We start from the raw sequence: 71,249 nt of genomic DNA, 5'->3' as shown, positions 1-71,249 counted from the left end.
GCTTTAAAAAATGAGGATTTTTATCAGAAAAACATAATGGTGTCCCTGGGTGTGATTTATCTTGGTGCATTTTCTCCTGCCACCGTTTGCTTCCCGAGCCCTTTTCTTCATCGTGTATTAAACAGCCTCACTTGCTTGTGAAATCAGGCTGGAGAACCTGAAGCTGCCCAGATTGCTTGTCTGCACTTCTAAAAAATCGGAATATCATATTTTCTCATTCTATCTGATTGCACAGATTTATTAAATAAATCCTTGCCTTGCAGCTATCTTACATCCAGATTTTCAAACCTGTGCAGGGAGGATGATGGTTCTTTCTTTGATGAAATCTATTGAAAACAGTCCAGTAAATGAATCCCAGTCACCATGCATTTAATAACAAATGGAGACAAATAAAACATCCTTAGGGACTCTCATTTTTCAAGCTCTGTGCAGGTAGCATGGCTTCAGGCTGCAGCACTGTGCCTCAGTGCATTTAAACACCCTGTCACCTGCAAGGAGCAGTAGTTCAGATACACAAAGAATTTGGCAAAGAATGGCCAAATTGGCAAAAAAATGGCCAAACAGAAAGGTTTGCAATGAGCTCTGCTATCAGTAACATGTTTGTCATTAAAGTGGAATATCCTGTCTGGACACTTCAAATTTTATCATTCCTCAGAAACAGCAAGCTAACATGGTATTAACAGAACTGCTATGATAGATGGCTGTGTTATAATTGAATTAGTTGGGAAGCATTGACCTTTTTGATGTATAATGTCTCTGAATGTGAACAACAAATACAAACTAATGCTTTTACGACTTTGCTGGGTGAGTTTAGTCATCAATTGGCTTGTGATAAATAAGACATTGTATGCTCCAGTCAATGGAAAACATGTTTGCAGCTCCTGTGCTTGTGTTTCTGTACTCTGTGAAATCAGCTCTGCCAGCACATGCTACTCAAGTATGACTTTTGTATTATGAGCTGGACCCAAATGTGAATTCAAGTCCTCAGAGGACCTTATACTGCTGGATAATGATAAGCCCAGCAGCCAGTGCTTGGTGTTAATTGTTTTCTCCCTTACTGTGTGGCCAGATTAGCTGACAACGACCTGAGGAGATTTCTGCTGTTTCTGCAGCACCTCTCCTTGTCAAAATAGTTGTAGATCAATAGCTGTTACCTCCACAAGCCATAGCAAAAGTGGAGTTAGATGGGAAATGCAATTAGAAGAGAGGAAGCTATTTGCAAAGAATTCATGGGGTTTGTTCTTGTTCTGTTTCTACACCTTGGTCCTTTCAGTTTCAGAGCAGAAAATGAAATTTTTCTGCTTTTTATTCAGTTTGGGCTTGACAGAAAAATCACTATTGCTCTAACCTGGGACATTTTATTAGTGTTTATCTGACTGTGATGAATTCACATATTGCTGCTTGCCACTGGAGCCAAAATAAATGATCTCCAGTGGACAGAGTGCGTGGGGTACTGATGAATGTCTGATCTGTCTCTTCCAGTGCAGCCTAGGTCAGGAAACCTTGTCTTGAAAAACACTTGTTCATCGTGTCATGCAAAGTGAGCTGATGGTCTCAGCCTTTTGACACCTCCAAAATGGCACGACCTTGGTGCAGGGAGATGCCCCCTACCCCTCTCTGTGCCTGTAAGTGTGGTTAATTCCTGGTGGCTTTGGTTTTCCTCACCTCGCTCCCAGTTTTGTGCAGTTTTCAGGTACTTTCTTGCAGACAAGGATTTCCAAACCCCTCTCCAGGTCTGAGACTCAGCCAGAGCCCAAGAGCCTGCAGCTATAGCAGCTTTCTCATAGTTACTATTGATTTAGGTAGAAGTATGAATGTAGCATTCTTCCACTTTGTGTGTCTGTCTCTCGCCTCAGGCTCTTCCTTTTCCTCTGTGGGATCAATTACCTTTTTATCCTTGGATGCAGTTTGGCATGCCCTGCTGGAGCACAGAAGCAGGGCCACTGCTAGGACAGTTTGGATCAGAAGAGCCCCTCCAGTGCAAGACTTTGTCACCAGCAGGAGGGCCAGCAGCAGGCATTTTGGGGGGCACTGCAGAAATGCATAGTCACGGCTTAATTTTCACTGAAGAAAACAATATATATTACTGCCTTCACAGTCAGGTCAGAGTAAGCCATGGAAGAGCAAAACCAGACCAGCCAGCTTCCAGAAGAAGTTAAATTTGTCTTATCGCTGTTTTTGTGCATCTGTGCCCCATTCTCTATTTTTGGACATCCCCTAAAACTCATGTAGGGTTCTGATGCTTATCACCCCAAGTCTAGATAGTATCATTGTCTATAAGAGACTTTATAAAGCTTTTTAGCTCTTAATCTTTGGTAATGCTTGGTGGTGGTGAAGTTTTACAGTACTGATACTTAAAGGAAAAGGTTTCTAACACCATCTTCTCTGGCTGTCTGCATCAGTGTTGGATACAATGAAGATATTTAAAAATAATTTTGTCTTGCAAATTCAGGAGCAGGTTCTTGCTGGGCTCGGTGCAAATGTTCAGTTGTGGCAAAGGGAGAAACCACCTCAAGAAGCATTTGAAGGGCAGCTCAGGGGTGAAGGTGCAAAGCAGGGTGAGCTCTGTTCCTTCCCTATGCATGGAGGTGAATGTGAATGCCACAGGTGGGAGGCAACATCTGCATTTCCATCCTTCCCAGCTTCATCTGGGAGCTGAGAACAGGGGGCATGGCATCACTGCCTGTGAGTGCAGCTCACAGGGCATGTGCATCCTTGACCTTGGCACTTACTGCCCAGAAGCTGGCACCAGCAGTCAGGCTGGACTGTTCTTGGTACCCTCTTGCACTGAGCAGACCTGCTCGGCCTCAGCCCAGCTGGGAATAGATGCAGCTTCTTGGCATGAGGCATTCCCTGGGATGCTGCTACTCCTTGGACTTGTCTCTGAACCTCCAGGCAAGACTTTGCTGAGTCCTCGTGGATTTGATGCGCACAAGCAGGTCAGGTATGACACACCTCATGGATCCTCTCTGGTACAGAGCAGAAGAGCAATTCCTTTAAGTATCCTATCTCTCCCATGAGCAAAACAAATTATGGCAGAAGTGCCATGTAAAATGTGGTTTTACATGGTCCCCACTGATAAAGCAATTCTGGAAGAGCTGGGCTGCAGTGTGGGTATAATCCCCTGGACATCACAGGGGAAGAGTAAGGTCTTAGAGTAACTCACACAGGGAGCAAACCTTGCAAACCTAATAAAATGCAATACAGACACAGAAGGAAGAGATTCTTTTTCTGTACGACCTGCCCATGGTCAATGGGAGAAAAGATTAAATGCTAGAGAGGTTTCAATCTATTTGTTGTGGCTCAAGAGGCTTGTACAGGATGTGCCACAAACAGTTCACTGTCTCCATAATGTAATTGAAGTTACTGTGATCCATGTGGGTCATTCATCTGCTGTTTTTCCCAGCATGGAGAAGCATGACTTTTTAGCTTATAAAGGCATCTTGTTATGATGCATCTTCTTATATCATGCAGTCCCTCCTGTGAGTGAGCCAGTGCCACAGGGGAGGAACACAAGAGAATGGGAATACATAGGGACACTTGTTCCCTTGCTCTCCAGGGGCAGTCAGAGGGTGTCACACTGCCTGCTCTGGTCTTAGCAGCTACTGGAGAAATCCTGGGGCTGCTGAGATCAATAAGATTTTGCTGACAATTTCAAACGAAAGGAGTGATTTAACCCTACCAAGCCTGAAGACACAACATGATGTGTGCTGCCGTGTGGATCTTTGGATGGCAGCCAGTGGGTTTTGCACCACATTGAGGTACAAAGTGGTCTGGAGAAACCAGCAAGGAATGACTTTTCCATAGATACACTCTGAGCTATTCTTCACTCTGGGAGCACAAAAACAATCATAGTTTCAAAGGATGTTAAGGCACACAAATTCAGGTGAGGGGTATGGATATTAGGAGCAGGGAACAATTCAGAGATTTGAGCTGAAACATGTGAAACAGCTCCTTTAGAGCTTCTACAGATCCTCTCCCACAGGCCTTCCCCATATCCCCTCCCAGGGAAGCTGACCTTGGCCCCCACACAGCAGCTGCTGCTGTTGTCGTTGCTGTTGCAGAAGTTCACTTTTGACTCTCCACTTTGCATGGGCTCAGCCAGAACATATTGCTCCATCCCTTGAAGGCCTTGGAGCATCTGGTTAATACATGATCCTTATTCCCCCAGTGAAGATCCAGGAAATGGTTATAAATAAAAGCAGGGCCAAAGAAGCCAAGGTTAAGTGGAGGTGCATCCCTGCCCACCATCACACATGAACAAACTGCACCTGTTCCCACAATGTGATGTTGTTTCCTGCAGCAAAACTGACAGAGGAGATGGAAAACTGGGGCTTAGAAAAAGCAAGACAGAAATACTGAGGGAGAAAAAGGCAAAGCAGTGCAACTTGTGATTCAGCTGGAGGAGGAGTCAGAATTAAACCACTCCATCACAGCGATGGTTGCTTTCTTCCAACCCACCTGGAAGAAATGAGAACTTGTCCTTTTCCTCAACAATGATTTGCAAAGATTCTTCCTTCATTTTCCAGACTACAAGGCTGGAATTAGGATGAATAGCTCAATCCCCTATGACAAGTCCAGGCATTTCCCTACAAGACACACTGTGTCACACTGCTGTGGGGGATACAAACCCGTGAGGCATGCTGGGCTGGAAATGTTGGTGCTCCCCAGCCAAGTGTCCAGAGGTGTTCAAAGGTGGGGGGATATTCTGTATGAAATACATTTTACTTTTAAACCCAAGAGGAGATGAAGCACCAGATAAACCACAGAAAGCAATGGTAGTTTCTTAATTTCTTTATTTCTTCAGTGGAGACTGCAGGCTTTTCTGGAAGATGCTTTTTAATCAAATGCTAACTGCTGAGCTAAACACAGTGGTGGTTATTGAGTGAAATGCTATGGGATATGTTATTTTGCAGACTGATGAGCTAATAGTCTCTACTGGCCTTAAAACCTGGATGGACATTTTAAGGAGATTCTATAAAAAGGCCATCCCAATAAATAATTACTCAGGGCAGTAAAAGCTAAGGCATTTGTGAATTCCTTGGTGACCACAAGGAATCTGAAGACTGTTTAGTGTATTACTGAGTGCCAGCGAGCACCATCAGACATCCATCGATACGACTGGAAAGTCTCCTCTGCCTTCAGTGGACATTTGGTCAGGTCACCCAAAAGAAATGAAAATTGTGGAAATTGTGTGAGGGCTGAAGCCAGCAGGGAGGCAGAGCTGTGCCACCCTCCCTCACAGAGCATCGCTGCATGACAGAGATCTTCCTTCAGGTTTTGACCCTCCTGGGAAGGTTATTTTGATTTTCCTTTAGAAAACCTGGATGGGCTTGGGGATGAGCCAGTAACCAACAGAGAGACAGATTGCACAGAAAATTCACCTGAACGTGCAAGGAACCTGCAGGCAGTTTGCACAGTTTGGAAGCACCTTCACCTCTCTGGCCCTCGCTATGGAGGGTAACACCTTCCCAAGAGCTCACATGGAACAAACACCTCTCCAGCCCTGACCTGAGATCCCACTCAGCCTGCTGTGGGGCTGTGCTGCAGGGAGCCCTGCAAAGCAGCAGGTCACACCTGTCACACTTGCTGCTGCCTTCACCTGTGAGATGGAGAGGGAGCAGTGCCCAAAGAGCAGGAGCGATGGCAGGGCACGGATAAACGTGAGCCACAGTGGCTCCATCTGCCCAGCCTGCAGCACTCGCTCCCTCCCGGGGGCTGCACTTCAAAAGCAACCCCTTGATTATCTTTTCCTTCACTTTTGACCTAAAATCTGTTGCACCTGTGCTTTTGTGCATGTTCACTCCAGAAAGGAGCTTGTCTGTACCATGACATGAGAAATGTCTGATTCTTACCCTTTTTGCTCATGGTTAGCAATGCATTCACAAAGACCAGAACTGAGAAGTGAAGGCTCATTTGAAGAAGTATTGGTCATGAATGTAAATAATGAAATTGTTCTGGTTTTGAGTTCAAGTTGGTTATACAAACCTAAATCTAACATTTCTTCTCTCTGATGGATTATCCCATGGCCACTTTAATCATCAGTGTTTTTCTATATGGTTTTAAAAGTGCACTTTTCAAATGCTCAAACATTCACTATGGCGGGGGCAGGGGGTGTATATTTTTCACAGGTGTTTGTGCCAGCAAAAGGCAGTTGTTGCCATGCCCACTGAAAAGAAATTCAATTTAGCAGAGGGAAACTCATTTAAAAATTTAGACCAATATTCACAAAAATATTTTATCCATCCTACCCTACAGTTACTGTTCTTTTTGTTTGTAAATACATTGGGGGAAAAATATCACTTCTGCCTAGAACTGCTGTCAAGTTGTACTGCTTTGAGGAATTTGGCATATTCTCCAGTCAGCACATCTGGTATGGGTGGATGCTCTTCAACAGACTGATTTTTTTTTTCTTTTTTTTTTCTGGTTGTTGTTATATTTCAAGTGATCCTGTGCCAAAGCCCGTTTAGCTGAACAAGAAGTTTGCCCATTATCAATCACTCACTGATAACTGCTGCCAGCTCCAAGATGCATTTTTCCAGGCACAGCCTGTGTGCATGCTGGCTGCAGGAGTCAGCTTCAGCAATATTGAGACCCTGCTGAGATTTCAGAGGAAGTGCAAATTCGGAGTACTTGATAAAAATAGCAATCTGCAGGCTCCGTATTGCTAAGTGCTGTTTAACGATGCAGAAAGTTTTAGTATTTGTCTTTAAGCTAGGAAGGATTCAGTGTTTCACCCAGACCGTGACAGAGAGGAAGAAGCAGTGCCCTGGGTTGTCTGGCTCTTCCCCCAGAGGTTGCCTTGCTCTCCCAAATCCTGGTTAAAGACTTCAGGGAGCACAGCAGGCTCAGAGAGTCTCGTCTGCTTGGAGTGTAACTAACTGTACTCCCAGCACAGGCTTATGCTTTGGGCTTTAGAAATTCTCTTTCTCTTAAAAGCAAACCCAGAAGAGATTAAGGATTTGCTACTGCAACACTGGAAAATATAAACTAGTCTCTGCACTAAAGGTGATATTGGCAAAGGACTGTTTTTTCTACAGTTTAATACCATTAGAATGCTGCTAGCTGTTGAAGAAATGTCTGTGCTGAGGAAGGTTCTAGGCAAAGTCATGTCCCATTTAATGAAATTTGTTTTCTTTTATGTCTTAGTGAAAGAGATTCACCAGGAAATGGTTTGGGGGCTCCTGAAAGCAGCTAAAACACCAAGTTGACCGATGGGTTTTTGGTCTTGTTTTTCTAAAGGCACAAATTTGCCCAGAGGTCACAATGAAGAAGGTGAAGAAAAGACTTTCTGCATGAAGACTTGTTAGTGCTTTCAGATGAGCCCTTGGGGCAGTCCCTTTGCTGTCAGTGGGACAAACAGCTTGGGTTGAATTTATAAATACTTGTATGAGTCTCTGCAAGAGGAGCACACAGCAGCTGTGTGGTGCTGCAGCCACTGGCAGGAGGAAAGGCATCATGAGCCCAGGCTTGCTGGTGTTTGTGCTGGCTCCTTGGATGCACACTGCTCTAGAGGGGCTGCAACAGAGAGGAAATTTTGCAGGACACTGTGGATAGGACATGACTGGAAAAAACCTGCCCCTCCACAGGGCATTGTTCACATGGAAAGGGAGCCAAAATTTCAAAGAAATATCTATTGAGTGTTGCAGTGATGAAAGGTAGATTTTCTTTCCTAGACCTTACCCTCAACATCCGTTTCCCCTTCTCCATCCATCAGCTTCAGTGTTTCCAGCCCTGTGGAACAATTCCTGTGCACAAATAAAAAGCACCATTGCTGCTGGGAGAGAGGACAGAGGCAGTGCATTCATTTTTGTGTAGCTGGAATTGGCATCACGTACGAATGAGGAATATGCTCTGGCCCTGGCAACCTAATTGGGCTGAAATATCTTTATGTTAGGGCTGTGCTGCATAGGGCAGAGATTGTGAGGAACTGTTTCTGCTGCTTTGTGATGCCAGTCAAACTGGGACTGGTGCTCGGTCCTGGACACCCCTGGCTCAAGGAGACATCTACATCCTGTGGGTCACCTGTTTAGTTTGGAAGGAGTTGCTGAAGCCGAGGGAAAAGAAGCTGGAGGCCTGGAGGGAAGGTGGAAGATATGGGGGAGCCAGACAAGGTAAATGTGCCAGCTGCTGAGGGAAAGAGATGAAAGGGAAAAGAAGAGTGAAGAACAAAGCAGAAATGTCAAGGAAAGGTGGTGAGGGGAGACAGGAGTTGATGGTGCTAAAATTAGATGGAGAATGGGGACAGGGAGAGCTGATCCTTGCTTTCCTTTTGGACGAAATTCCCACCGAAGCTGCTGTCAAATCTGGCCTGGGGAAGGGGGAGAGCTGGAGTCCAGATTGGCAAGCAAGGGAAAGGGAGGGGGGCAGGTGTCCCCTGCAGCACCCCAAGAGCTCAGAGAGGATTTCCCCAGCCCCAAGGGAGGCAGCCCTGCTGCCCTTGGGACACACCTCCCAGTGTGAAATCAACATCTTGTGTATATGAGTCTGCACCATGTTTAACTGTTTCAAACCAATTTTTGCAGGTGATTCCTGATTATATGCTGCTAGTCACAGCCCACAAGAAGATAATGAAGCCCTTGCCATCAATTAAGTGTAATTTCTACGTGCTGGGGTGCAAGCAAGGAAGGCAAAAGGGGAAGTCACCAAATTTTCCTCTGGTGGCAGCTATGGGAGCCAGCTCTGGAAACCTCTCAGAACCTGGGCAAAATCAAGTAAGATCAGCTAGATCTGAACTAGGGGTAAGAAATGTTTTCTATTTATTCTCTGGTGTGTGCAGTTCTGAAGGGTACAGAGAGTTCTTCTGACTATTCTGATGACCTGAAGGCATGTACTCTAGGAAGTGGTGTAGGGCTGAAATCACCCAGCCGTGAAATTTGCAAGTAAATGGATACTTATAGACAAAAAAAAAATCTGACAAAAGCATGGAAAATGAGGCCCAAGGACACTCCTTCTTTTAATGCTGTTAAGTAGTGGTAAGAATAATGTAGTATAAACATGTTTTTCTTCCATTTTCAAGGATGTATGTTTACCCTCTCCTCTTGTATTAGCTGCTGTGTGCGTTGTCTTTACAGATATTATGTATACACTGAATCACACATAATATTCTTCAAAGTCAGTGGGTTTTAAATAAAAACCCCCTCCTGACTCCTTGTTTTTCTCAGGAAAGCAGAGAGCTCTGTTCCCAAGGTTGTCAGAATAAGCAAACCACATAGTTTTAGGCCAGTTTGTCCATAGGGGTCTGATGGCTGTGACGTGCTTGTGCATACAACCCCTCAAATTAGTCCATCTAGGAAAGGGAAGCCGATAGTCTGCTCCCCAAACAGTGCAAGCGAGAGGAGAAGTCGAGCCTTTGACATCTTCCTGCTTTATTTCACCCAGCAACACCTCTATTAAAAACTCTCTGCAGTATTTCTGTGCGGCGTGGCCAGCCAGCAGCAGGGGCAGTGGCAGTGCCGTGGCTGAGGTCAGACCTTGCCTGCCCAGACTGAGAGCCTGCGTGTCCTGGGCACTGCACGTGCACCACAGCACACCTGGGGTGGGGACCCCACACCCTGCACCACAGGCACACCTGGGGTGGGGACCCTGAAACCTGCACCAGGGCACACCTGGGGTGGGGACCCCACACCCTGCACCAGGGCACACCTGGGGTGGGGACCCCACACCCTGCACCAGGGCACACCTGGGGTGGGGACCCTGAACCCTCCACCATGGCACACCTGGGGTGGGGACCCTGAACCCTGCACCAGGGCACACCTGGGGTGGGGACCCTGAACCCTGCACCATGGCACACCTGGGGTGGGGACCCCACACCCTGCAGCCCCTTCCTACACCACCAGAGCCCATCCCTGCAAGGACCACCTGCCTGAGGAGAGCTGTGCAGGACAGGGATGTGCACTGGTGGCTTTGGTGCCCTGGGGGTGATGGGCATGCAGGGTGGGCACCGGGTGTGCAAGGTGGGCACTGGGTGCTGTCACAGAATCACGGAATTGTTTAGGTCAGGAAAGACCTCTAAGATCATCAAGTCCAAGTGTTAACTCACCTCAAAACCGTGTTCCTAAGTGCCACATCTGCACGTCTACAAGTACCTCCAGCGATGGTGACTCCACCACTTCCCCGGGGCACTCTGTTCCACCCTTCACTTCTGAGTGAAGAACTATTTCCTAATATCCAACCTCAACCTCCCCTGGTGCAACTCGGGGCCGTTTCCTCTTGCCCTATCGCCTGTTACCTGAGACAAGAGACCCCTACCTGGCTACCAGCCCCTTGCAGGGAGTTGTAAAAAGCCGTAAAGTCACCCTTGCCTCGCCTTTCCTGCAGGCTGAACAGCCCCGGCTCCATCAGCCGCTCCTCCTCAGAGTGCTGCTCTCCATGTCCCTGGCTGGGCAAGTCGGGCTCCTTTCCCGCTGGGCACCCCCTTTCCTGCTGGGCACCCCTTTCCCTTTCCTGCCCCCTTTGCGCCAGGCGCTGTCCCCTGCCCGGACAGCGGGGCTGGCGGTGCGGCTGGAGCCGAGCGCTCTTCCCCGCCCCGAGGAGCGCCGGGACTCACCCGAATAATAACAATAATAGGGATGTAGTGGTTTGGGGAAGCGGAGTCTCGGCCCCTCCGCCGCGCCCGGTCCCTGCGGAGCCGCTGCCGCAGCGCCCGGGGCCGGCCGGGGCAGCGGGACCGGGGGCGGTGCGGGGAGGCTCGGCCTGTGCAGCCCCCTCCCTCCCATCTCCCCTCCTTCTCTGTCCTCTCTCCTCCCCTCCCTCCCCTCTCTCCCTCCTCCCATGCCAACCTGCTGCCGCCTTTGTCAGCGCAGCCCGGCGCTATGGCATCCTGCCGGGGCTTCAGGCTCGGGCTCTTCCTCCTCCTCCTCCTCCTCCTCCTCCTGCTGGCCGGGAAGCGGCTGCTGCAGCGGCAGATGCAGCCCTGACGGCCGCGCTGCCCGCGCCAGAGGCAGGCGGAGCCCGCAGGTGAGCCCCAGGTGCGGGAGGGGGCGCGGGGCGGTGCGCTGGGGGAAAGGGGCACCGGGGACAAGCCCCCGTGATCTCCATCCCCAGGGATGCGCTGAGCACCCGGCGGTGCCCGGGAGCGCGTTCAGCACCGGCTGCCCCCGCCGGGCTGGCAGAAGGAGGAGTAAGCGCAGGTAAGAGACCCCTCTGGTCCCCACCGGTGCCCCGGGGTCCTGCCTCTTTGTTAAGCTCTCTAGGAAAAGGGGGTGCTCCAAAATCGTGAAACTCCGTCTGGGACTTTGGCAGCTCCACTTTAGTCCCGCACATCCGGATCTGCCCGAGAGGAGCAAGTGGGTGACCCTTGGGCTGAGCCCCAGGCACCCCAACCCTCAAACGGAGTCTGAAGGGATGGGGATCAGGGAAGCTGGACCCACCAGGGCAAGGGACCAGGGTGGCAGTGAGATTGTTATGGACTTGCTGTGCAAAAATCGAGGTTGCCCACAGATGGGATAAATTGCTCACATTTAATTAAATTAGACTTTTTTGTGTTTGTCTGTCAATATTTTTAATGGTGTCTCCTTATACAAAAAATTCCAGTAAAAACGTGGCTTGGATGTGGCTCTAATGATGTATGGGGAGGACAGTATTTGTGTGTGCCTGAATGGGCCAAGAGTTGGCAAAGAATAACCAGGAGTATATGATGCAGTAATAATTCCAGTAATTTATTTCACAGTTTTAGAATGATTGTTTGCACTTTCCCAGATTGTAGAGATACCTTAACCTGGATTGCATAACTGAACCATGCAAATAATCAGACAATCAGCCTAATGTTACTGTGCAAGAAAAATCAATGGCAAACCCTGTTCGACTTGAGCTCTTGCACAGCCGCGAGGGTCCACTGCTTTTATCCACAAGTTCCCTATCAATTTAGGCACTCAGATCCTTTAAAAACCGCTGAATTCTGGGGTGTTGTGGCAGCTGAAGTGTTGTGCAGAGTCCTTTTACAGCAGAGCCTGCCTCTGGTAAGGAGCTGGGTTTGTAAAGCGCGGTTTCCCAGGGCTCATTCACGCAGGATAAGAGCCAGAAAACAGCAGCTTCTTCCTCCCGTGCTGTTCCCAGCGACCCCCGGTGACCCTCGGAGGAGGCTGGCAGCGGGATGCTCGGCAGATGTGGGGTGTGTGCGTCCTTCCCGGGAGCACAGGCACCGCGAGCTCCCGGCACGCAGGGGCTCCTTCCCTTCGGCTCTGAAGGAGTGAATAAAAACCACAGCAGGCAGCCAGCAGCCACCTCCACCTGCCCCAGGGAATGAGCCCACCCTGCTCCTGCGCAGCCACAGAGATGCTCCGGAGGAGACAGCCTGTGCCAGACTGGTCAGGAGGAGTTTTCTCATCAATGAAAGGTGGAGAGGAGCAGTTGCCATTGCACGGGCAGGGCTCCAAAGTGTGTGTTTTAGTTTTCTTTCTAATGAGCAGCAGAAGGCTGGAGGGAGGAGGAGGAATAAGGTGTGTGGAAATGGGCATTGTTTCCCTGAGTGCCAGCTCCCGTGTCTGTGTGCAGTGGAAGCCAGATGGGGCTCGAGGTCCCCATTCCTTCATCAGAAATTTCTTAATGTTTTGACAGAGAAATGAATTTATGAGTGTGGGAGAAAACAAAAACTGAATTCCGTCTTGACGGGTTACATTTCATGTGAGGCAAGCGTTGCCTGCCTTGTTTTATAGTATCTGGTGCTGGGAAGGCAGGCTGAATGATTTATGAGCCCAAGTTAATAGTAAAACAGCATCACTGGCTCTGTATTAATGTTCTGCTGTGCTGAAGTGGCTGGCTCTTTCTGAGGGGATTTATGCAAGGATCACTCTGCTGTTGCGCTGCTGTAGTGGCATTCTGGGGTGGCCAGTTTGTCACTGTGGGGGAGACAAAACAAGGGTGCTGTTTCCCTCTTGGCTGGCAAATCAAAGGGAGAGTCACATCTGTGTGGTAGCTGCACCTGCTGTGGATATTGGGAGATGGGGAGAACAAATGTCAGTGGCACAAAGAACAGAGGAGGAAATGAAGGAGGAAATAAGAGAGGAAGATAACGTGGTCTGTGTGGCAGTGGCCGTGATTCAGAGTCGTGCAGGGCACCTTGCCACCCTGCAGCTGCTCAGGGAAGTCGAGTGGTGGGACTGTCTCTTGAATCTTGTGCTGGGGTTTATCTGCCTCAGTGTGTGCTGCCCTTAGACCCTTTGGCAGGGCAGGGTTTGGGCTCAAGGAGTCATAGGAAAGCAGCCAGGGCAACTGGGAAGCAGTACTAATTCCATGAATTCCTGTGGATGGCAAATTTATAGGGTAGGCAGCAGATGAAGGGAGCACCCTCACCCCACTGCTGATTTGGGAGGTGGTAAGGATGGGAGGTGCATTCTGGCTTTCCTACAAGGAAGCAAGATGCATGAAAGAGTCTGCAGATTCCCCTGGCCTGGAGAACCACAGGGGAGAGGTTTCATGGAGGCTTGGTTCCTAAAGACACCAGAAAATAGAACAGAATATTCCCTTTGTGCAGCAGAGAGCTCCTCTGGGGATGGAGCTTGCAATTGTAATATTCTTGGACTTCTCCTCCAGAGGCTGAGACAGTGGGCTAGTGGTAAGATGAGAGCTCAGTTCATTGCTCCTGGTGCAGGGCAAGAAGACATCGATTTGTGGTAAGTCTGGAGCTCATCTGTGTGCAAGGAGAGCCAGCCCCCATCGACTGGCTGTGCAATCTGATGCTCCACAAGCCCATGCTGGGATATAATTGTGCTATTAGAGCAGCAAATGTCAAATCTCGGGAAGCTGAGTCAAAGCGACCCTTCCGATGTTAATATAACAAAATCATTAAGGATGAAATGTTAAGTGGCTCCTTTGGTCAGAGATGGTCTTGGTGGAGATAAATAAGCCAGATCCCATCCCTTTGTCTGGGGAGCTCCATGTGTTTGGAGACCAAAGTCAGTTTGAGGAGGGTTTGGGGGGTGTGTGTGGCTGTTGGCAGTGAGGGGAAGGCACGAGGACATTGGTGGAATTGAGGCCATCTGAGGAGACCCTGTGTGCTGCTCTTGCTGTGGGTGCTTCCATTTGCTTTGCTGCTTTTGACTGATTCGTGACCCTGTACCCTCTTTAAAAGGCCTTCCTGTGCTCATTTCAGAGCTCTGCATTTATGTGCCACGTCTAGCTCTATTCTGGTCCTGCTTTGAGAGATACTGAATGAGCGTGGACATAATGGCTGAGATGGTGCTTGGCCAAGTGCTTGGCACCTGGGATGTGGCAGCTCCTGGGCTGGCCTGCCAAGAAGCGCCCGTCTTTGTCGCAGGCTGTTAGGAGGCTTGACAAGAGGCAGAGGAGCTTAATGTGCCACTAAAAATTCTGGCACCAGGTTTTCACATCCCTGAACCAGGAAACAAGATTCCAAAGCCCTTATATATTATCCTTAGGGGTAGTACATCCTGTTCTTCACAGCCCCAATCTGTTGGTGCTCCACTAGCAGCAATGTTTCTGATGCTCTGGCACAAGGGAGCACCAGTTTCCATGTTCAGGCTGAAGCCCAGAGATATCTTTCACACCTAAAATTCTCTCACACTAAAAAGCTGTTTGTGAACAGCCAAGGGGTGAAGAAGAAATTATTACAGCTCCTAGCTAGCTTTCTTTTTCTCAAGGCCTATATCTGTGTTTGCAACCTGCCATTTCAGTTTCCACCTCCCATAGCTGAGTCTCAGTTGAATGAACTGGCTGAATTCCCACCTGAGCAGGTTCAGCTCTCTCCTGGTCACCCTTGTCTCAAAGCCGCTGTCACATCCCTGACCTCTCACTGCTTTATAGCTGACTGCCGCCTGCCAGGCTTGGGTCTGGGAGCACAGGGGTGGGACTGAGCTAACCCAGCCTAGCTGGGCTCTCCTGCTTTGTCTCTGTGCTTCAGTGCTTCTGCCTTTCTGCTTGTGTATAGATTGGGGTCCCCAAAACAAAGGTCCTTGCTGGTGCTAAGTACAAGCATCATGAGACTGGGGATATGCAGCAGGGCTTCCACTCAACTTACTGAGCTTGTCATCACTCAGGCTACACCTGAGTTTTACCAGATTCATGGTGTTTAGAAACCTGAATTGAAGTTAAAACCTCTGATGACACAAAGAATGGCTTGGTGCAAAGCAAAGATTTTCAAGAAGCTGTAGCTGGGATATCCTCACTGGGATGAGAGGGTAAAGACAGAAGGGTAGGGAACAAAATGGGTTGACACTTTTCAAAATACATTAGTGCAAACTGGCTACTTGGGTGTTTTAGCAGGAGTGTGAGTGGGGAGAAGGCAGGCTGCTGGCAGGCCAGTGCAGGGTGTGCATCAGGCTGTGAAAATGTATATCCAGGTGAGGGGCTGGCAAGAAGCTGTGAATTTACAAATAGAAGGAGATAGTTGCTTTTGCTGGTATTCAGCCTGGAGGTGACAAAAAGACATATTTTCACTCCTGTCCCAAGTGGCAGATATATAACATGCAGAAAATTGACTTGGAATGCCAGCCCCCTGTCAGCTGGGAATGTCTCTGAGCCCTACACGTGAAGTTTATTCTGTAAGAGCTTGGTAGCCTTGGTGGTAACTAGCAGAGTTTGGACGTAGCCTGGGAGCATCATTAATGGTGGCATGTCAGAGAAATACAAAGGCAGGCTGTGAAAGAGGCTGTGCCTCCAAGCACACTCTGCTGAGAGAAAAAGGATACCAGCACCCTCCTCCAGCCTTTTGCATTACTTCTTGGAGCTGAGCACAGAACAGTAAAATATTTTTTCTCCTTTGTCAGCTGGCAGAAGAGTTGTGCTGCTATGCATAATACAGGAGCTTTAAAAGCAAACATGCATGCAGCAGAGGTGTTGGAAAATCCCTGTAGCCGTTGCTTTCTGAGAGCTGTGTTTACAATCACAGAAATACATCCACGTTGCTGCTGCTCAGCTCCTGGTCACACACAGTAGAGAGATGTTATTTAAATAAACAGCCGAGTTCATATGGAGACTTGTTTCATACTCTTTTGGGTAACTATCTGTTATGACAGCTGAAGTACTCTGGCTTCTGACACTGATAGCAATCACTGATGTGTGATGTCAGGGCAGGAGATGGAACAGGAGCCCTGGATTCTGGAGTACTGCTCAGGAGTCCTGAGGTCTTTGACCAGAAGGTGCCTTTTAGAATGAGTAATAATAAGCCTTGCAATGTTGACTTCAGTGCTTTGCCATTTGGGTGGATATTCTGCACTTGATGGAGGAGAGGCCAGTTCCAGGGGTCATCTAAGGGTGGCAGTGAATGGGGGAAGATAACATACCTTTTTGGGAGACTGAGAAGATTTTTGTCATTCCTATCAGTAAGAATAACAAAGACAGAGTGACCAAATGTAGCAATTGGCAGACTGCATCAGCCTGTGCTCTGTCTTTCCTAGTAGCCAACAGCAGAGACACCGACAAGGATATTTACAATAGATGGATGAAAAATCGTCAACATCCTTTCCTAATCCATAATAGCTAAAGGTTGTTTTCAATTCTGAAAGTGCAGGGGTTTATATTCTCCCCAAGATGTTTGCTAGTGTTAGCTGTGCTTGTTCAAGCTATTCCTGTTATCCACATAAATGTGAAGCTTTTGCTCTTCACCTCTGCCCTGTCATTTCGGGATGGTGAATGGAAATGCACTTCTAGGCTTCACTGGGAGCACATCACTGAAGAGGATGTTCTCTGTCCTTGATATTTCTCTGTCTTCAAATCCATCCTGATTGGCAGCCAGCCCTCTAGCATCTGCTGGATTGGTTTCAAGGTTCAGTAAGATTTATTTTTTTTTTAACTCCTTCTGTTCTTTGCTAAATTTTGGACTGTAGAGTCCAAACGGGACCCACACACACTTTTCATGTAGGACCTGGCAAATTTTCCATTCTTGAAAAGGTATTTCTGGAAAAAATATGTCAAAGTATCCAAAGGAGATAATTCAGAGCAGAGGAGACAATAATGGATTAAAGCAAGCAAGATGGCAATTATGTTTTCAGATAACTTCTAAAAACATGTCAGAAGTTTATTGACAGAAAATCTTCTTCAGAGCCATTTGCATTCAGATATGAAAACATGTCATGGTGCAGTGGATCAGCCCTGCTTAAGCTAGGACTAAAATGATTGCAGACAATTTGATGCTTAAACTGTGCTTTGAAACTCTCATAAGTTGGTAAGAAATTCTGTGCTGAAATTCTGTGCAGGCTATTGTCTATCTGCCATTAGTTCAGCCTCTCCAGAGCTTCCTCTGATTTTTCACTTGGTTGCTTTAGTAGACATTGGCATAAAGGAGCCTTCTTGGATAAAACCCCGATTCCATTTAAGTATTGATTTATTGGATGCTGGGATTGCAGCCTGAAGTTCAGAACATGAGGATGGGTTATAAAGCACGCCCTGGATGGCATGGTTAGGGAGTCAGGCCCCATCTCTAGCTGAGTTGCAAGGCCCTGGGTATTACCTGTGAGTGATTTACAATCTTTTTTGTGTTGCTGTAGAAGTGGAACGTGGTTTCCAGGCTAAACGGCAAAACACACTTAAGCCATGGAGTCCAACCAGGAATCCTCACTCTTCCTGGTGAAGATATTGGAGGAGCTGGACACAAAGCAGAATACTGTTTCTTACCAGGATCTCTGCAAGTCCCTGTGTGCAAGGTTTGATTTATCCCAGTTGGCCAAGCTCAGAAGCGTGCTGTTTTACACTGCTTGCCTGGATCCTAATTTCCCAGCGACTTTGTTCAAAGACAAAATGAGATGCACTGTAAACAATCAGCAATCAAAGAAAATCATGGTTGCAGCAGATATAGTAACGATATTCAACCTCATACAAATGAACGGGGGAGTGGCCAAGGAGAAGCTTCCAGTTGCAAGGCACAAAGTGAAGAAGAAGGAGTCCTTCGAGTCCTGCAGGTCTGACACAGAGATCTGCAATATGGCAGACTGTGTGCCTGACTGCGTGCCCAACTGTGAGCTCAACGACCAGGACTTTAACCGAGGCTTTCCTGTCAGAAGGTCTTCAAAATGCAGAAAGATGGACTGCAAAGACTGCCAGCAGTTTGTCCCCTCATCAGAACCCAACTTCTTGCTTGGTGTTAATAAGGACATGAAGGGCCGGGCTGCCTCTCTGGACAGGCTGCAGGCACTGGCGTCCTACTCCATTGCCACGTCCCCACCATGTGAGATGCAGAGTACCTACTTCCCCATGAACATTGAAAATGAATCTATTTCAGACCAGGATTCCTTGCCTATAAGTGCAGGCTTAAAAGAAACTTTCATTTCAAATGACGAGCCGTTCATGATGCAGTCGTGTGTCCAGAAAAGAAATATATTCAAAGAAGATTTTCATAATCTGATTACAATATCTCCCAACTTAATACCATCCAACAAAGCACCAGAAGATGGGCACAGAGAGCCTCAGAACAGGAAAGAAAGCTCTAAGCAGACTTTCTTCAACCACAGCTTTGAAATGCCATACAGCAGCCAGTACTTGAATCCAATTTATTCTCCTATACCGGAGAAAAGGCGAGTGAAGCATGAAAGTTTAGATGATCTTCAAGCTTCAACATATTTTGGCCCAACTACTGTTCTTGGACCACAGGAAACCAAAAAGTGGACTGGAAAGCCAACCAAGCAAACTGCCTGGCCAGCTAAAAGCTGGAGTTTAAATACTGAGGAGGTCCCTGACTTTGAACGCTCATTTTTTAATAGGAAGCAGTCTGAAGAGAAACCACGATACCAGAGTTCGAGCAACCCATCTCCAAACTTTCCTTCAGTTGACAGGCATCAGTCCTACCTAAATGCAAAGGATCAGCAACCAATTATGCAGGCAAACTATGCTGTGAAACCCAATGGGCATAAACCTAAGGAAATTCCTTCCATTCTAGATGTGGAGAAACATGAGCCAGTCAAAAAGTTTAAGGATAAAAGCATTAACTGTACTTCTGTGCAGATCTTAAGCATTGACAGGACCATGAGTGTTGGGACACAAACGGAGCAGCAGGTTCTGGAGCACAAGAAATGCAAAGATTTGTGTGCAGCAGGCCAAGCCAAGTACGGCGAGCGGCACTCTCTGAAGCAGTCAGATGATGACTCTGAAATCGTGAGCGATGACATCAGTGACATTTTCAGGTTTTTGGATGACATGAGTATCAGTGGGTCCACAGGAGTGATGCAGTCCTCATGCTACAACAGCACTGGTTCCTTGTCTCAGGTGCATAAATCAGACTGTGAGAGCTCACCTGAGCACAATTTGACTAAGATCTCCAATGGGAGTGCCTGTAACAAACTGGATAAAGTGGTCAGGGCAGATGTGAGTAACACAGACGATGAACTGAAAACGAGTGTCTGCAAATTAGTCTTGAGGATCGGTGAAATAGAGAAGAAACTGGAATCTCTCTCAGGTGTCCGAGAAGAAATCTCTCAAGTCCTGGGAAAATTAAGCAAGCTAGATCAAAAAATCCAGCAGCCAGAGAAGGTCAGTGTACAAATAGATCTCAACTCTTTGACAAGCGATGCCGCATCAGATGAGAGCAACTCCCCGCAGATATTTCAGTGCCACAATACTCCTCATGGAGGCAAACTGGAGAATAATCCAGAATGGTGCTGTTCAGATGCCAGTGGAAGTAATAGTGAGAGTCTTCGAGTAAAAGCCTTAAAAAAAAGTTTGTTTACTAGGAGATCATCAAGATCACTAACAGAAGAAAACAGTGCGACCGAATCCAAAATAGCAAGTATTTCAAACTCTCCCCGAGACTGGAGAGCTATTACTTACACCAACCAAGTTGGCATTACAGAGGAGGAAGTGAAAGAGAGAGATGGAGGAGAAAATAAGGACTGGCACAGGAAATCTAAGGAGGTAATTTCAACTTTAACTCACATAATAAATGCATAAAAATAATGTGGTTATGAATGCCTTCCACAGTCATCACAAGCCTCCGAGTATGACAATGCTTTGCCTTGCCATGTTATGCCTGCCTTTATTGTTATCATAATTGAGTGATTTTGTACCTGTAGGTTCTTGCTTGGCAGCTGCAAAATGACCAAGTTGCTTCTCAAAAGCTTTGCTTTTTTGCAAAGAAAGGGTGGTAATGTGGGTGACATCTTGGGAAGGTGATGGTATTTTTCATCATCTGCAGCAACATAAGGAGGCCTGGTAATTACCTTGGTGAAAAGGGTGTGGGGAAAATTGAAATTGTCTAGTGATTGTTTTAGAAGGGATATTTTGAAATTGAATCGTGATGGCTTTTATCAGAGAAGTATGTACATATTTAAAAGCCAACAAAATAGATTCATAGATTCAAATCCCTCAAGGAAAAAACCCTTGTATGTGTGCTGTGAGATGCTCATTTTAGTTATGTTCTCTCTATCTGACTTTCATGGTCATTTAAATGAGTCTTCAGCCTCCTGTTGTGGAACTGCAGCGTAGCTGGGCTCTTGGTTTGGCTGGGCAGAAAAACTCTGCCCATGCTCCCAGCAGCTTCCCTGTGCCCCCTTCACTGACCCCATGGATGTCCTTGGGGCTCTGGGTGCTGCTCTGTGAAACTGCAGCGGTGGGTGCTTGTTCCTGTTTGGGGAGGGGGTCCTGCAGCCCCTTGTCAGCTGTGACCACAGGACAGGCTTGCTCTGCCCTCTGCAATGGGGTGTGAGGGCAGAGGAGGGTTGAGAACAGAGAGGAAGAGGTTTGGTGGAAAGAAGTGCATTTGGGTGAACAAGAAACCACGAAACCATGGGTTATTGCTAGACTGCAGAGGGGGAGGAAGGCCATCCTTAGTCAGACCAAACCTTGGCTTTTGTGTACATTGCTTTGCTTAGGATGACATGCTGATTTTGAGAGTCCCTCCCAGACTCCTTCGGTGGCCTGTGGCTGACACTGGATGGTACCATGGTTGCTGCAGTGTCAGGTGGGGGCATCCGTGAAGAATAATTCACGTTAGGATTTGATCTGGAAACAGAAACCTGGAAGCCTGCTTGTATCTCTCAGCTTTTGCAGATCAGCTGGGCTTCTCTGGTTGTCAGGGCCATTTTCAGAATATTTTTTTGATCTCTGAACAGCACAAACCCTAAATTTCTTCTGCTGTGTCAGCATTGTGTTCATGTTGGAGTTGTGTCTGTAAAATACCTCAATACCTCTTTGGTTTGTTTGTGAGAAGAAGGTGGGCAAATGGACAAAGGCCATCCAAAACCTTTATCCTAGCCGGTCTATTTTTTATCATATGGTGCTTCTGAAAGGAATATCTCTGTCTTTTGTGTTTAACTCCCTCATAGTCTTGTTTTTTCTCTCAAATTCTTTTAAACCCTATTGCAGGCAGACAGGCAATATGAAATCCCACAGCCACATAGACTCTCTAAACAGCCAAAAGACGCTTTCTTGATTGAACAAGTCTTTAGTCCTCATCCCTACCCTGCATCACTCAAGTCACACATGAAAAGCAACCCTCTCTACACAGACATGAGGTTGACAGAGCTGGCTGAAGTGAAACGTGCCCAGCCATCATGGACCATAGAGGAATACACGAGGAATTCGGGGGATAAAGGCAAGATTGCCGCCTTGGATCTACAAGTGAGTCTCATTTGTTTAATTTGAATGGCTTGATTGCAAATGGATGTTGCCAGAATATGCATTTAAGAAGGGATTTGAATAGCTCAGGAAAGAGCTGTGGATTGTTGAGCCTCTAATCTTGCTGATCCCTATCCATCCTGGCCAGGGACTATGAAGAATGTGAATGTTTTGTTTCTGAATGGTGATCCTTGACAGGCTGATGCTGCCAGCTTATTCTGCAATGGAGAGATGTCTTCTAAGCCATCATGGCTTTAGTAGCTCTAAGGAAGAGTTGGGGAATAAGGGAGTGCAGAGGTGAGCTGGTCCCTAACTGCAGCAAGGCAGAGTGGTGCAGGAGCTGGGACTGCTGCCTTTTCCTCTGAATTATTCACAGGGAATTGCAATGTTAGATTTGGTTTTTTTTTTTCCATTTTACTAGGAACACAAGACATCAAATACTTGTAGAAGATGTTCAATACCACGACTGGTTTTGAAACATGTCACTGTGGAAGCTTTGAAGTGGCTGTTGGAAACCAGCCAGGCAACTAATGCTGTGTCTAGTTTGCATTTTGGTTCAGCTTGGAAGTGTGCAGGCTCTTGTGCAACAAGCAGAGGAGACACATTCAAATTTTGCATTAACATTTTCCCGACATGAAATCACAAACCTGACATAAAATGAGCACCCACATTGGATACCCTGTGTAGTCTGGTAAACACAACACATCTTTTAGGAAGGAAGGTATCTGAGCAGAGGTTTAAAGAGGAGACCTGAAGGATGACATGCAAAATGTGTAAAAACCAAAGAAATGTTGCACCTCATGGTCTCAAAACCTAAAATGTGTCACACAGTGAAATCCACATTGATGTGCAAATCTCTGTGTATCCTTTATATGCACTTTGACAGTAGAATGTAGGACCAGTGTGGAGGTCTAGTGCTGACCTCAGGCATTTTGGGTTCTGTGGGGTGCAGCCATGCTCAAAGAGGGAGTCTGCTTGTCTCCACAGCTTGTCTGCCAGGGAAAGCAGCGTGGAGGAGTCTGAGACTTTGCTGCTCCATGCCAGCCCTCAGTGGCTCAGTGCTGAGGTACCTAAGCCAGCTCCAAACCCATCAGGCTAATCCCTAGGAAAGCATCGGGATGCTGTGCCTCAGGACCCTGAGCTGGCTCATTTGGATTTGAAACCATCACTCACACCGTGCTGTAGTGCAACTGCCATGAGTGTTGGTGCAGGAATTTGTGCACAACAAATTCACCTCTTTGCTTGGCTCATGCAAACTTCCCTGTCCTCACCAGCTCCTGCTCCTTGCTGTGGCTAAAGTGCACTCTGAGAGAAACCAAGCAGCACAGGGAGCAGGCTGCATCTTGCCTCAGCTCCCTGCTGCTTTTTGGGTCTTAAAAGCTTTAGATGGCTTACTAAATTCCTAACCCTGGCATTGCAGGCTGTGTGCTAGAGTAGGAATGGGCTTGAAGAAGTTCCTCTGCAGCAGGCAGTCACACAGCATCACTTACCTGCTGTGTGAGGCAGTAAGGGAGGTGATATTTGGAAGCAAAGCCCCTCTGGGAGAAGTGTTCTCCATCTGCTCCTCGTTGGGCTGTTTTGTTCTCTGTAAGCAGCTCTGCATGGCTGTGAGCAAACCATCATTTATCTTTAGGATAAAGGTGATAGAAGTTTACTGGTTTGATTCTCTCCCTCCAAAAAGGTTGTCAGAATTGCATCTACCCTGCAAAGCCCATGTCTAGACTTTATAATGGAGCTTACTGACAAACTTAAAAAATAGACACAGACTGATGAGTGGGGTTTTTTTCCCCAGTGATTAAGTTTATTAGAACTGAAAGTAAATACATTATGCCTTAATGAACATTCCTACGTCTGGCAATGAAATGGGAAAGGAAGCTGATTAACAGTAATGGGCCTTTTTAATAATGCATCTTCCTTCTGAAGTAGTTAAAAGGTCAATGCCAAGGCAGATGGGTCCAAAACTGCAATTTCCTTGAAGCATACTATTGCTATCTTTGGGGTTTTTCTACCTTTGTTTACTTAAAATTTCCCCTGGAGCCTGAGGAGTCTGCTGGGTTTTCCTCCAAAAAAAGAAATTGCAAAACTAGTCAGGGCCAAAGCTTGTCCCAGGTGTGGGCTCTGTGTGAGATTCATTGCTTTGCTTTGTGTATGATGGTCCACTGGGATCAAACAGTATCAGGCTATTTTCTGATGCCTTTAGAGATGAGATTGCTGCCTTTTTTCACAAGGCTGAAACAGGTCATTCCAAGCCCTGAAGATACAATCACAGGTGTGGCTGATGGCCTCTGTTTCAGCATCCTAACACTGTAATAGAGGTGCCCATTAAATGATCATAAAACCATTGCTCAATTTTCAATGTTTATTTCTGAGATAGCTATAGAATCACTTCTTTTAGTAGTTCTTTACATAAAACAAATGCTGCTATCAGGAAAAGCAAAGTTTCAGCCAGTAGCTTGTGGCCACAAAATCTGAATTAGTCAATTAAAGGCTAAAGGATTAGTCAAATCCTTCTCAAGTCAGCTGGAGTTTCTTTGCAGAGTCCAACAAGCTTAGGATCAGGACTGTTACAAACACAGAAATGGTGTGTGTTAGGCTATTCTCACTGTCATATTTTTATATGGAATCTTTTTCATTTTTTTTTAAGAAATGGGCTTTTGGAGCCTCAGATAAAGGAGACAGCTTTGGGGAAATGCTGTCATTTTTCAAAATGTTCTTTTTGCTTTACTCCTTTCTGCTGATAAGTTCAATATAATGTGTAGAGTTTCAGTTTCCCAAGTTTTCCCTTTACTTTCCTCTAAAACAGAGATTAAGGGGGAGAAAAAACAAGCAAGGTTAAAATAGAAAGCTTTAAGAGCTCATAAATACTTAGGAACAAAAAGCTGTAAGACAAAAAAAATAAGTAATTCAGATGGAAATACTGATGAAGTTCTGCAGGTTGCCCGTGTCCCCAGGCAATGCCATTCCAGAGGAGGGGTCTGTAAATTGCCCCTGCAGCAGGGCTGGGTGCTGGATGGGGCTGGGTTATCATGCCCTGCAAGCAAATCATGGTGACAAAATTAGGGTTAGCTTTTTAAAATGTAGTGCATGAGGAGCATATATTAAGAACCTTTCCCATCAGCTGAGCTTTAATAATTTAAAAATTATTAACAGTAACAGGCCGGCACTTGCTGACACCTCTGCTGTCGAGCAGATTAAAGAGATCTTATTTAAATGCCATCCAAGATGACGAAGTTTCCGGTTAATCAGAGGTACGTGAGGGATTTTGGAGCAGAATCTTACTGTTGCAGGAGCCTATTTTTTGCAGTATTTTTTTACCACTTTCATCAGCTTTATGGAATTGGGACCCAGGAGATGAAGGGGTGTGAGAAGTGGCAATAACCCACTTTATCCTGACAGCAGATCCAGGTGCAGCTGGATACGTCTGCTTTGCTCACCTATTTTATTAATGACAGGCCCCAATCAATTAACAACCGTTTCCTTTCAATTTTTAGACTCAAGAATCTTTAAACCCAAACAACTTAGAGTACTGGATGGAAGACATTTACACTCCTGGCTACGATTCCTTGCTGAAACGGAAAGAAGCCGAGTTCAGGAGGGCAAAGGTTTGCAAGATCGCTGCCCTGATCGCGGCGGCCGCTTGCACGGTTATCCTGGTCATCGTGGTGCCCATCTGCACCATGAAATCCTGAGCCTGGGCACACCCCTGTGACCCCCAGCCACCTGTGGCTCGCATAGCTCACGCTGTGTGTCGAATGGCTGCTGGCAAAACTGTGAGGAGATCGCTAAGGGACGATGCTCTGAGGATATCCCGGTGGAGAATGGAGGTGGAACGCAGAACAAGTAGAGATGCATTTTTGGAAAAGTCCTATTTTAAATAACAGACTGTGTGGTGGAGTTAATGGGAACTCGGTTCGATTTTTATGCATTTTTAAAAGTGCAATATTTTTTTTTTTTCCTAAAGGAATGATATAGTGTTTTACAGAATCAGAGACTGATGAGAATCCAGGCAAGAGAGGAAAGTTGTCTGAGCTATGTTGAGGTGTGGGTACATGGAGGTAGCACTGTATAGAAGGGAATGTTCTATATGCATCACATTGAGGAGCTAGGGAAGTCTTAACAACTCTCTACAGTGTTGAAAACTCTGAATGTATTGTATTTATTTTATAGTATTTATGTATTTCATGATCATTTGTTTGAAAGCAGACTGTGTAGCTGTGAACAGAGTTCATTCCTACGTTCAGATTAAAAAGGGCTCTTTGTATTTGGTCTTGCCCTAAGACCCACTCTATCATCACTGAGTACTTAGTTAAGTGCAATGTGCTGCAGACCAAAAAGATTATGTTTTAAAGCAATCACAAGAGGTTTTAGTTACTTCTGTTGAATAACATTTGCATAGAGCTGGCAAACTTGCCTTGCCAAAAGGTATTCTTTACCTCTGCAGACAGTGAAATTGTCTCAATTTCACTCCTGCCAGCAAGCAAAGCTGGCAAATCAAAGCAACGCTCTGTAAAGTTCTTGGAAATGTAATCTGAACAGTTACAATTTTTTTTTTCCCACAAAGTCTTTGTGCCTTTTTTTAGACTCTAGGTTAAATAGAACTGTTTAAATTTTTGCTATTTTAAGCCCGTAACATAAATCAGAGCATAATGGGTACTAATGGAGGTCCTTTTCCTGCAAGCCTTCTATACAGTTCCGAGTGCTCCTCAAGCAGCAGAGCTGGTGGTTACTGAGCACTTACATTAAGGGCACAATTTCTCAGCGCTGGTAGAAACTTGCTGCTGGTGCAATGCATTCAGCACAGGGAGATCTTTTGCTTCCCTCTTGCTAATGTACTTAAGAATGATGGTTGAATATTCTGGACAGCAAGCAGTCTGTATCCCATGGGAAATGTCCATTTGATGCTTTATCCCAAATGCAAATAGCAGGTTCAATAGAATTCTCAAGCTGGGACAGAAACCTGTCATGGCTAGTGAAAGCAAAAAACCCAGACAGCATTACTCTTCTGTCAAGTATAGGAAAAAAAAAAAAAATTCAGGAAATAGTGTGATCTTGCTGGTCCTCCTCAGGGAAGGAGATTCTTTTAGTGAATGCTCTTTGTATAGGGTAATTCTGGTTTCCTCAGAAGCAGCCTCCCTACACAATGACACAGCAGCTAAGAAAACACTGGATGCTCCTTCCTCTGGCTCTCTGGGATGTGCTGCACTCACTGTTTGTTTCTGACTGGTCTAAAAAAAGTATTGAGGGAAGGGTGTGTGGGAGGTGAAGGCTTTGTTGTGACTTTAGATGTGTGTCAGTTCATCCCTGCAGTTGGAGAGCTGTTTGTGTGCTGCTTACGTGCTGTGCTTTATTTAGGGATAGGTGATTCCTGAGACTGTTGATCTATCAGAAAAATAACTGTAAGCACAGGGTTGGATGTTCCATCAGCAAATAGAGAACAAGAATAGGCCCACAGACAAAACCTGTGCCTGCCTGGCCTGAATCCTGACCCAAATTCTGTGACTTTGGCCCATTCATAATACTAAGCTAATTTCTCTTTCCTCCCAGATGCTGCAGGATGGAGTCACAGCAGGGAGGGAGCAATTCACACTGTCTATTTTAGGCTGCCTTTGGTTATGGTGTGATTCAGAGCACCTGAGCACAGGCGCTCAGGATCCGTGCGTAGTAAATGCAGGCAGGTAGAGAAACCTCTGGGGACAATTCAGAGCTGCCAGCAAGATATCTAATATTAGACATGGGAAAAACACTCTGGAGGACACTGCTCTGCAGTTTACCTCATGCACAATTTAGGTTGATTGTCTATGTAAAAAAATCTGTTCCTGGTTCCAGGTAATGTCAGGAAGTCCTCTGCCACCCCTCCTTGGCTGCTGGAGGGAGCAGAGTGGCCCTGTGGGGGCACAGGGTCAATCCCCCATCTGCCCACACCAGCAGTGACAAGAGCCTTGGAGGGGCAGGAGGAGTGGGCACAGACCCCCTGCCCTCTCCAGCCCCTCTGGCCCTGCTGCCCCCAGCCCCAAATCAGCAGTGCTGTCACCAGGGCATCTCAGTAATCTGATTTTAGAAAATATTACCCTAAGGGGAGGTGGGAGAGGGGTGTGGGAGGTGTTACTGATCACAAGCTTTATCTGTGCAACTCATCCAGCTGGCACCAGATGAGTCTTTGCATTAGAGGTGCCCAAAATCCTGGGAAGGCTTTGCAGGTTATGGAGCTGTGGGTGATGTGAAGCTGGCCCAACCCAAGCACTCAACATCCCAAACATCCAAGCTGCCTCCTAATTTACTGAGGTGCTTTTGCCCATCCTTGCTTTGCGCAAGCAGCCAGTGGCACCCACTCCATTGGTCAGTGGTTTCCTTACACACCAGACTGTGCTTTGTCAAGGGTTCCCTCCAGGAGCCTAAGGGAGCTGGGAGAGCAGAGCCTGAATCCCTGCTCCACAAACACCTCTGTGAGCCACTGCCCTGCCTTCTCCTCCACTCCTGGCAGCTCCTTGGCACCCCTGGGATGTGCATCCCGAGCCATTTCCAGTGGGATTTGGGTCTGGCACAGAGCCCTTCTGAAAACAGGCAAGGAGATGGAGCTTTGGGATGCTGCTGCTGCTGGAGGAGGGCAGCCAGGGAAGGAGGAATTCTGCAGAGTGTACAAACTGGGTGAAATCCTGACATATTAACCTGCAAGAATATTGTGATCCACCTTGTGAATCAGTTACCAACTAGAATACACTGTATACCATATGATAGACTTTTGTATTAAAAAAAAAAAGAAATTCAAGCTATAGGTACATTGTAATCCTTGGTGTGATTGAAAAAGTGTCCTAGATTGTATTACTTAATTAAAATTATGATGAGCATATTGAACTGTTTTTCGTATTTATGCCTTATAAACTTGATATATTACACATGATAAAATGAAACTGCAAAAACTATAAGAAAAGATACTCCATTTTGGGGGCAAATTCCATTTTGCTTTTCCTAAAAATAAGAGTGCTGCTTTAAATGAGCTTAATAAATCATGTGTGCAGAAGAGCAAGAGTAGGATATGTCCCCAAATGACTTTTTAGGATTTTTTTTTAAATGGGGCTTTGGTTAATGTACTATGTAATAATTTTATTTTATAATGTTACTGTACAATGTTGCATTTTGGTTCATTTAAATATAACACCAAATAAACTTGAAAATTACAGTGTCCTAAGTTTTAATGAAACTGTTATAATAATTTATTACTCCATTGCTTTTTCTGTGTTTTTTTTTCCCTAAGGACATCAAGATAGCCATGGGATGTGAGTGTCTCAGTGTTAGATAACTAAGCAGCCTATCTAGTTCTTGGCAGAATTGCTAATGGATTTCTAACTTGTGAAATAATAAGATGGCAGAAGATAATGAAAAATGAGTTTGTTTGGTTTCTTTTAAAAGCTCCTTTGCATCACATTGTTTGGGCTTCTGGAAGATTAGCTCTTGACACTAATCATATTTCATTTTATAGGTTATTTCATGCCTGAGTTTTGCCATATCAACTGTTTTAACAAGGTCATGACTAATATTTTGGTACCTCTTTAACTTACATGTTTATGCAACCCCTGTCCCTTTTATGTCAGTACTAGAGATAAGTGTTTATAATCACCTGTGAACACGCAGTCACCTGTATGAATTTAATTTGCTGCTTGTGAGTTGTTAATTGCAGAATCAGGTTGTCTTAAAATTCCAGGTGTTGAAACAGAGGTAGAGCTGAACCTACCACTGTCAGAGGTTGCAGAGGGCAGCTGTGGAAGAGGACTCACAAACAATGGGCAGTGACATGAAAACACAGTGATGTGAGATCCTGAACTCCTCCTCTCTGCTGCACAAACATGAAAACACAGTGATGTGAGATCCTGAACTCCTCCTCTCTGCTGCACAAACACCTTCAATGTGTTGGTTTTGTAGTTTTGGTCAGGATGGGGAATGCTGAGTGCTCTCTGCAGGGCCACACCAGCAGCTCCCACCTTGGGTGCTCACGTGTTGTGAGTCAGGCTGCAACCACAGGTCCTCATGGAGGGGTTATCCGTCACAATTTGGTGCTGGTTTCAGCTTTGGAGATAGTTTTGCATTAGTTTGCACCAATGGTTTATCATGGGTTTGCATCAATTTCAGGTTTTTCTCTTGTATCAAGTCCAGAAGCTTACAAGCAGGAGTGCCCTTTTGATTTTTAGATTTCAGCATGAATCCAGGAGCAGGAACGTTCATAAAAATGCTAAGTGGGACCAGGCTCATGCCAAAAAATCCTAAGCACTCTGGCACAGCCTTCCTCAGCCATGAAGCTGCGTATATTGGATATATAGATCTCATCTGGGTCGTCGCTGTGCTGGAAGATGGAGCAGCTGCCAGGTTTCTGTCTGCTGGATGGAGTCACTGAGTCTCAAGGTAGAAGAAAACTCCTGCACACAATGTTGTATTGGCAACCAAGGCCCAGCCCCAGGAGCTCAGTGCTGCTTTGAATGTGCCACAGCAATCGATTGTGCTGGTTGAATAAATCCTTGATTTCAGATCGAGCTCTGGTGAATGGCTCTGGCTGTTGCACAAACAAGTCACAAGCAGAATATTGGATCTCAGGGCCATACATTTCCTTTTGAGGAGCCCCTGTGTCTCCATCCAACTGCATCTGCAAACAGAAGAAGGGAAAGCAGGCAGTGCCCTGTCCGTAGCGGTGCGCTCCTACTGAAAGGAAAGGTCAGTTGTGTTGTGTGCACTTTGGGAAAAGCCAAGCACCCGGGGAAAGCAATTGTGGAGATGAGGTAATTTTTTAAATTTTGTTTTTTCCTTGCTGCCTTTTCAGGAAAGACCACTTTATCTTGTAAAGTGCTGCTCTGCTAGTGGTTCTCCAGCAAACTTGGCTACTTTGGATGACTTCTGAGACACAGGATAACTTGAGATCTTGCAGGCTGTTACCTGAATCTACAACATTCACCTAGATACTGGAACAAAATCTTCAAACAAGGAAGAAGTGGGCTGTCAGCAGCCAAACTCCTCTCATGAGTAAGTTCCTTATGGTTTTATTTATGTTCAATACAGTACAAACTATGTGCAGGAGGGGCATGAAGCTCTTCCAGAAGCAACAGTACATCCACACCTTCCCAACAGCCACAGACTGAGATCTTCAAGGGAGACCAGATCATGGCCTTGGATGAGCCCAGCCCAAGAAATCAGCTGTGCCTGGACTGTGCATGGCACTACAAGGCACTGCTGGTCCTGATGGGCAGCAGTGGATGGTGGGGAGATGTGCAAAGCACTTTCTGGATCAGGGAAGTTTTCTACAAGGCATAGCACAGTGCAGGGTTGAGGAAATGGTGGGTGTCTGGACATGTGGTTGCTGCTGAGGCTGGAGGCTTTTAGAAATTAGGAGTGCTGTGGCAGCAATTACCCATCCCCAGTCCTGCTCCTCTCTGCCCTCCTGCACCCTGGACCTGTGGATTTTGGGATATTCCTCTGAGGCACTAAGCAGGTCTCTGGACATACAGTGAAGGCTCAGATCTTGCCTTTTCTCAAAGTTAACCAGATTTCCTCAGTAAAAAGAGGGAATTTTCTGCCAGACATTAATGCTTTGGCCTCAGCTAAAGAAAAAAATCCTGGGGTCTGTGATCTCCTTATCCCACTGGAGAGGCTGACAGCACTACGGGAATGTGACCTGGCCCCTCTTCTCATCACCCCCAAAACATCATGAGACAGCCCTGGAAATGGCAGAGCTACAAAACAAGTCCCATTTGCTTTCACACTGGGCTTTGTGGGAGCCACATTTCCTGCCAGCCTCTGCAACCAGAGGGCTGAAAACTGATTTCATTTATTAAGGATGGAAATATATGGGTGAACTCCTCAAGTAGGAACACGCAGTTCTGATTGCTGGTTCTTCAAGAAAAATGGAAAATCCTGCTATTCACAGCAGAATTGCTCTGTTTTCCCTGCTCATTTTGAGCCTGTGTGCAGTGTGCTGTTCCCCAGCACGTGGTGGGGCTCCAGCCTGTGCCCACAGCAGCAGGTGTTCCCCTGGAAGAAGGGGAAAAGAGGGAATTACATACAGTAAAAAAGAGGGACTAGAGAGATGCTAATTATTTTGTCTGTCCCTGGAAATTATGTGGAATCTGCTGCTTTTTGAACAGCTTTGCTGTAAACTCTGCTTTAGTGACAGACATATCTCTGCATTGAAAAATCCTCCTGATCTGCTGTCCTGCCAGACTGTCACACTTCCAACAATAACAGAGATTCATGTTGTGCAGCATGTTTTTCCTCATGTAATGTTGGGGGGAGAGGAGAGAACTAAGGAAGCTGAGTCATTTATCTACTTTGCTTGTCTTGGTAATGAAATATTGCTGTTGAACTTTACCCTGCTTTTCCTGTTACTAATTTTTTTTTTTTTTTTGCAATGGTTACCATTTAAGAGGCTCACAAAATTGCATTAGTAAAATTTATGACTGTGTAGCAAATATGTGCATATGCATTAATTCTGTTCAAGGCCAATATCTTGTAGCTGCAAAATTAATGTTATGGTGCAGTTTCTAAGTATGGCTAATGGCTGTTCAATAAAGCGGGGCTCATGTTTTGCTCACCTTACAGCTCTTAATTCCTTGAAACAGTGCTGCCTTGAAGAGTTTTCCAGGTAAAAGTTAAAAAACGGTAATGCACAACACACAAATATGTATTTTTTATACATTTTTGTTTATGCAATTAAACCTTGAAAATTTTGGCCCAGTGAGTTGGTTCAGTTGAGTTTCTGCTGCTTTGCATGGCTTTTAGTTCCAGGTTTCAAAAGCAGATGTCTATGGATGCAGTATATTAAAAATGGGCCTTTTAGCCATGGTTCTGCTCTGGAGAGACTGAACTGGATGTTAGTGCTGCCCTCAGGGCTACGCCTCGTGCTGTTTTGGAGTCAGTGAACAATAACTGTTCAGTAAATGATAAATTAATGGACATTACTTACATTTAAACTTTCATTTTCTTACTATGTAGAAAAGTCACTTTCTGCTAGAAGGATGAATTAGTGTTTGTAGCCTTTTTACCAGTTTAAAGATAGCTGCTAATCTGGTATTCAAGGTTAGAGACATAACATAAGACAAATGACCAATGATGAGGGCTCATGTTGAAGAAAAGAGGTTGGAAGAATATTTTCAGGATGCTGAGGCAGGAATTTAGAAGGTATCTGACAGCACTTGTTCACTTCTTCAAAGCTGTGTCTGACAGCCAGAAGAAAGCTCGGTGCTGATCTTGGTGCTGATGTTCGGGATGTGGCATGTGCAAGATCACTGCTGTTAGAGGTGAAAAGCTCATCCCTTGGGATTCAGGAGCATAAAATGTTGAGGAGCTGAGAGGTACTGGAGCTCCAGGGCAGGCAAATGTCTGGGTATGCCCAGTCACACCATGCAGGAGCCCACTGGCCCCAAAGGTGGCTCCAGCCACAGCAGACAAAGTGATCAGTGGCAGCAGCCTGCAAAGAGGACAAAAATACCCATTTATGTTCTCATAGCCTCTAGGAACAAGAGCCATTGTGGGGGAGGGAGGGACAGTGACACTTATTTTTTCTCTGCTGGAAGAGCTGAGCTGCCAAAAGTAAGGCACCTGTGGGATGGAAAAAGCAATGCAGTGGGGAAGATAATTTCATGTGAAAGCTCTCAAGGCAGTACCGTATGTCTTCCATGTTTTGGGACTATTTGCTTGATCTCTGTGGGCTTTCATTTTGTGCCAGTTTCTCACTGTGTCTCTCTTCAGGCATTTGCTTGGAATAGAGCTTGTCCCTTGCTGTGGAGTCGTGAGATGCCCAAGAAAAGAGGGGCCAAATGGGGGCTGAGAAATCTTACAAGCACCACCTCGATGCTTGTGATGGCATTGCCAGTATCATCAATAGTTACAGCCAGATCAGTCATCAGATTTGTAACTCTGGTGGTAATCAGAGATACGACACCAGGGAGGTGTTTGGCTCAGTTTGTCAAAGTGTTTTGGTATTGTGAGAATGATGAATGTCCCTGGGAAGGCTTCTGGGGGAAGATAACATGAGAGAGAAAAGCAGGGGAAGCGTGATGTCCTGCTGGGAGCATGGGGAGAGTGGGATTAGTGCTGCAGAAGATGGGCAGACAGTGAGCATCTGTTCTGGGCCACCAGGATCAGAGCACAGCAGGACTGAGAAATTCTTGGCCCAGTTATCAAGGAATTGGGAAACTCCAGGATACTCTCCTCATGGGGGATTTTTACTACCCAGACATCTGCTGGGTAAGAAATGCAGCTAATCACAGTGATAATGTACAACCCTAATTCACTATAATTTCTCTCCCATATGTTTAGAATTGTATTTACAGTAGGAAGTGAGGGATAGTTATTCATGAATCAAGGTGAAGTGAATTACTGGTGCAGAGTCAGCCATGTATTGTGGAAAATAATGCGTGACAGACTTGAACAGAATCCTTCTGAAAGCATGGCTGTATTTCAGGTGTTTTAAGTAAAAAAAAAAAAAAAAATTCTTGTAATTACTACTTGCTTTTAAATGTGCCAATTGAACCACTCATTTCTCCATAACCTTTGCTGACCTTGAAGCACAAGTTCACAAGTGGAGTTGATGAAGAATTATCCTCCAGATGAAATACACCTTCTCAGATCCAATTCTGCTGATGAGGAGGTGAAAAAGGGTTAAGAAAAAAATAAGGAAGGAACCACAATACTGGCTGCTTAGCTCACCGGTAGCACATGAAAGGATGTTGTTTTATTGATATACTTCTATGGCCTTTCTCCTGTTGCAGGCAATAATTTTGCCCTCTAACTCACCATGGACCCAGAAGAGCACTGTGAGCTCAAATATATCTAATATAGAGGGGGGAAGGAGGTGGCTCAGCTGCCGGAGTTCAGGGCTAGTTCCCGGTGAATTACGGTGCCTTTTCCTGCCATTCCCTGGCTGTGCCTGCCCTGCGCTGCCTCTCGGGTTTATTTTGGTAAGGATGTGTAAACTGAGCTCTGGCTCCGGCCACTCAGAGCCCGGGGATTTGCATAATGCCATTACTGCTTATTCCTCAATTACGGGCTTTGAATATGCAAATCTGCTGATGCTGGTTGCTGTAATCTGCCTGCCCTGGCAGGTCCCAGCTGGGGAAGTTTTTGAGCCATTTATTGGCAATGAGGGCTCTCCTCGCGGGTTTCTTATTTTCAGCTGTGGGTAAAGGGGAAAACTCCTCAATCAGCTACCTGAAATAGAGAACAAAATTCAGAAAATGGGAAGAACATTTTAAAAAAAGACCTTGAGTGCTTTTCCCCTGTTATTTTCCTTGCAGGAGCTCATGTTCACGCTGGTGAGATGGGATGGGTCACTTGCTCTGCGCAGCACACTGCAGCAGGGTTTGTCCTTGCAGAAAGTGTCCCTGCTCCTCTCTTCCCTGCCTGCTGCCCACCTGAAATTTGGGTTCAAAGCAAAAGAGCTGAGAGAACAGGCAGTGGTTTTGGAGGTTGTCTGTCCTTGGTGGCCTCCTGGCTCTGGAGGGGCTTGGGTCAGTGTAAAGCAGGAGAGGAGCTCAGCAGAGGACCTGCAGGCTTGGATGGAGAGATGGGAAAACTCAACTCACAGCACTTGAGCTCCTGTCCCAGCTTAGACAAAAGAAAGTTTGGTGAACTGCAGTGTTTTGCCATCTGCTGAGCTTTATGTGCGTGTCTAGAGCTGGAGCTCTTCTTATCAAGGCATGAACCTGAGTGACCTTTCCCATTCCTACTCCCAGTATTTTTCTAGTAGTATTTTCAGTAGTATTTATTTTTGACCCTGCATCTTCTCAAATAAGGGGGGAGACTTTAAAAAAAATTATTTTCAAATAAGAGAGAGTCCAAACTGCCTTATTTTCTGGAAGAAATAGACTATAACAGGAAAGTCAATGCCTTTTCAATGGCAAGGGTGAGATCCTGGGGTCATTGAAGTCCTACTTCCCAGGTTTTTCTGAACAGGCAGCATCTCCCCACCAGGCCCTGCAGTTTAACCTCACTCAGTGCCATGGGGGTCAGCACTCCATGAGCAGAGATGTCTCTTCAGACCCAGTGCTGGGCTTCATCCTTTTCTTACATCTTCATCCCCCTCTGTTTAACACCCTGTTGCTCCCAGGGCACCCATGATGGCTCACGTTCCTCTTCCCTCATCCGTGGACCTGCCAGCTCCATCTGCCCAGGCAGCATTTGTTGGGAAAATCAGTTCTTTTGCATCTGTGCTGATGACTGTGCTGTGAGAATGTCACTGTCACACAACTCAAAATGTCCCAGGAGTTGGGGTATCTCGACGGATTTGAGAGAAGCACTTCTGCCTGTGTGTGGGAATATGTCCCATGCCATTATTTGTTAATGGATATGATTTATTTCAGAAAAAAGACCAACAAAAAACTAGAACAAAACCCAGGGAAATGTAGAATAAATGATTTATGGGAAACAAGACTGTTTGGAATATAAATACAGACAAGCAGCATATTTGTTGCTGATGGTGCTATGTTCCCTGGGAGAATAAAGCCATTTTGTAACTATTTGTCTGTGTCTTGAGCTTGCCAACATTTTGTCTCAAAGTTTTAAATTTCTAATAATTTCATTTCCTATTACAGTATTTTTCTCAGACCAACAAAAATGGTTTGACACCCACTTGTAAAAGCTTCATTGTAATGTATTATTACATTCTGTTCCCAAACCAGTTTCTTCAGTTCTCAGGAGTTCCCCAGTAATGCTTTATCAGCCAGATGGGAGAAGATACCTGAAAATAAAGGTATATGTTGTACCAGGGCCTGCTACTGAAAATATCCTGAGCATTCCTGAGTTCTGCTTTGATGCCATACTTAGCAAAAGCTTGTCATGCTCCTTTCCTGCAAGTTTAATATGAACTGAAACACTTAGAAAGAAATTGTTCTTTGCATGTTTTTGGCCCCTTAAGGGAGTAATACTTTTGGAGCTTTTCATCTTACTTTCACTGCAGGCATTTCTGCTGTTCAATAAAAGTAACAAAAATCGCCAGAGAACAGGATTTTAATCATTCTATGATAAACTAGTACACAAGAATTATTTTTACTATGTACAAATGAACTGTATCTTTTTTAGGTAAACTAGATTCCTGGAAGGGGAAGAATCTCTTGGGAACTGAGTAGCTATATTCAGGTCAAGTAAAGGACAGCACTGCATTTATGATTTTATCATCATGTACCTCTAATCTGGAAGAATTCCTCTGCAAACCTTTAGGAATAAGAGGATAATCTAGTGCTTGGGTTTATTCAGTATTTAGCTTGTCTGATGAGATCAATGGGAAGAGATCTGTTCACTATGTTGATGTTTGCAGGAAGCTGAGGTGATATTGCTAAAACTCTTCAAGGATGTAAAATGCCAAGGTTAGAGGAACCCTTTATGTTTTAGAAAAGGTGCAGACAAAATATAACCATTCAGAAACCTCGCAAAGATGGAAGATGCAAACACTTTTGTGTTCTGGAAAAATATGGCAGTGTAGAACAAGAGGCAGTCCAGCAAAGGACAGGGCATGAGAGATGTCACTTATGTCCAAACTGTCCCACCTCTCTTCTTGTCCTGACCCAGCTTCCTTGCAGTAAAAAATAGTAGTCACTGTGAGACCTGAGAGGCATTAACCAAGACAGACTGCCCCACACATTGTCAGCCTCTGAAAGCTGTCCAGCCTTTCCATCTGAATTTTGTTTTATTCAAGTCTCCCCCAATAACAGTGGGTTATCTTTCCTGCTCCTATCACTTTGCCATACCTTGTAACTGGTAGAAAAGAATGAAATTCTTCCAGTGAAAGTTCTGCTGCAGTGATCTGATTTACTTAAATATGTGATCAAACGAAAATGCAGCTTCTGAAGAACACTTTAGAACAAGAGCAAAATCTGGCATCTTGTTAGGTGCCCTCAATGACTGTAGTCTTACCAGAGGTTTTGATCACAGCTTCCTTCATCTCTTTTCATGCTGCTTACAAAGTTACTCTGTGTAAAAATGTGATGTGTGATTTATTTCAACCAAGGAAAGGCAAATTCATTCTGAAGGCGGGAGATGGTCAGACTCTGAGCTGGAGTTTGTGTGTAGATCTTGAATGACTTTGGAGCAGTTGCTCTGGAGAGGATGTCCCAAGTGACTGACAGCAGGGCCACACCTTTGACTACAATGAAGGGGAAAGGTGACCTTCTGCAGTCAGGTTTCATTATTTGCAGAATTGAAGGTGAATTTTTCCCAAGATTGTGTGGTATAGGGATGTCCCTGTACTACTCCTTCCACCAGCCTTATCTGTGCATATTTTGAGCCATCTGGAAGCTCTCATGGGCCAGAGCTATACCTTGAAACACAAAAATCTTCTCCAGGGGAGCTGTAGTGGTTACTGGAGGAATTCAGCCCTTATTTAGTCCATGAGAGACTGTTCCCACCACTGCTGAACTGCAGACACTGCTCAGTTGCCACTCTGTGACTGCTGTGCTGCACTGCAGTATTTCAGGAGGAGAAGTGGAGGATGACTTTTCCACATGAAGCCATATGAGGGGATTCAGGCAGACAGCATGTAATTACCCTAGCTGGAGCTGGGCCAGGCAGGGGATCTGTGGCTCCCCATCTGCAGGCTTATTTTCAGAACTTCAGATGAGGGATTTCAACTGAACATGTTGAAATTAATAAAACAAAGTTAGTTTCTCTCTGGATATCTCCTCCATCATACCCACATCAGACACAACTCACCTGTCCTGCACTGCCCTTCAAAGGCTCCTCTTACAAGCCCAAATGAAAGAGTAGCTGGAGGCAAGGAGTCTCTCCTGTTCATTCAGGTGAGTTGTGAAGTGGGCAAGGAGAATGCTATTGTTTTCCAACATGGCCAGAATAGGTTATTCAGGAAAATGAATTCTGCCTGTGACTTTTCCTCTTACAATACAAACCATGGCCATAATCCAGTAAAGCACTTTAGCATGTGCTGAAGTGGAAATTTGTGAGTGGCCCCACTGATTGCAAGGGATCAGCTCTCATGCCTGGAGTTAAATGTGAGGAGTGGGAGCTGGCAGGTGGGTGGCTGAGCAGGGCCATTGCCCAGGGGTCCTGCCTTGTTATCCCTGATTATATGGGCTCAGTGCTTGGCTGGATCCCGGCCCGTTGGAACAAAGAGCGGGATTAGCAGGCATGCAAAGAGGGAGCAAAGCCAGAGGGTTCCAGCAGAGCCCAAACACAACTTTGTTACCCTGACAGAATGTATAAAAGTGAATGAAAAGGCTGTATGATTGCTGTTGCCATCCTGTTAATTAGGCTGAACTCATGCTTCATTAGTGCTACAATATGCTTCCATCTTAACAAAGCCCTGTTGGGTGTATGGAGCCACTTTACTCTGAGTAAAATGAGGCCTTATCAGAGAGCCCTGTAATTCATTTTCTAAGACAAGTCATGACATATATTGTGTTGAAATTGCAATGAAGAGACAGATTACTTGCTTAACACTTGTTTTTCCTAATGAACAGGAAAAGATGTTTCCAAAACTAAGTTATTAATTGTATTGGTAGCTCTTCTGACCTGGTGCCTAATTACATCACATAGTCCTTTAGCAGTGTTTCAAGTAGTTCCTAAATAACCCAAATTGAGCTGAGCTGCTTTTGCTCTTGCACATTCTCTCAGTGACACTGTGAAAATACCATCCACCTTTAAATTCCTTGTTTCTCACTGTTATTGTGGTGAAGACTTTAGTGTACAAACAGCACAATTTCCCTGCAGCAGGAATGCAGCAAAAGCACTAGCACAACCCTCATTCCCTGCTTGCAGCAGTACTGATTAGGCAGCACAGTGAAAACCTGACAGAGGAGCAAGAAACAACAAGCACTGGCTTGTTCACTGCCCCCAGGAAACCACTGAGCTCCCTGGCACGGGCAGAGCACGTGTTTGTAGTAGAGCTGTGATAGATACTGACCTGGTGCTGATTTTTTTATGAATTCCCTGTGCTGGGAAGGAAGTTTGGATGTAACCAGGGCAGAGATCCACATTAGTCTCTACAGGATAGCTGGCTGAATCTGTCCTACCCCTCCTGTCATTCCCAGAGTGGGTCATGCATGGTGTAGTTGGATTCAACTCTACTCTACTCTCAGATCTTCCTGCCTAAATGAGCTTAATTTGTGACTACTGCCCAGGGAAGGGTGATGTGCAGCAAAAGCTTTTTATTTTCACTTTTCTTCCTTGTACCATTCTCTAGCCTTATCGTAAACATCCATGCTTACTCATGTTTTTCTACAGCAGACCTAAAAATATCCCCCTCTCTCCATTCTGATGCTATGTCCTGCAGACCTGAGATGACCCTGAATGAGAGAGTCATAACAGCACAGTCTAATGGAGAAGAAAAATGGCAATGAGGTAATGTAGCAAAAACAACTGTCTGAAAAAGCATCTCTGAACTGCTCACCAATTCTGGTTGCTCTTACAGCTCAGGCTACTTGTATTGTTATTGAACTCCAGGGCTAAGGGCATTTCTTGGTGTGACCCCATGCTGAAATCCATGGATTTTATCCCAGGGTAGCTGCAGTCATTCACGTGAGTGCTGTGGATGATGGGCACAGCCTCACATTTGCTGCACAGTTGTGCATCTCCAGTGAAATCAGCAGCAGTTGCACATGGTCACACTAAATCAGATCTGCCCCAGAGCTCTAAAATAAGCATGGTGGTGCAGAATTTGGAACAACCACAACTGGGAACCTGAGCTGCTTTAGCAGAAGGATTGGTATTTACTGCCTAAATAGAAATATCTTATTCTTACAGGCATGGAAAATGCTGTACTACAATATACTTGGAAACATCCTGTAAGATTTTGTTCCAGGATGGAATAATGCCTTTCTTAATGCCTTAGGGCCACCATAAGACACAGTTGTTGGTTTTCATCAGGGTGATTTGAATCTGGCTCAGATCCCTTCTCTGTTTTGCCATGCAGCTGAAGAGATGTTTGACTGAAATGCAGGGATGGGGCAGGATGAAGCAAGGCAGGACAGGAACAGCTGTTTTGGTGGCAGAGCCAGCTTACAGTGATTTAAAGGGAACACAGAGCTCTCATATAAAAAAGGTGATGGCTCATGTTCTCAACTGCTTGTGGTCAAGGACACACCATTCTCTGGTGGCTTAACCAAGTGACCTCCTCAGCTCATTTTGTGGAGGCTACATACATAACCAAAAGTGAATAAAGAAAACTAATGGAAAATAGCAGGAAATTGTAGGGTTTAGTATAAGAACATCTAATTTCCCATTCTTCTCACTGTGTTTGTAAATGTGAATATGAAGTAAGTGACACATTGTCAATGCTCTCCCACAGAATGAGTTCAACAACAGTACAAGATGCAATCCACTTGCAAATGTCTAACCAGGTTATTCTGTGGGGATTATTTAGACAGCCTTCCTGGGATAAATTACAGTTTTTTAGAAAGTGGATGGTTGAAATTTAACATGTTGAGGAGCACAGGCATCCCCTTCCTCTTCCCAGTGCTTGTGACCTGAGTTTGCAGGGGTGGTTGGTATCATTTGGTACTGGGTATATTTTGCTTAACCTGTCATATGCCTTAACTCATCACAGTGTTTTACATCTGGGCTGGCTGTATTTTTATCAAGCATTAACATGCACAAGGGTTTGCCAGTACTTAATAAAAATGCTGCTGAAAACTGCATTCTTTCACCTGTTTACTGAAGCAGATTATATTGTGTTTGAACTGTGTTTGAACTGAAGGCACACTCATGTGAAAACTGTTATATTCATAACCCACACCCAAGCAATAAGAAGGAGCTCAGTTAATGAAAATCATTCAAAGGAAATCACTGCTCACCCCTTCCAAGATCAATTAGAAAGATTATTCCAGCATCCCTAATGCTGCCAGGCTGCTGTTGTACTGTTAGCTCCTCTTCCCTTTGGAAGACTAAGGTAAGGAATTTGGCAATGATGTGTAATAAAGCATTTATGATGCTGTTACCACCATAAGTTTCTACAGCAAAGAACAACACTTGGACAGTGTAAATATATCAGGTCTCTGTGAGCCTCCCATTCAAATGAGCACAGGAACAGAAGATTTGGGACTAACCAACACTGGATTGGAGAGTTCCAGCCACCTTTTCAGGTAAAGGCTGGCAAGGCACTATCCCAAGGGGTCTTTCTCTTTGGAGGACACCTCAGTGTGGCTTCCTAATGCTCAGCAGAGCAAGGAGCATGTGGAAGATGGCTGTTTCTCCAAAGAGAGAAGAAAACATCCTTTCTGGCTGTACCCCAGCAAATTCAAATGCTGTAAAACCACAACAGATGGAGTCTCTGCCAGAGAAGAAATACTGTCAATGAGCTGCATGAGCATGGCAGTGTGGGCACAGCCTTGGCTGCTGGGACACACTGATGTTCCACTGCCTTTGGAGGCATACAGCAAATTATAACTGTTGGGAGCCTGGCTTTGCTGTGGGTATTTCAGTTTTTAAATGTGTTTGTTCTCCTTCCATTTTTCCTCTCCTCTGGTGTCTCTGCTGACAGCAACAGGTTTGTCTCAGAATTTATTTTTTCCCCACTACACTAAGAAGTGGGCCTGAGCTTAAATGTGCAGAGCTGTCTGCTTGAGTTTCTTAATAAGTGGCAAAGGACTTAAAAGCTGAGACTCTTATATTTATTGATAATGAGAAACCTTCAGAAGTGCTTTGAATATTTGTTTGATAGCAAATGTCCTGCCAAAAATAGCCAATTCTTTAACTACATGAAAAAAGAATATTGCCAAAGCCTTGCTTCTCATTGCAAAAAATACTCCAATCCTTCAAACAGCATTAGAGATATAATTCATTGACTTATGCAAATGAAAAATGTGCATAATCATTTTGGTAAATATTTCATCTAGTGTAAATACAGATCCATTTTAAACTGCAAACATATGCAAAGGCAGGTAAGGTTTATTTCAATCAGCTCACCACACAAAGAGCTGCAGCCTTTTTCAAGTGAATTTTCTTTCTACCTACATCTGGAGGCTAAATGGGAGGAAAGAGAAGAGACTGAACTTTTTTCTGCAATGGTCATGACTGAATCACTAAATAACTACTTTTTTCCTCTTTACAGTAGTGTTTTCTATTGAGTGATTCATATGCTGCACTATGAGGGGGAAAGTGCCCCAATCCAAAGAGCTAGAAAACAGAAGTGCTAATCTTCATTATCCCTGTGTTTAGATAAGAGAATTTATGGAGCACAGTAGGAAGAAGTGAGGCATTGGTTCCCTTTAAAGCAAACCCCCAGTTTTTGCTCTCCAGCCATTCATACAATTCGTTCATTCTGATGCACTAGTTGGGTCATGTTAATTCCTTTGAAAGATGTTTTATCCCACTGTACCTCCCAAATCACAAAACAGTTTATTTAGCTTCACATGCTCACGTGTTATTGGGAAGAGTGGACACTTCCAATTTGGCTTTGTAGCATTCACTAACCACATACTTCAGATTTCTTGTCTGAGCCTTTAACAAAAGCTTATGGACCTCTGACTTGTGTGATTGCAGTCAGGAAATGTCTTTTTAAACACAGACATTGTCTGCTTTTGTCAAGCCAGAAAACAGAGAAACTCCTTCTAATTCCCTCCTGAAAACTGATATTTTTTCTTTCTGTCATCCCTGAATGCTGCTGAGTGGTCTGTGCTGTCACTGGCTGCTGGAAACATCTCTGAACAGCTTCATCCCTGCCCTTCTAAGATGTTATCTGCAGCCCTGCACGAAGCCAGGATCCCCTCTGGTTGCCCCTTGCACAGCAGTGTGAAAAGAAGCTGATGCAGGGCATGGGTTTTCCCTCAGCCAGAAGCTGCTGTGCAGCACAGCACAGACCAACAGCCTGGTTTGTTAGCATGAAACTCCCAGGAAAGCTTGGGAAGGGAAATCCTGCTCACCAAGGACATTTTACAATAACTTCAGCAGACTCAGGCTATCACTCCCCACCCTCTCCAGCAGTGACAGATGGGTCCTGCTGGCCTGGTGCTTTGCTCAGCACCTTCAGGCTTGTAATCAATCATGTGTCTTCAGATTCAGCTTTAGTCTGTCCTTAAGATTTCCTGGAAAAGCTTAGACAAGGAGATCCTGGCCATGAGATTGGTGACACAGAAGAGGAACAGGCACTTCTCTCCCTTGGGAATGGGAGAACATCACTGCTGCAGAGGTTCCTCCTTCCATCTCCCCGGGGCTGTGGGAACCTGGGGAGCAGGGGCACCCTGAGTTTGCAGAATATGTATAATATCCAGACTGCAGGCCCTTGTTTGGATCTGCTGCCTGGCCCTGGTGATGCTCTGCAGAGCTCGTGCTGTGCTCAGAACTCCCAGCTCCAGTGTGACACTTTTTTCTTTGGCACCTTACACCATTATAATTATATACATTACAGCTGCACTCCAGCTGTGCCATATTCCATGATCTTGCTCCAAGTATTCCCTGAAGATGTACACAGCTTTTCCAATTTTAAAATACCAACAGAAGGATTAGCATCATTATTTGTTGGTTGATATTCTCTCCCTGAACAGACTCACATAGATGGGCCAGGATTTTTCTCTCTTCTATGTGGGGCAGCCCCTAATGTTCTCACCCCCTGCTCCTATGAGGGATTTAACAAGAAATCACACATTTAATTGCAGTTTTATTTAAGATATAAACTTCAAAGTGCTTTCTACTACTTTAATGTGGTCAGCTGAGTTTTTCTGGCGATTGGACCATGATGAAGGAGACCAAGTGCTGGGTAAGTCCCTGCTCTGGCCAGGCTTTAAGTGTTTTTCTTTTCTTGCACAGAAAGATAAAGATACGAGCAGATCCCTCATTCCTGTTTATGTAGACCCATCCAGGAGTGCAGCAATCTTGCTGCCCCTTCAGGAATGAGACCATTTTCTGGTCAGGGAACTGAGTTTGTCTGATGATAAAACCAGAGGCTCAGTGATCATCAGTGATGGTGAAGTCTTTACCACGAGGAAAAGAATTTCTGCATTTCCCACCTTGGTGAATGCTGAGGAACTGTCTCTGCAGATCAGAAAAAAGCTGACAAGAGCATGAATCTCTCTGTTGTTCTTCCTTGTAGTTAAAGGAGAGGTAGCTTGTACCTTGGTTGTTCCTCTGATGGTACCAAATCAGCCAACTACTGCAATAACATAAAAATGTCATTTCCTGCATGATAAATAGGGATGTTTCATCCTGGGAAGGATACCCAAGTGAAAACTTGCCAGTGAGGTGACCCAGGCTCGCTGCCTATCAAAGTCAGGCTGCTCGTGGATTTCAGAAATAATCTAAAAGCAGAGCAAAAGCTCAGCCTGTACCTGAGATTGTCAAACCTGATGTGAACAGCAAAGCTGACAACTCACTTATCTTAGAAAATCACTTGTGAGGGTTTTGCATTTTGTTGGAGTCTCCTCAGTGGTTTAGAAAAATAAATATAGATGCACTGAAGAGAAGAGGTTTGCTTAGGCAGCATTCTGTGCTGCTTGGAGCCTCTGCACAAGATGATTCTTTTGGAGCTTTGTGGACTTCTCCTGTGCACATAATGATGGCTGCAGTGGAAGGAGGGGACTGGGAAGAGACCAGTGGTAACCCATTGCCTGGCAAAGTGCTCCAATAGGTAAGGTTCATCTCACCAAGTGAGCCTTGGCAAAAGCACAGTGTTAGATGAGGAGGAGTGTGAGGAGGAATAACTTGAGAGGGAAAATAACAAGCACATGCAGTAGAAGGAAAATGTTTCACTCTGTAAAGGCTTGCTCACCTGTAAAGGGATAACTCTCCTTGCTCTGCTTAATCTTGGCTCTGTAAATGTCATGGTCTGTGGTTCATTCTCAATCACCACACACAGGGAATTCCAGCCAAGAGTGATGAGGCAGCAGTGCTGGTGATAACCAGGGCTGGCAGACTTCTCCAGGTGTGAGCTGGGTTTGCATAAACCCAACTGGACCCAAACTCCAGAGAAACCCATAAGTGTCTCCTGCAAAACTAGCTGGGTAAAGGCAGGTGCCAAAAAGGTGCTCAAGTACTCAGGGATGTCTAGACTTTTGAAATGATATTAAAATATTTGTTTAAATAGTTGTCAATCCATACAAATAGCTAAAAACCTATCTCTCAGAAACCTGAAAATGCAGGAAACTACCTCAGGTTTGCTCCAATAAATTTTGACCTTAGACTCAGCTGCCCAGACACTGCTTGGATTTTACATTGGTTTACCTCATAATTGGATGAAGCTCAGCAGTTTCAGCTGAGTTTATGGGTTCAATCAAATCCTCATCTATATGAACTCAGAAACTTACCATGAAAAACCTACTGGGAATTCACATGTCAGCCCAAAACCCAACAAAATAATTCTCAGAAATGTTGAGGTGTTATCTTGTGCAGCTGCCCAGAGGAAAGTGTTGAATATCTGTGGTGCTTCTGACATCACCCAGCTCTTGCATCCCCTGTCCCTGTCCCTGCCTCTGGCTTCCAGCACTGCACATGGCAGCAGTAATTGCTTCCTGCTCCAAACTGCTCCGTGGAGTTCCTTAGCTTGCACTAAACTTGATCTATTTTTTCCCAAGCAGTGCAATAATTTAGTCTCCTGGGTAAAGGCTGCAGGAGTAGTCTTGTGTTCAGGTAAAAAACCTCAACTTTTCCTTGAAAACTTGTTTCTCTGCTCTGATGTGTGCAAGTTACACAGCAGGATGTTTATTCCCCAGAAGCCTCCTGCCTGCAGCTTTCCATAGCAAACAAAGTGCCTCAATTCTCCCCTGTCCTTGATTTCTGCCTGGCTTACTTATGGGTGTAGGTTATCTGAAGAGTCATAGTAAAGGAAATTAAGTTTTTAAACACTGTGTCTCACTGGAAGTATTAAGCAGTTTGCTTTTTAAATTGTACTGTTTGTTATTTGGATGTACCTACAGAAGACTTTGGTCACCTGGGTTTTTTGTGTTTTGTCTTTTTTTTTTTATTAAATAATTTGAAAAAGAGGTCTGTGTCAAATATTGCTTTTGCATTTCTATTCTGCATGGTGATAAAGCATTTCAGTATTTGCATTGCTTGCTTGCAGCTAATGCTATGCCCCTGAGGGTCTCTCAGCAGAAAAAGCATTTTCTGTAGAGCAGCTATATGTGTAGAAGAGATAAGATTTACAATTGTATATTAAAAAAAAACCAAAAACATAGGTCAAACAAACAGCTGATAACTCCTGTTCTCAGTGAGCTTCTCTGTGGCCAGGCTCAGCTCAGAGCATTTATGGAAACATGGCACCCATTACAGCACTGGTGGCTGAGCTGTTGTGAAGCAATCAGGAAATATCCCAGGTGAGAGACAAGGATCACAGCAAAAGCCTTGCAAGCTTATTTAGTACGGTGAGGTTTTCTGAGTTAACCTTTTCAGAGGGTTATGGGCCTGAAGGAACAGACTTTGCAGCTGGTGCAAGTTTCTCTGATGGTTGTGAATGAGCTGAGGGGTTTTACATTGGAAAAGTGCATTAAAAAGTTGCTGTTGCTCTGTTCTCATCCTTATTTTTCCTGCTTGGGGCCAGGCAGTTTAGGAGGTGAGTGGTGGTTCCTGTGCATGCTGGCAAGTCCCAGGAGGATGGAGGTGCTGTGTGACACCTTGGGGGGGGGATGTGGGCTGGGGGGAGCTCAGACATCAGCTCAGGGCAGTGCCCTGGGGGTCTGCAGCACCTCCCACCTGAGCACAGGAGCTGTCACAGGGCTGTGACCTTGGAAGGTTGAGGAGAGACCTGCTGGTGGCTCAGATCTGCTGAAACTGTGTCTGCCCTTTGCATTGCTCAGTCCTAAAATTACCGCTCCAAGTGTCATCGGTCGGAGGGGTTAATAGAGAGGTTTTCTCTGTGGTGATTTACTGGTTTTTGAATCACCTGAGCATCTCTGGGCCGAGCTCCAGGGCCAGAGATAATCCATAGACACACCATTTTGCACTGGGATTGACAATGCAGAGGTCCTGCAAGTATTTGGGACAGTGTGTGGTAATAAAAGTTTGGCTGAAGTTTTCAGTCCACTTCAGGAATTTGAATTACTCATGAAAAAGAATTGGAAACAAGAGGTCCAGCCCTCTGAGAGGGTGTCAGGAAATTTTGGCATCAAGGTTGCTGGAGGACAGATTTATGTGTTTTCATCACATGCCCCATTTCTCTTGTGCCGTTTCTTGGCCAGCTCATTTGCTGAGATCCTTCTGATTTAGGATATAGATTGTGCATTCTCCTCCCAGTCACTCCCCTGCTGACAGTGACATGTTTTTTTGAGAAAATACCTGGGAACACAAATCCATCAGGAATTTCAATGAGAGTGGCTTGTTTGGAAAGCAGTAGCTCTAAGTTTTGTCCATCTGTCTCCTTACAAATGCACGTTGTTGTGTGTGTGAAGAGGCAGTGCTTCTCTGGAGAGGTGTTTGTGTATCCTCTGTCTGAGCTCCACACTCTGAAAGGGGCAGGATGGAATCCAGGTCCCTTTCAAGTGATGAGAATCTTGCTGATAAGTATTTCTACTTTCTAATAAGTATTTCTACTTTATTTCCACTCTCTTCTCTGTTTTGATGGTAACAATATTATGTTTATGGCACCTTCTCTATGATCTGTTCCTCTGCTCTTTTCTATCTCAGGACACTACATACAGGGATGATGCTGCCTATTTTCTCAGATGAGAAGAAATAGCTGCTTATTGATTTATTTATTGTTTTTATAAACTTAGGAAATGAGTGGTACAAGTTAATTGAGCCATGCAGTGATCAGGGAATGTAAAATACCCCAAGCATTGTGTGCAAGTTGTTGCTTGGTAAAGGGCTGGTCAAATTTAATTGCTGGGTTAATAAGGCTGTTGTCAACAAGCTGGGATCCTCAGTGCTCTGTGAAGCTCCTGTTATCCCTGAATGAGGATGGATGAGGAGGGATTCCCTTGAGGGTTGCCTGCTAGAGACTTGCCTGGGTGATCCAATAGGAGATCCTGGACAGAGATATTTCTGCACCCTCTTTGCTTGCTGGTTCCTTAAGATGCTAATCTAGGGTGCTTATCTTGCTCTGTTTGGGTGCTCCTTCCAGTCCCAGATGCTGGGGGATGGACCTGGCTGGTGCTGAGGGAGGAGGCAGAGGTGCTCCTCTTGGTTTTGCTCACTGCTGTGATCTGAGCCTCAGCTGGGGACTGCAAAGACCAGGGGACAAGTCCCTGTGTGCCTGAGGGGCTCAAACCCCCCTCTCCCAGCACCCTTTTTGGGTGACACAGAGGTCTCTGGTGTGAATTTTCTGTAACCGTGGTGCACTCAGTGCTGGGGGGACACTGCCCGGGAGGAAGGCTCTGAGCCTCCCGCCAGGATTCCAGCAGCCTGCAAGGAAAGCAGGGGCAAAATATAGGGTACAAAGGAGCTTGGTGGGTTTATTGAGGGCAGCACTTGGAATTCAAGCACCCAAACTCTTCTCACTCACTGCTTTGGGCTGTCAATCCCTTTTGTTGGTCTAACAAGGCAAGAGGTATGTGCTGAGACAACTGCCAGGCACCCTGCTCATCCCTCATGCTGATTTGAGGGGGAAAAAAAAAAGAATATTATGGAGTCCTTCTGTCCTAATTCATTTTCAGTTAATGGGTAAAAATAGCTGGCACAGCTTGAAAAGTGCAGCACGTGTAGTTCAGGAAAGTCCCAAGTCACAGTGGGAAGAGTTAAGCTGCACTTAGTTAGTCTTGTTTATCTGATTTATTGTAAGCAAAGGCACTCCAAGCAAAACAACAATCCCTTAGATTTTTGTAAGAGATCTGACAACTGTTTTTCAGAGGTATATGATAACATTTAAGAACACTAAAAAAGCATCTATAATTGCCTCCTAGGAGAGGCATTGCACAGTGGAAGTCAAGAGAGTAGAAAATGGCAGATTTGATGACTAACAGTAAAGAAAACCTGAACTCTCAAAAAAAGTATTATGAAAGCGTGATGTCTAAAGACTATTTTCATACTAGCAAAATGTTACACAAATATTTAAAAAGTAAATAATTTGTTTTCAAACTCAGAGACAGAATTTATTCAGCAAGTGAGACAGATTTTTCACTGTCTTAAGTAGCAAATATTGGACCTTATCTCTGTACTTTAGAATTCAATGGGCAGGTAAGTTGATTAGATCTCAATATTAAATATAGGGGAGAAGCATGGCCAGTAGAATTTTGTTTTATTTTATGTTTAGGAGTCCACTTGATCCTGAAATTTGTCAGAAACTGAACATTGATCTGAACATTAAAAATTACCTGAAAAAAAAGAAAAATTAAAATTTAAAAATATCTGAACATTAAAAATGTTCTGATCAGGGTACAAAACCAGCAAATACATTTTACTTGCAATACTTAGGAAATGAGTCTGGGATGGGAAGAAACATGGACTTACTGTGTGTGTATCTGTGGGATGCAGCTGCTGGGCTCTGCAGCCTCATCCTGGGGCTCTGCTTTTGGCCTGATGGCAGCAGAAATCCTTGGGACATTGCTGCAGGGGAGCTCAGATTAAAAGGAGATTGAGGAGATCCCCCACACAAAAAATGGGAGATGTCTGAGGTCCTTTCTTCAAGCTGTTCGCCCAAAGAGAGGATCTGTGGAAAAATTTCCTTCACCTGACATCCGATCAATTTTCCGAGCACTTAATGTATGCAGTTTGTCTCCCATTAACTTTCAGAGAGTCTGTTTAGCACTGTGGCTCTGGCACACGCTAATTCTTCAAAGGCCTTGAAACTAAATGGGCTACTCTGTCAGTGACATGTGGAACTGTTGGAAGGATGGATAAGATGGATGTGGTGAAGCCCCACAGCATCCACACACTGCGGCTCTTGCTGTTGAGCAGCTCTTTGAGCAGGCAGCAAGGCTGTGGGGGTGCAAAACCCTTTTCTGTGGCAGCAAAGTGCCCTGTGGGGCTCCTGCAGATTTTTCAGGGGCTGTCAGCCTGATGCTGGAGCAGGATTTGTCCTGGAGCTCTGAGCTGTGAGAGGTTCAGGCTGGCAGGATGAGGGCTGGGAGCTGCCAAACCCAACCCAAGAGCCCCTTCCACAGAGCAGCCCGGGGACCTCAGAATCCCTGTACAGCTCCAGCTCTTTCCTGTCACAGACATCTTTTATGAAAAAGCCTTTCCTTAGGATTTTTTCTCCTGAGAAGCTGAGAGGCCTCAGGAACAAAATGTAAGCAATGGTTATCTGCTGCTGTGGAATGCAACAGGTGGATCCATGATTGGCCTCATGTGGTTGTTTCTAATTAATGGCCAATCACAGTCAGCCGGCTCAGACTCTGTCTGAGACACAAGCCTTTGTTATCATTCTTTCTTTTTCTATTCTTAGCTAGCCTTCTGATGAAATCCTTTCTTCTATTCTTTTAGTACAGTTTTAATATAATATATATCACAAAATAATAAATCAAGCCTTCTGAAACATGGAGTCAGATCCTCATCTCTTCCCTTATCCCCCTGTGAACATGGTCACACTTTCCCATGCAGGGAAGTGACCAGTGCCAGGGGGATGATTTTCATTTTCACCTTGAGAAAGGTGTTACTCAGGGTTGAGGTGGTTGTCTGAGGGTTTTGGCTTTACAGTTTTTCTGTTTTGTTTGTTTAAAATACAAGTTTCTCTTCCTTCCCTTCTCAGATTAACTCCATGGCATTTTTCTGAGTCTGGGAGAGCTGAAAGTTGCAGGGATCAATTGCACTTGATACTTTGAATATCTTGAGAAACACATAAAATGGATTTATGAATTAATTTAAAGACGTATAAGGGGAAAAAAAAAAGGTGGTGAAGGGAAGTTTTTAGGTGGAATTCTATGACTTGATAACACCTTCAACCTCTGTGAGTTCTCTCATGGGTTAATATTTTTATACAAGTTAAAACTGTGCAGTTCAGACAGTATAATCCAAAAGTCATTATAGAAGAGGATAAATCTAACTTCCAACCTTTAATTTAAAATAAAAAAAAAAAGTCCTAGGGGGAGTTTAATCGTACTGTGCTAATCGCTTCCATTATCACTGATACAAGCACAAGACTTTGCAAAGTTCTCTAAAGAGCAACTTAGGGATGTGCCATCAGCTTTTACAATTTTGGGTTGCTTGTTGTAGCCCCTGTGAATATGCTCTGTGTGTATCTTGGCTCTTTGGGGATGCAACTCGTACTTTATTTCTTCCTCCCTCTAACACAGAGCGCTCTTCCAGGAATTGCCTTAACGACAAAACCTCGGAGGATCCGCCAGAGCAGGAATTCTGAGGATTCTATAAAAATTTATCAGGGTTCAACAGAAATGGCTTGAAAAACCCCAGATAATTGGACTCTTTCTGTGGGGGGTGTAACCATCTAAAATAGGTCTCTTGTGGGAATGTCAGTCTCAAACTCCAGCAGGAACATTTTCCTGTAAATTGCAGCTTCTCCTGTTGAGATCCTGAAATTCTGCCCTGTTCCATGTAAAAGGAAACACAAGTATTTTATTCATAATCTCCTTGGCCCTTTCAGACTCAGGGTGTTCTGAGCTGGACTCTGCAGCAGAAGGCTCTTTTCAGGGTGTGTTTTTTTGCCCTGAACTCCAAGAGCTGCTGTACCAGAAACGCTGTGCAGAGCCCCAGAGCAGTGCAGGACATGCTGCAGACGAGGCTGCCTTCCAACACCCAGCACTCTATACCACGCTTCACGTGGTATTTGAATTCTTTTTCCTGCTAAAGCCTGGAGAATCAAGACTTTCCAAAGTGGTTAATCTCGTGTCAGTGGGATTCACCTTCCCTTACAGCCAGGGGTTCTAAGGCAGGACACAGTGATGTTCAGCTCTGCAGGACTCAGGAGAGGTTTAGGCTGCACCCTCACCAGCTACAAGCAAGGTTAGCCCTGCCAGGTAGGGATGATGGCTAAAATCAGATATCTGTAAATTTTAGCCTATGTAGAGCATCACTCAGAGGAGCAACACTAGAAATATTTAAATCTTCTGCAAAAGCTGAATTTTAGCACTGCACTATTGTGCTTTTCAGTGGATTTTTTTTCCCCTTAAACCCCATTTGAGGCCAGTCTCCTCACTGGTGTGCATCTCTCTGACTTTGTGGAGCTGTGCTAATTGAAAGCAGCAGAGGATCTGTCTCTCTTGTGTTGCATTTAAAATATTCATACAATTAAACAGCGCTTTGAAGTGCTCCAGAGCTAGATGCTCTCTGCTTTACTTTGGGTGGTCAGAGATGAAAATGGAAATGTTTTAATTGGATTTGGTCCTAAGAAACTGTGCCATGTCCTTGTTGGAATTTCCTTGCTAAGCAATACTACAGCTTCTCCTCACAGCTCGGAGCAGGCAGCCCTGTGCAGAGGGGACCAAGATAAATGGTTCATTTTAATCATCTCCACTTTGGAGTGAATTAGGAAGGAGGGGCAGGTTTTATTCACTGAGCTCTATTACTCCACAGAGAAGGATTTGTACTGAGGAAAGGGCCCAAATGCATCTTGGCTGTAGGACAGGTTTGGATTTGTTTGTCTGTTTTCTGGGTTTTATTTTTGTTCTCTTTTTTTTTTTTGCAGTGGAAAAAGCCCATTTACTCCAACTTCTTGCAGCTGCATAATGAGGTGCCATTTTCTGATGTGCAATTTCTAAAGGTCAGAGAAAGCCTTGCTGCTATAAAGCAATGGCTTATGCTCTTACAGAGTGTGTGAGCACAAGAATTTACTCTCTGCACCCCAAAGCTCCAGCCCAGGTGCAGGCAGGAGCTGTGTGCTGGGAACTGGAGCTTTGGAACATTCCCCCCGCGGCTGTGCCTCTCAAGAAACTGCCATCACTGGTGACACAGCATTGAATTTTAAAATGTGTTGTGCTTTTGGAGGGGTATGTTTGACATACTTGTCTCATTTCAGATTCATTTACAAATGGTTCAGTCTGTTTTTGCAGAGCTTTCACTCAGTTGTCACACTCCCAGGCTTTGTTGGGTAACATTTTGTTGGTGATATACCTCCAGCATGGCTGGGAAATAACAGCAGATGAAATGCTTGTAGCTTTCACTCTCTGACAACAGCAAACATTGATACTTTTCACAAAAAGCTTATTTTTTCCTTCTGGGAAAATAGTCCTAAAAAATTACATGAGTGTGTACATATTAAAATAGTATGTGTGTGTATACTTCAGTAAAATTACCTGTTGTGTGTGTCTGTGTACATTAACCACTTGGTGATGTTTCTGGAAGGTTAGATGACATTGTAACCACTCAGAAGTTTACTTCCCTTAAAGTTTAAGCTGTAAATCTGCAGGTAACATTAAATCTCACTGACTTCAGTCGCCAAATGAACTTGCCCCTCAAATGTCTATTTCTGTGACACTCTCCTTTCACTGCAGGTCTGTTTGCTGATTTTATTTTCCTCTTTCATCTTTCAGCTCCTTATCTGTCCTTCCAGATTCATTACCTCTCCTTTCCTTTCTCCTTACTTCTTTTCTTCTCCTGCTGTGTTCCCATTTTTAATGATTTATTTTACGCTTTATTTTATAATGTTTATATCTGCAGAACGAACTTTGGGTTTTATAACCCCCCAAAATGAATACTATAATTTATTTTCCTCACAGAGTTAAGGCTCACTGCTGCTGAAGAGACTCTTGCTGTAGTGATGCACACCCTGGCTCTGATGCCAGGTGACTCCACTGCAGTTCCAGCACCAGGTTTGGGCTGTGTCACAGTCAGGACTGGATGGTGCCTGTTGGGAGGTGACCAGGCTGGGGAAAAACTTCAATAGAGCCCATTCTGAATCAGAGCAGTCATCCTTCCATCTCCAGCTCATGCCTTAAACAGGGTGCTTAAACAAGAGTGTGAGCTGGGGAACATGCAGAGCAGCATTTCCCCAGGCATCCAGCTCCTCTGCCTCTTCTTGCAACCAGAGTTTGGTGATTTTCTAAGCAGTGATTTCATCTTGATCATCTCATTTAATAGCCATTGCTTGGTCCTGTCTTCTATACATTTCTCTAATCTGTCCATGAATTTATTTATCTTTCAGTCTCCATAATTCCATGGCAGAGAGTCATTCAATATGCACGGCGGGGGAAAAATATTTCCTCCTGACTGTTGTAAACCTGTGGCCTGATCATTTTGCTGGGTGTTTCAGGGTTCCTGAAGTGTGGAAGAAGGCCAGGAACATGCAGTGCTGGGTTTATGGTGGGTTATGAGCTTCAGTTCAATGTCAGGAACCTTTTTTCCTGCTCCTCAAGGCAGAAACACCTCACTGCCAGCTGAAAACTGAAGTCCATAAATGCATAAGCATTAGTGAGGGGGTGCCTGAGGGCTGCAGAGGGTGCATAAATCATCCTGGGTATTTTTAAATAATAGCATGTCTCACTACATTCATCTCCCCTGAGTTTATTCCTCAACCCCTAAGTACATTTTGACATTCAGAGTTAATCATACCTTCCAGTCAAAATATGCAGCACAGAACTGTCTTGGAGGAGAGCTGCAGCTCCCCTGAGCCCGGGCTGGGATCGATAGGGGCCAGGCAGAGCCAAGGCTGGGCTGATGTTGTAGATTATGGCCCTTAAATGGTACCAGCTTCACAGCATCCCTGAGAAAGGCTGGTGCAAGCAGCACAGCTGCCCCCCTGGCTGTCCCTGCTCCTGGTGGGAGCAGTGGTTCTGCTTTCCTCCCCCTTTCTTTTAGCACAGTTGCTCTGGTCACTGAGCAAAGGATGGCTGTGCATGATGGTCCAGTGGGCTGGAGTCCACCCCATGGGAGTCCTACCTCTTGTCCTGCATCCCTGACCTCTGGCCATGATTCCTGGGATTTTTGTTTTCTTACCTGGCCTGGTGTGCAATGAGAACTGTTTAATCTAAATGAAAATGCAGAAACATTTAGAAGCCAGAAGGAAGCGAAGCTGCCTTGAGGAACAAGATGTGATTCCTGGTGTTTTTCACTTGGGTCTTATCAGAGGATAGGTTTGCCCTGTTTGGCCACCCAGGTCCCAGCCATGTGGCATGGTTTGATGGCAGAGGCAAAATGCACATGTCCCACTTGACCTTCCATCAGCAATGAGCTTTGCTGCCAGTGGCATGAAAGAGAGAGTGGGAAGAGCAGCAGGAGGCAAGCAGTGCTCTCACTTTCCATTTAGCCATGCAGAGGAACACAAAGAGAGAGATGATGAGGTGGCCTGCAGTGCTTTGTGGAAGGGAACATCTTTTTCAATTATCCATGTCTGCTTTGTGCAAAGTATCAGGAGTCTCAGTACACACTCCCCAATATCCCACTTATGTCAACATAGATCAGCTTAATGCACAGAAATGTTATGTGATAGGAACAGCTTATTCAACACAGCAGATAATTGCTGGGTGCTGCATCCAGCCCACAAACCAAACTCTGGGAAGCCTCAGTACTTTGGCTGTGGCCCTTGGGAGTGATTTTAAAACTCAAAATCTCCTTTATCTCTTCCTGCAATTAGGAATAAGAATTATTTTCAGGAGTCATTCAGGCTAAAGATCCACTCTGTGAAGAGACTTTGCAAGGAAAACTCCAAAGGGGGGTGACCACCTCAGAAATATGGGATGATGAAAGGAAAAACTGTTGTGTGTGACATCAGGTAAAAACATTTCAATCAGAACTGCTCTCTGTAGTCCTGGTCTGGCACACACCTGCAGCTCTCCGGCTAAGACAGACAGAAATTCCCTTCTTGCTAAGCTCTGCAGAGAAGAGCATCCTCTAAGCCTCATAATATGCCAGGGTCTGGCAGAGATAAACTCTCTTTCCCCAGTGTTGGCTCTTGATTATATTGGTATATACTCCAAAATGAGATAAAAACTCCTCTTAGCATCAAGGACACTATCTCCCTGGCAATTCAGTGCTTACCAGCTTGGGAAGCAAGACCAGATGTGCTTTGTTGCTCTTGAAGTAGCAAAAACAGCTCTGGCTGCAGGGTTATTAACTTAGGAAAGTTGTCCATCCACTGAGAACCATAAATAATCCACGACAGCCTCTCTGCCTGACTCCACATCCCATCTCCCCTGCTTATGTTGATTTGCAGCCAGATGAGATTCTCCTCCTCACAGCTGTCCAGCAGATTATTTTGGGGAAAGATGTGATGGAGTCAGCTGGAACCACCTGCTGCCTCTTTGGTTCCTGTTATCTCCACACAGCTCTTGGAACTAGACTGGGAGCAGGGAAGGCTGGACAGGCCAGATTATAGTCAGAGACTGCTGCCATGTTCCTGAGGATGGCAGCCAGAGCACTTTGGTACTCTGAAAGGGGTTCTTGCCAGCTGCCAAAACCTGTGACAGGTTTTGGGTGATTTGTCACTGCCTGGTGGTCCTGGAGATGGGCATCTCCCACCTGCTGCAGGAATATTGGTGCCACTCAATGCTGCACCTCCAGCTCTGGTGTCTGAGTGCTGGTAGCACCTTGCAGAATTCTGATCTCAAAGAGATGAATGATGGAGAAAGGGAAAAAAATGAAAATGAAACAGCATGGTTACATAAGATGCTGTACCCACAAAAATTTCTGCTCATCTCTGTCAAAAATATGACACTAGAAATGGCCTGATTGTTTCTGTCTAAATTCAATTCCTTTTTCATGCCTGATGTCCAGACATGGCCTTTCCTTACCTACATACATATCCATCTGCTCAGATTTCACAAAGCCTTACTTGCATGTCAGCCACATTCCTCTTGCACTGGGAGAAAGTTCCTCTTTACACTGAATTCCCTCCAATGAGAACTGCCAAAAGGGGCAGAAACAGCTTCAGCCTTTGCTTCAACCTTTGCTTCTGCCTTTGCCTTGCCTCCCTGATCTTCTACTTAACGTGAGAGACTTCTAAAGTTTGCTGTGAAGAGGAAGAAAATGATATTTTCTTCTCTCCAGATAAAGTAATGGCTTAAACTTCAGCAAGGAAGATTCAGACTAAATAAGAGTAAAACCTTCTAATGGCAAGGATGAGGGTTTCCTGGGGAGGCTGCAGGGATTCCACAGCTGGAGGCCTCCAAGCAGAGGCTGGATAAATATTTATCAAAAGTGCCATAGCCATGGCTGAGCTTTTGTGGGGGAAAGGAGAGTAAATTGCTGAGCTGCTGAGGTTCTTTCCAGTCTTTTGGTTCCATGAAGCAGGCAAGAAAATTTTCATATAAGTAAATAAGTAAAAAATTAAATAAATAAATAAAATCTTCCACTTCTGCTGCTCATGCTGCTGCTGTAGGGCACAGAGTCAGAATATGAATTACCTGTGCCAGGAAATGTGAGCTGAGCAGAACAGAAGAGGACAGAATATGCTTTCCCAGCTGGTACAAGTCAGCAGCTGTGATGTTACACAGTGGATCAGCTGCACTTTCTGAATGTCTTTACTGTCCTAAACCCAGCAATAGGGCACTAAAAGGGAGCAGAAGTTCTGATATTTGTCTTCATGTGCTCATAGATTTTTCTGATGTTACCTTAAGCTTCTGGGATGATTAAAGTCACACTTAGGAAGCTCAGCTGGCAGTTATTTGCTGAATTTACCTTTTGCTTCTCTTTGCATTTAAAACTTCCTGCTTAGGTTATTGTAAGTCTTATACCCACCCCCTTGGTCTGCTCATGCTGTCCTTGTCACAGGAGCCCCATTTTGTATTTTGCATGGGCAGTTCATATGCTTTGCCTGGCCAATAAATCTGAGATTGAGAATGGTACCAAAGCTATAAAGCACTTTTCATGTTTCCAGAAGTGATTACTATTGTAGAATTGGCTGCTGGGTGGACAAGAAAGAGGGGAACCCATTGGGCTGCCTCAGGTGTACCCTTGACATCTCAATGTGCCTCCCTGTCCTGGGAGGGCAGAGCCAGCAGCTGGTCCAGCACAGCTCCCCCAGCTCTCTGGGCCATCTGCTGCCTGTGGGGGAAGGAGCTGAGCTCTGCTCCCTGCAGGGAGAACCATCACCAGCTAGGGGCAGATGAAGGAGCTGAGCTCTGCTCCCTGCAGGGAGAACCATCACCAGCTAGGGGCAGATGGTCATTTCACTCACAGCCTCATATCTGAGGTGTGCGCGGCAGGATAAGGATGCACCCCATGGTACAGAGAGCCCAAATCCCACACTCCCTGAGCACTCCCATGCGTGGATGTAAGAGGTGGTTTGTTTGCAGGGAGTTGGCACAAAAGGAGCCCGTGGAAATTCACTCAGCAATCAGCACTTGTTTTTGGCAATGGCTGCTACCACAGCAGATGAGGCTTCTGTGACCCCAGGACCATCCATCTTCTGGAACAGCAGAGATGCTGTGAGCACAGGGTGAGGTAACTGGGCTTTTTCCATTATTTTGCCACGGTCCCAGCTGCTCACCAACGGCTGTTGCTCTTCTCTCAGTTGATTTGGAGCCAACTGCTTCTCATCCGGATCTTATTTCACCTGGAGAATGGCACTTTGTGGGTAAATCTGTGTTAGTCACAGGTCTGAGGAGAAGAGGAGCACTTTGAGGTCAGCAGGGTGTTGGAAACCTGTAAAGATTTGCAAATTTTTCTTTAAACTGACAGCCCACTCATGTGGATGTTGTCATTGCTGTAGGTCATGCATGTCTCCTGTCAGGTTGGGTGCCAGCCTGTAGGGACACTGATTTGGGACTGAAATATTGGCAGTGTTCTGGCCTTGGGCTTGACTCTGTACCTGTGTCCAAAGAGTCCATCACAGGGGGAAAATGAGTAGTGCAAAATTATTGAGGGTGATGCACTTCAGCTTTATGAGGAGAGACTGGATCTCCCTTGGGAGGGAAGAGAGCATGAGGGAAGACAAATGACTTGCACAAAATCACAGATGCAGAGTGAAGTGAGCTGAGGACTGTGATTCCCAACATCCCCCAGCACTGGTGTGGGAGATGGGCTCCAGGGAGATACTTCTCATGCTTTTGTGACCAGGAGGAGCAGTGCTTGGCTGTGTGGTGGCAGCCACTGAAGCTTTGCTGGGAGAAGGAAAGAAATTGCCTAATTTGTCAGCCAAAGAGGGACAAGCTGGGCAGTACTGGGCCAGATGGGAGCTGACAACACCACTATGGTCTGTATTGTGTGAGTGTGGAAAACAGAACAAAGATTTCAAGAGGAGGAGCCTCCAAACTTTGCTGTGCTCATGTGAAAGCCAGTGCTGGAGGCCAAACATGGATAAACATTACCTAATCAGTGATGAAGGTGGATGCCATACCTGACAGGATAAGTGATGGGAATGCAAGCTGAAAGCTTTCACTGGGGCTCTGTGTGGCATGGCTGTGCCAACACAGCCAGTGATCAGTGTTCATAAAGCTGGTCTTGAGTCTGTTCTTAATTTCACAGCGTAGACAGACAGGGACACAATCCCCAAATTAACCTGCCACCAGCACCAGGTTATTGCCAGTGGATGGGCTCCATGCAGGCAGCAGCACTGTTACTCCAACAAAAAAATCCACAGCTTCAGGGAGATGATGTGTTGCACAGCTCACCTGCTTTAATATTCACTCCCTGAATTGCTCTCTTGGATGTGTTGATTCCAGAAGCCTTTGTCTGCTGTTCTGCTTTCCTCTCACAATGCCAGGAAAGAATAAATAACAGTGTAATGCCATATGCAACAGTATAAATGCCCTCCAAAGAACAACTGCTGAGACTGTTGACATGAGAGTTTGTATGAGAAACAAAGAAAGATATGCTGATTCTGCTGCTTTGCTGCCTTACTCATGCTGTGCCTGACTAAATGTTATTCCAGGGTTTCATTGCTCATGGTTTTCCAATGTTTCACTGAGGAATAAGTCATTGTTTAAGTTATGCTGGTGAATCTCAGGTTGCAGGGTAGGAGGACTCACCCCTCCTCTATCAACCATCTGTCTAAACACACTTTAATGAGCTACAGACATTAGGTGAGAAATCTTACATTGTTTCAGAATATTCTACAATTATTAAGAGGAGGAGAGATGCAGAAACCACCCCTGGCTGCAGCACAGGGGCAGCATTGCCCACCCCGCTGTCAGTTCTGCTCAGCATCACCCTGAGGGGGGATCTGCCTGCTGGAGGCAGGACTGGATCCTCACCTGGTCAGAGCTGCTGTGGGACCACTGAGAACTGGGTCACAGCCAGGCCAGAATCCAGGGGGAGGTTGGCTTCAGAAAATAACGTAAAGATACTTGACATCTGGGGGGGACTTAATGAGGGAGATCTGTGTCACCCCCACCTTCATCCTCCATTGGAAGAAGAGGAGGCACAGGAAAGTGTTTAACCCAAGGTCACAGAGTTGGCTGGTACTGAAAACAAACCTGGAGCCCAGGTCTGAGCATGGCTTGTTGAGACAAAGCAAGAATACTCCCTAATTCCTCAAATACATAAGGAGACCATAATCTTACAGGGCTGCCCCACTCATGACTGTTTCTCAAGATGGTTTTTCTCATTCATGCTGCACTGCAGAGCTAAAACAGCACTGCCCTCAGTGCAAAATTCCAAGTGACACATATTTAAAAGATGGGCTGTGGAAGGGTTAACATACTAATTCACTTTAGAAGTGCATTCTCATGATGGCCATGAGACCCCTGAGTCTTTGCTCTGAAGCAGTTCATATCTGGAGAGTTAATGGTATTGGATAAGTGCATTACAGCAGAAGAAATTCCCTTGCAATTAATGACAGGAGATTAATAAAAGCTGGGAGCTTAAGGTGGTCAGCCCTCCATGCTTTCAGCCCTGGTGACAGCCAGTGCCATCACATCCAGGGCTCTCAGTGCAAACTTGACCCCTGATGGGCTGCAAGGAGAAGATGATCCTGAGGGAAGCCATGGAGAGGATGAGTCACCCCCACACTGAGCAGCAGAGAGTAATTCAAGGTCACTGACAGAGTTTTGGAGCCACCTTTCCTGTTCCTGCTAGGTGTTTGCTTAAGACCAGTCTCTCTTTCCCATTACACATTTTTATCTTCCCACCTAATTATCTAAGGCTTTAGAAAGTGGAGCAAGGCTTAGCTCCAGAGACAGTGCTGATAATAATAACTGGGCTTTTATCCGGTGTTGTCCCACGGTGGGAAGTGCTGGGCTGATCCTCAGTGCTTGTTGATACTGGATACCCTCATGTATCAGTCTGGGAATTTATCAGGGTGCAAAAGCACTTGGGCAATAATCTCCACTTGAAACTGCCCCGGAGCAGGACATTGCTTGGATGCAGGCAGTCAGACCAGGGGGGTTGGCAGAGTTCAACGGGTCTGGGCTCACAATCTGCCTCTGAAACAAAGCAGCAAAAACTTCAGGTGAGTCGAACCGGCTCTGGAGATTTACTGCAGAGAGGTTTTGGGTATTTGGCACAGGGAACATGCTGGGATTTTGTAGTCTGACTGGCCATGTAGTGTACCCAGTGACATTTTGCATACCCGGTTGTCTCTCTTTGAGTGGGATCTGGTTTCATGTTGGGAGAGATGAATCCAGAGCTCAATAATTATGTGTTGTAAACTTTGGATAACCCTCAAGCAGGCAGAATCTTTCTGCCCTGGGTCAGTTTTAGCACAGCCACTGACTAGGAAAGGAAATTCCTCCAGCCCTTGGAGCAGCTGCTGTCCCTCCATCAACCTGGCTGCCCTGGCCAGTGCTGGGGAAGAAAGGAGCAGCCCCTGTGCTTGGAAGTGGGGTGGATTTAATGGCTAAGGGGTCCATCCAGGCATTACCTTGGGCTGGGGAGGATTTTTGATCAGCCCTAAAATAGACAGATACAATCTGATCCACCACAGGCTTCCAAAGTCCCTGTGACAGCTGAATTAATTGCACAAAGCCTCTCACAACAGCAGCACCTGCACATGCAAAACTGAGTGGCAACTCCTGTTAACTGCATCTGGCAGTTTCAATAGAAGTGTCAACAGTCCATGCAAAGGTTATTGGAATTAAAGGGAATTACAGAATTGGTTTTAAAAGCTTAATAAGCTCATGAACTTGGGAGATGGGATACACAGGCCCTGGTTTTCAAAGCTGTTCTAGTGCATCCTGCTGGCAGAGGTTATTTCTTTGACCACCTGTGAATTTTGAGCACAGAAAAGGCTCCTGGCAAATTCCTTTCACTGTTTCCTAGAGCAACATTGTTTACAAGTTTCATAGGAAGAGAAGGAAGTCTTTAGAGAGAAAAAAGGTAACCTTGGTTGTAGATGATGAAAAGTCCACATCACTTCATGTCACAGGAATTTTGTCATGAGTTTCAGGGACTTAACAAGCATTTCAATTATTTAGTCTGCTTATAAACAAAGTGTAGCACAGCATCAAAAAAGGACATATTTTCAATGGGTTTTGTTGAACTCCAGCCCTGGACAAGAAGCCTAAGACCCCTGAAATCAGTGGAATTTTTACTGGTGATATCAGTAGGATTTCATCTGTTAACATCTGCCTGACTCTGAACTGCGTTCTGCAAACTTTTTATCAGCCAAGCTGGTTTTAGTGGCAAGGGGACTGTCCCTCCTCCAGAGGCTGCTTTCCTTCACAGAGAGAGCAGAGATGAATAAAGGCCACTCACTGAGGGAGAAACTCCCTGACACTCCCCACATGGTCCCAAGCCAGGTTTCATCATTCCTTTCTCTGCTGTGTTAAATGCCCATCACACACAACACAAGGGCTGCAGAGGAAGTCTGGATGCTCCCATGTAAATGGAACTATTGGAGGTTTACCAGCAGGGTAAGTATGAAAAACCTCCACAGTGTGATGGCAATGATGTGTCCTCATACCTGTGCATCTCACCTCTAAGCCAGAACCTTTGTTCCTTCCAAAATCCTCCCAGCTAATGCAAAACCAGGCTGAGCTACCCACAGGGCACTCATAGGTTTGATGTGCACACAAACAAGACACAACATTGCACTCCAAAATCCTTAACAATCTACAAACCCTTTATTAATAAGAAGCAGAAGAGATGCAAGTTCCTCTGTAGCTACTCCCTGGGAATGAAGGGGTGAATGTTCAGCCTCCTCCCCATCAGCTCATCAATCTCCCATGTCTGAGGTTGTCATCCTAAGTGTTTCTATTTTTTATGTTAAACAAAGAACAGATTTATGGGTAAACAGGCAAAAATAAGTAAAAGGAATGGAAATGAATTATCATCCTTCATTAGGCCACTCCCTGGGTCCTTCAAGCAGACATGAAATATGCCAATATAAAGTCTTTGTTGCCTTGCATGCCTGCTTCAGGAAACCACTTGCAAACATTCCCTTTAGTATTTCTCTTCATAAACTGAAAAACTGAAACTTAAATTAGTATTTCTAACAGAGGCTGCAGGCAAGGAAATGCCAGCCTTCCTGGCCTGGGGCAGCAATGCCTCTTTCAACCTTTCTTAACAGCATAAAGTGAAGGCAGGGGACCACGGGCTGCTGGTTTCCAGCTACACTTTGGCATTCCTGATCTGTGTAGCCTTGGGCACATAATTTAAACTTTCTGTGCTGGTTCCTTCTGTTGTAAAGCTGCAGGATGAATACCTGCCTTCCCTGCTGCTCTCTGCTGCAGGGGTTTTATACAGCATAATAGAAATGGGTTCCATTTTATAGAAAAATGAGTTAAAGACCCAGGTGGTACCACTCTCCTTTTAGCACTGAGTCATGTGTCCAACAAGCCCAGCTTTGGGCAGCCAGGAGCATAAAGTAGCAATGTCATATTGCTTAGACACCTGGTAACTGCACCATTTGTAAAGTTTGCCCAATATTGGCAGGGAGACAGAGGAAGAAAGGCAAAATTTTGGTATATCTGCAATTTGTGCTTTGCTGCTTTCTTTGCAAATTCTTCTTAAAGCAGCTGAAGGACTGGTTGGCCTTGAATATTAGAAGAAAAAAGGGAAATCTCCTGCTTCCTTTTGATACACGTTTCTTCCCTTTGAAAAAGTGCAGGGAAAAGACAAACATTTGGAATGTGCCTATAATCTGTGCTCTTCCTCTCACCAACTGCCAGCAGAAAAACTAAATACACAACTGACAGTATTTCAATGAGTTTTTGAATTTTCAGAGTTGGAATAATGTCATCGCTGTGTAACATTGCCAGATTCTCTGATCTCCACAAAAATAAACTGTATACATAACGTTAGAGAACATTTCTCATTTGCAAAAATTTGCATCCCTGATATGTGCATTAGAAAGGCAGAGCTCATTGCAGAGGCTGGTGCTCCGAGTGTGCAGGGCTGCCCAGTGCAGGCACGTGCTCACAAATGCTGCATCCCTGAAGGAGCAGGGAACAAATGAGGGGGAAAAACGAGATTGCAGAGGCCCTTTGGAGAAAGTTTCAATGGCTAACAGAGCTGGAGGGTGGGGTGGTTGTAGAGCAGCTGCCTTGTGCCTCTGGAGGAGGTCAGAGCTGGAGCCATGGGCAGCAGCAGGGCTGTGCTGCCTGCTGGGTCGCTCTGCTGGCTGTGTGTGACCTGGAGCCCAGCATGGCTGAGGGAAACATCCCACCAGGACCTGGCTAGATGAAGAAGAATTAGGGATTTGCTGTGGTTACCTCGTGGGAGCTCCTTGTGTCTGTTTGGTATGTTGGGGTAGAGGGACCCTCCCCTGGGCTGGGTCAGTGTCTCTGCTCTGTGCTCAGGTTTTGAGGCTGCAATGACATCAGGGCACTGATCTGCATTCCTGCTTCACGTGTCTCCTAGCTAAAAAATGAGACTTTCAGCTGCACTGCTGCAAAAATGTGTGTCTTTTATTTAAAGTCAAGGCTAATAAATGCAAAGCAGATGGGGAGGTGTCCTCTGCACCCCTGAGAGTCAATTCCACCAGCTGCTGGCACACACAGCAGGTCACAGCTTGAGCAGAAACACTGATGTCCTCTCACACCTTTTGGGCTGGTGGGCAAGGACAAACATCTTATTTACTTTATTTATTTGTGCATAACAATTTAGGGATGAAAAAGTGAAAGGCATTATCTGAAATGAACTTTGATTACTCCATTCCCAAGGAAGAAACAAACAAATTTTGCTTCCAGGCTCAGACTGTGCGCCTGGTTCCAGCGCAGCCAACAATTTTTAAGGAAACTTCTTGAAGTGAAAGTTTTAATGAGTTCTCAACACCATATCACATCCCTTGGATTTGCATCATTTGAACCATATTTCTGGAGGTAATTTTTCAAAGTGTTGCACAGCACTTTATCTGCACGAATGCTTCTGCATGAGTGATTCATACTTCTAAAGTGTGGATGTACAAAAGGGGTCCAGGCATTTGGAACAAAAAAGTGTGGCAATTTCCTTCTGTTTCCAGTGTCTTATCCGGGAAAGGTCAGTTTATCATTTGTTCAGGAGAAAATGACACAACTGTTTTCACCCTCCCCTGGCACAAAGACTGTCTTGGACTGCAGAGTGTTGTGCCCTGCAGAGCAGGCAGGGTGGGGGGCTGCACCTCTTGCTTGTGCTGTGCAGAGGGATGCTCTGGGACCCCGTGCCATGAGTGCAGCACACTGACTTGTCTGATGAATCCATGGCTAATCAGATCCCCAGCTTGCACCCTGCCCAGCAACAGTGGAGCTGCCTTGGAGGCATTCATTAAATTATTGTTTTGCAGGAGGCTATCAGAGATCCCGTGGGTAGAGGTCTGCTCTTCCCTTTGCCTTCATCTCCCTTGTCTGTGGGGTATGTCCACAAACTGGAGTTTACTCTGACAGCTCCAAACAAAAAGGAAACCTTGGAGAGCACAGCAAAGTTTCATTCACTAATGTAATCATGTCCTAAAAGAAAATAGCCCTCTTGCCCTGGAAATGGACCTGCTAAATAACTCTCCAGTGTTCTCCAGTTCAGTGTTCAGCCTGAGCATTTAAACCCTTTAAAACAACCAGGGAAGCCATCTGATTTTCCTGTGTCAGTAATGATGCCGCAGCTTTGAGAAATTAATTTCTTCCCCACTGCACGCTCTGTTTGAGAAATGATATCACATTGTGAGGTACTGCACCAAGCTTCAGTGATCACATTGCATAACAGGATGCTGGCTAATGATCCAAGATAATAGAAGGCGAAAGCTGAATACATTTTTAAAAATTCATCACATGGTACAAAATAATGCCAGTATTTGGTTCTGTGCAGGAGAGGAGAAACTCTGCTAAATGTGCTGCCCAGATGCTCCATCAGAAAAACCACATTATCATAATCTAAACTTGAATGATTCTATGATTTATTTTTTTTTAATGGTGGGATAAACGAAACACCTTAGGCTGGGTGCTCAGCAGGTGTAAATCAGCAGTGCTCCACTGGAGCTGATGGATCATTATTTTCTACTGCTGGAAGAGGAAACTAAGAATAGACACAGTCAGCAGCTAAAAGTTCTCCAGTCCCAAGCAAGAGCCTGCAATGCTGCCATCATTAACATCAAGCAGAAAAGATGCCCTCGCTGTGGATTAACAGCAAATTCCCCTCAAGGCTGGGAGCACCCAGGGCAGGGTCCCAGGGGGATCCAGCCCGAGCTGCTGGAGCGGAGCTGCTGTGCTCAGGGAGAAGGAGAAACTGCTCCAAGGACGCTGCAGCTGGCACCAGCCCTGCCTCACCTCGCCTGACCCTGCCTGCCAGAGGGTGTCAGAACCCAGGACATTCCCCTGGCAGACTCCAGACCCTGGCAGGGGGCTCAGAGACCTTGGCACGGAATCAAAGACCCCTGTGCCTTTGATTTTAGCCCATGGAAACAATTACCAACTTTTTGTGAAGATTTACAAGCCACAAGAGTTTGAGTAGGATGATAGTTAATTTGTCACAGGGTGAAAAAGTAGAATTTTGGGGGTTTAGAATGGGGGTTCAAGAGGCAAGATGGAGGAATCTGGGCACGTCCTGTCCTTCTTCTTCTTCTTCTTGTCCTCCATCTTCTGCTGTGATGGTGACACTTTTGGATTGGTTTAGAGAAGAGACAGACTGTCTAACACAGGTGATAGGTATTGGAAAATTATTGTATATAAAGTACACGTAGTTCTTAGTATAAAAAGCTAACACCACCCTGAGGGTGGTCACTGTGCCACAACCCAACTTTGGACAGACCTCAGCAGGTCAGAGAAAGAAGGTAACAGATAAGAGAAAATAAACAACCTTGAAAAGCAGAACCAATGAATCTCAGCTTCTTCTTCGGTCTCCAGGCTGGGATAAAAGAGACTTTCTAACACCTCAGGAGCCATTTCAAGCACAGAAAACCCCAGAGGCAGGGTCTACACCTTCCTCCCCAGCACCACCCACAAGCTTCCCTGCAAATCCAAAACTGCATGGAAACCCAGGGATCCTCCACCTTCCAGAGCTTGGTGATGATCTGACTTTACAAGGCTGAACATGTGAAAATCGAGATGAGAGGACAAGAAGAGAGAGGAGTGGCTCTGAGTCTCTCTCTACCCAGTAAAGCAGCCCAGTTTGGTTTTGACCCCTTGCAGTTCATTCCTCACAGCTCCTCGGGTGACTGGATTTGTTTTTTTCCTATTCAGAATAATCTTCAGATCTTCTATCAAAAAAAAATCAATCAGGCAGGAAGTATGCTGGTTCAGTTTTCCCCTGGAAAATTTTCAGAGTAATTAGGAAGCAGAAAGAATACATATGGCCAGCCATATAGCTGGAATAATAATCAAGAACAGCAGGGGGGTGGGGAGAGAAAGAGTCAGACAGAGCTGCCTGTGAGACAGCCCGGGCTGTTTGGAAACTCTGTGCCCAAACAGCATCTGGTCAATTATAAGAAATGCATCAAATGAAATTCAAACTCATTCAGAAATGAATTAAGATGAGATGAAAAGGGAAACATTTGCAAAGTATCTAATTGGAATGAATAATTCAGTCCTACCTTACTTCTTCTAAATACTGTACAAATATTTACTCACTTCCCAGGCACAGGAGTGTGGTGGTGCCCATCTCACTGCTGCCACCACAGAGGGGCATTTTGGGGTTATTCTCACAGCCTGGTGTGTTGTGTGCTGCAGAGTCCCTCAGACTTACCAGTTTGCACAGCATTTATACATATACAACATGCGACAGGAGGGAAAGTTGCCTTGTGGTACTACGCAGGAAAAAAAAATAAAATATCCTGTGGTAATGACAAGGCTGGAGGGTCACTGGGAGTGTGTCCTCTGTGTGCCCAGGCTGAGATCACTCTCTAAACCCAAGCATCCCTCCTGCTGGCCTTGGGAAGCCCCTCCCCAAGAAAGCCCAGAGATGTTCATCACCCGCAAAACTCGTTAGATTTAATGGGTGGCATTTGGGTACCAAATGGGGTAATGAAGGCCAAGAAAGAAGGAAAAGCCTGGACAGAGATTCTCTTTAAAGAGATTATGACTCATGTAACATAGGTGCTCATCTTTCTCCTCCCCTCCCTTGCATTGTGTTGTTATTCAGGATGGTGCTTCTGCTTGTACTAGAACTCCTGAAAAAACAGTTTCATTTTAAACATGAACTTAAGCATCATCCTGAACCAGTGCTGTGCTTGCTCAGCGCAGGGAAACAAGACAGCCCATTATCAAAGAGTGGTTAAAAACAAAGACACCCTGCAAGTGAGTGTTTAGTTTTAATATTTCCTCTACTGCCTGTTTCCCTGTCCCTCCAGGGTCAGGCACAGAAGCACACCTCCTGCACTGCAAGCTCATTAGCCTTATTTCATCTCTTGAAGGGGTGGAAACAGATTCTGACATTTGCCGTGGAAAAGCAGAACTTCAGCACCAACCTTGAGATTAATTGTTGACATTCCTCTCCCTTTCCCCCTTTGATGTGTGAGGAAAAAAAAATAAACATATATGAAGATTTAAAGGGAGGTGAGTGGGAGAAGAGCAGCCCAGGGAGAGAACAGCCTGGTGCTGCAGAGCAGAGGCCACCGCGCTCCCCTGGGACACAAACTGTCTGGGGACTGCTCCTAATGAGAGAGCAGCAGCACTGGTGAGCCAGGTCAGCCTCACAGAGCCTGCCTGAATGTGGGAGGTGTCAGGGAAATCATTCATCTCTCATTTCCCACTGTTCCCTCCAGCATATGGCTCAGCTGGGAGAGGTCCCTCACACCCCACACAGGCGCTGCATGCGTGGAGCCAGCACAAAGTGCTGCCTTAATGCTGCTTCTTTCTTGCCTCTTGCTGCTTTCCATAGGGCAAAAGGGAGGACCAGAGCTCCTTGGGCTGTTTTTGATGTCTGCAGCAGCCTGGATGAGAGTTTGTGTGGTTTGGTAACAATAGGCAAGAGCAAATTGCAGTTCAGAACCAGCTAAACTGGGCTCCTCACTTCAGTACATTGCGTCAGGCAAGCGAAGGCAGGAGAAATTCATTACCTGCTGAAATTGGTACCAAACAACCAAGCTTCAGGAGGTGCAGCATTTCCATGGGAATAATGTCCATCTTCTGCCCCATGGCAGTTCCAGGGCTCAGAACCCTGCCTCAGAAGGCTGGGATGGGGCAGGGCTGTCTCAGCCCTGAACCCAAGTGCTAAGGCAGGATTCATCACAGCTTTAAAGTCCTGCCTTGGTGCAATGAATAAATGCCTGAAACCAGATTATCAAAATTTTATCCATTTTGGACCTTCCTCTGAAGTAGCAGAAAGATAAAATGTATTGCTTCATTGTAGGTCCATAATTAAGATTTTTTCTTGTTGCACATCCTGCTGGTTTTCAGCCAGCACAGCGGTGTCAGAGCCTCTCATTGCCTCTAACCATGACTGTCAGGCACTCCTTTCAGCACTGGAGCTGAACCTTCCCCAGGAAACAGCAGATGTTTGCCAAATGTGTCCTCCCAGAGCATCCCCAAGCTGCCCATGGGTTGCTGCCACGTGGCACTGACAGCGTGAAAGTCAAATGGTGCCTTCAAACACAGAGTCACTCCCAGGCAGAACCTGCCTTGTGCAATGGAATAGCACCAGGTGTGATCTTTCCCTGATAAAACCCTGAGGATAAGGATTTAATCTTCCCAAGAACAGGAAAATTCAAAAAGTTGCTAGAGGGAGTAAGAACCTAAATCTTTTAATGAGGAAAAAAAATTATCGTTACTGCTACCGTAGCAGACAGGAAGACACTGCCAGACAGTAAATCTGTTGTGGTGGTTATTGCCATTTAATATTGAGTAAATATAAGTAATGTCTTGGAGTCTTTCCACATAAACTGATAAAAGAGCCAGGACATGGGCTGCTCTCCAAGTAGCAAATAGTTTGAACTTGAGATTTCTGCAATATTTTTTCTCACTCTTTGTTGAGGAGGAAAGGGTAGACTTAAAGGCTAAGGCATTTGCTGGAGAACTGGATTGAAATCTTGGCTCTGGCTTTGGCTTCCTATGTGACCTTGGGCAAGGCACTTAATCCCTCTGAATTGCTGTACAAGGGAGATCCCCCTTCTGCCACCCTGGGTGATTTATTAAGGGTATCTCAGATACAAGTTGGCTCTAATTATACTTAGCAGTATCTCAGTTTGGATCCAAGATCTGGTGCATTCTTGGATTTGGAACATAGGAGACATCTGTGAAAACCTATATACTCCATAAAATTCAGTTCACAAGAATCTTGTAACAGAGATATCAAATCTTTGACCAATTCAGAAAAATCTGCTAGTGAATGTGGTGGTGATGTAGCCTGTGGGGTGATGCTGGAATGCTGCACTCAGCCCCAGCCACCTCCTGCAGCTCAGGCTGAACAGTACCAGGGACATGATGAGACTAAAATTTGTCTTGGTTGCCTTAAGAAATCTTTGCACTTTCCCTTGTTCAACATGTACACGAGCTCAGCTCAGCAAAGATGTCTAATGGGGTAAACTTGGCACTGCACTCAGATAAAGCTGTCCCAAAGGGGAAACAGCCTAAATCTTTCTGGATTGAAAAAGCCTCAGTCAAAGGTTTTTGTCAAGATATTGAATTGATGTAGCAGTTTAACCATTATTTAAAATTTATATATTCATGTCTAGCATCCAAATAGGTCAGGAACCTATTGTGCTCCATAAGGCACAGGCACATCCACAGGCACCAAGCCCCAGCCTGTTTCAAATGCATCACTGACACCTCCAGACTGTTGCTGCATCCCCACTA

General features: G+C 45.3%; 1 protein-coding gene across 2 annotated transcripts; it reads left to right on the top strand.

Annotated features, from left to right (window-relative positions):
• The first annotated feature begins 10,801 nt into the window (after positions 1–10,801).
• Positions 10,802–28,687, top strand: MINAR1 (membrane integral NOTCH2 associated receptor 1). 2 transcript variants are annotated; one of them, XM_036389864.2, is made up of 4 exons: positions 10,802–10,959; positions 17,445–19,800; positions 21,250–21,504; positions 24,993–28,687. In XM_036389864.2, exons 2-4 carry the CDS (start codon positions 17,491–17,493, stop codon positions 25,188–25,190), a joined length of 2,763 nt encoding a protein of 920 aa, XP_036245757.1. In that variant the 5' UTR covers positions 10,802–10,959; positions 17,445–17,490; the 3' UTR covers positions 25,191–28,687. The 2 variants fall into 2 exon arrangements, with proteins under 2 accessions (XP_036245757.1, XP_054372251.1); XM_054516276.1 differs by lacking the exon at positions 24,993–28,687 and having other exon boundaries at positions 21,210–21,373.
• Positions 28,688–71,249: the final 42,562 nt, after the last annotated feature.

Source organism: Molothrus ater, chromosome 13, assembly GCF_012460135.2.
Source record: "Molothrus ater isolate BHLD 08-10-18 breed brown headed cowbird chromosome 13, BPBGC_Mater_1.1, whole genome shotgun sequence".
In the NCBI taxonomy this organism is placed as follows: domain Eukaryota; kingdom Metazoa; phylum Chordata; class Aves; order Passeriformes; family Icteridae; genus Molothrus; species Molothrus ater.
Note: the sequence above shows the minus strand (reverse complement) of the source record. Positions and strands in the feature narration are given on the sequence as shown.

What these genes read in the sequence shown, in the direction of transcription:
- MINAR1 (XM_036389864.2), top strand. Translation starts at nt 17,491, where the DNA reads ATGGAGTCCAACCAGGAATCCTCACTCTTCCTGGTGAAGATATTGGAG. An exon ending in GGCACAGGAAATCTAAGGAG is followed by an intron (nt 19,801 to 21,249) that starts GTAATTTCAACT and finishes ACCCTATTGCAG; the next exon opens with GCAGACAGGCAATATGAAAT. An exon ending in TTGCCGCCTTGGATCTACAA is followed by an intron (nt 21,505 to 24,992) that starts GTGAGTCTCATT and finishes TTCAATTTTTAG; the next exon opens with ACTCAAGAATCTTTAAACCC.